This window comes from Balaenoptera musculus, chromosome 13, assembly GCF_009873245.2.
Source record: "Balaenoptera musculus isolate JJ_BM4_2016_0621 chromosome 13, mBalMus1.pri.v3, whole genome shotgun sequence".
Taxonomy (NCBI): domain Eukaryota; kingdom Metazoa; phylum Chordata; class Mammalia; order Artiodactyla; family Balaenopteridae; genus Balaenoptera; species Balaenoptera musculus.
Window position 1 is genome coordinate 41,879,902 of NC_045797.1, and position 72,089 is coordinate 41,951,990.

General features: G+C 35.0%; 1 pseudogene; it reads left to right on the forward strand.

Moving 5' to 3' along the window:
• The first annotated feature begins 39,105 nt into the window (after positions 1 to 39,105).
• On the forward strand, positions 39,106 to 44,903 carry LOC118905758 (annotated as a pseudogene).
• The last annotated feature ends 27,186 nt before the right edge of the window (positions 44,904 to 72,089 follow it).

Consider the following 72,089-nt stretch of genomic DNA (forward strand, 5'->3'; position numbering starts at 1 on the left):
TGTCTTTTGCCTCCTTAGCAAACAGCCAATGCAGCTCAATATCAAAAAAACAAACAAGCCAGTCAAAAAATGGGCAGATGATCTAAATAGACATTTCTCCAAAGAAGACATAGAGATGGACAATAGGCACATGAAAAGATGCTCAACATCACTAATTATTAGAGAAATGCAAATCGAAACTTCAATAAGATGTCACCTCACACTAGTCAGAATGGCCATCATCAAAAAGTCTACAAATAATAAATGCTGGAGAGGGTGTGGAGAAAAGGGAACCCTCCTACACTGTTGGTGGGAGTGTAAACTGGTACAACCACTATGGAGAACAGTATGGAGGTTCCTTAAAAACCTAAAAATAGAACTACCATATGATCTAGCAATCCCACTCCTGGGCATATATCCAGAGAAAACCATAATTTGAAAAGATACATGCACCCCAATGTACATTGAAGCACTGTTTACAATAGCCAGGGCACGGAACCAACCTAAATGTCCATCGACAGAGGAATGGATAAAGAAGATGTGGTACATATATACAATGGAATGTTATTCAGCCATAAAAAAAGAATGAAATAATGCCATTTGCAGCAACGTGGATGGACCTAGAGATGGTCATACTAAGTGAAGTAAGTCAAGCCAAGACAAATATCAAATGATATCACTTATATGTGGAATCTAAAAAAATGATACAAATGAACTTATTTATAAAACAGAAACAGACTCACAAACGTAGAAAACAAACTTATGGTTACCAAAGTGGAAACAGTGGGGAGGGATAAATTAGGAGTTTGGGATAAATATATATACACTATTATATACAAAATAAATAATCAACAAGGATCTACCACATAGCACAGGGAACTCTACTGAATATTCTTTAGTAACCTATATGGGAAAAGAATCTGAAAAAGAATGGATATATGTAAATGTGTAACTGAATCACTTTGCTGTACACCTGAAACTAACACACCATTGTAAATCAACTATACTCCAATATAAAATAAAACAAATTAAAAAAATAAAGTTTGGGTTTGAAAAAATTAAAATATTTAAAATACCTTTTAAACTATTAATCTGTCTTCTGAGATCCCATTCCATGAAAAGAAAACCACTGGTATTTAAGGTCATAGGCACAATGATGATTATTTCAATATTGTTTCCAGTGACAAAAATGTGGAAACAAAATGTTGTCCACCAATTACAGAAATTCTTGAATACATGATATGTCCACGTGGTAGAATATTAAATCAATAATAAAAAGAATGAATTTACAGCTATGGTCATTTACTGGAGGAATTTTCTAAAATACTTATCAGAACGAAAATTAAGATGCAGAAAAATATACATAGTGCTATACCATTTCTTATAAAGAAACAATGGCAATAACACCTGTATATTCATGTGCATGTGTGTGTATGGTTGATTTTACTGATTATAGATTTTGTTTGTGTGTGAGAGGAATATTTTCATTTATGTGTTTGTGTATGTGTATAGATACATAGATACATATATATTATACATACATATGTTTTCTAGAAAAAAGGGGATATTTGGGCTTAGTGGTATTTGGGGTTGGGGTGAGGTAGTAAGCTGTGTAGGATGAGGGAAGAAGAGGAAAAAGTGTAGCCAAGTAGAAAATGAAGAAAATGATAAAATATCCAAGATATATATTATTTTTATGGATTTATTAAAAATTTAAGTATATGTATATGTATACATTTTTAAAGTAATTCTTAAAACAATTGCAGATTAGAAAATAGCTAAATTACATTGATTTGCAATTAAATCCTCGTGAACAGGGTTTAATGAAACATGTATTGGTAGGCAGTGAGGACTGTGGTTTGTATATAATCACTAGGGGTATTTCAGTTCACAAATTCTCATGGAGCATAGACCTCCCTATTAGATGAAGCTCATATTTGAAAGAGATAGTCTGTGAAATTGTTCTCCCAATGCTTGGCAGTTTATACGCATTCAGTAAATGATAACAGTTCCTCAGGAAGTTAATATCTGCGCACTGGACTTTGGCTTCTGATAAAGGTCAATTCATATCCTAGTTTAGCTCTGCACAACTTCTGTCAACTAGAGTAAGATATTTGAGCTAACTTTAAAATTGTCATCTCTTTGTAAAATGAGCATCATGATGCTTAACTCTTCTGCCTATATTGATGATTAAACTAGATAACAGAGGGCTTGGTATAGAGGAAGTGTTTAAAAAATACTCCTGTGAATAGGGCCTCACAATATAGAGTGGTGGTACAATGCTACAGTGGTGAAAAGCGCTTTCCAATGTCTGATGAGATGTATCAAGCCAAAGTAAACTGACAGGTGTTATACATGAATTAGTTTTAGGGTGTGGCTTTTGTTACACAGAAACTAGTGAAAGAGAGCTGTGAACCTTCTTTCAAATGTTCTTCAATAGAAATTCACTTATTACTCAGTAAACTTATCATAGGAGCACCTCATTTTAGGTCTGCAACAGAATCAAGTCTGAGAGGTGTTTGTTCTAACAGGATATTACCGTCATTACTGGGGTGTCAGAACGCTGAGTTGAAAAACTCTAGATGTATAAAGGAATGAGAGAAAAAGTACTCTTGGATGTTTGCCTTTTGGGATTTCATTCATTTCCTTTTCATGCAATCCTGACATGTTGAAATATGACACGTATGACAGACTGTGGTAATATATGTTATCATGATCTGAAGAGTGAGAGAGAGGGGGAAATATGCTCACTTACAGTCTTCTTCACACATCAGGAATGTCTGTTGTTGGCACTGGTGTCTCAGCTCATTTTTACAGGCACTGGCAAGTCTCTCTTTAATCTCTTATTTGTACCATCTGTGTAAATGATGGTTTAAGAGCTGTATGTGTGACTCCTATATTACCAATAAATTGTATATATGTACCTTGAACAAGGTGAAAATAAACAAGATGGGGAAAGGTAACTAACTGGACTGGAATTGAAGAATTTCTGGTTTCTTATATCTGAAACTAGCTATATGACCTAAGGGGTATCTATTATAGTCATTGCTCTTTGAATATATATTTTCTCATTGAACCCTTACAATTACACTTCAAGGGATATGTTGCTATCCTCATTTTGCAGATAAGGAAACTGAAATGAGGTAGGTTATTTGTTCCAAGTCACATAGTTTCTGAGTGGTAAAGATGGTATTTGTACCTATGACTGTCTATGGCCACAGCCCTAGGTCTTTTCTTGACAAACTTAGTCTTCTCTCCCCTCAACTCAGTTTCCTCTTAAATTAAACAAAAGAAGTAGGCTAAGTGAACTCTTAAGTCCCTTTTTGACTGTAATTCTATGATTCATAGGGGTAGAATTTGGTTGTGTCGAGTTCTCTGAGAGCCTTAGAATAAGGGGCTTTGTAAAACAACAGAGGAAAAGAAGAGAAAGTGTTAAACATTTAAGATTTACTACTACCTCTTAAAGCAAACAGTTTTTCAGAGTGGATGTTTCTCTTTTATTTTTGGACAATTGGGAATTGCAACAGATTTAAGTATCATTTAGAAGTTTTTGCCTTTTGATATGTTACATGAAGTAGTTGTTCTTAGGTGAAGGAAGATATTAGAATAACCTTACTTTCGTAAATTTTTATACTAAAATTCACATCTTAATGCACTGTCCTATACAGTAGTCTTACAATAGTTAAAGGAAATATAAAAACTGGGAAAATTAGTTTAAAAAGTCCTTTCTAATAAAAAAAAAGAAAAACAGGAAAATGGCCATTTTAGGATTGAAGCCAGATCATATAATTCAGTTTCTAAACATGATTAGATTTCCTTACATAGCCTGGGAAAAATGAGCCTGAAATCGAGGCAATTACAGAATAAAACTTTTTTTTTAAAGTGTCTTTTATGGGGCTTCCCTGGTGGCTCAGTGGTTAAGAATCCGCCTGCCAATGAAGGGGACATGGGTTCGAGCCCTGGTCCGGGAAGATCCAACATGCTGTGGAGCAACTAAGCCCGTGTGCCACAACTACTGAGTCTGCACTCTAGAGCCTGCGAGCCAGAACTACTGAGCCTGCGTGCCACAACAACTGAAGCCCGCATGCCTAGAGCCGGTGCTCCGCAACAAAAGAAGACACTGCAATGAGAAGCCCGTGCACTGCAAGGAAGAGTAGCCCCCGCTCGCCGCAACTAAAGAAAGCCCATGCGCGGCAACGAAGACCCAAGCAGCCAAAAATAAATAAATAAAATAAGTGTCTTTTATGTAAGAAAAGGTCCTGAAAGGACACCATCAAACTATAAAATACTTCCTGCCCAAAGTAATCCCATAAGAAATAGAGCTTGACTTGTGATAAGAAAAAACAGAAAAATGGCACTATCTTACTAAAAATACCCTGTACAATAAGGGAACATTTAGTAAAAGGAGTAACAACTGTAATCATAAGTTACAAAAGATGCTTCATTTCTTTATTCTGTCCTATACCTACAAAATAGTTGCTATAACTAGTGGCATTTATCTTAAAGTTTCGAAGAAAAAAAGTATTGCCTTGTCTTTCTTTTTCATTCTTCCTATTTGTCTATTTTAGTTAAAAGTCTACTTATGATTACATGTTAAACTCTCACATGGTAGAGTGGTGTATGTTTTCCCATATTTATTTCTTTGTCAAATCTACATTCAGTATCCCTGTCTCTACAGGAAAAATGAAGAACAAACTGAGCAGATTTGGTAAATTGAATTATTCTTCATGTTTCCCTGTATCCAGGACCCAGTTCCTCATCCATCCTGTATCCAAGTCATGTGCCATATACTTTGCAGCTATTTCCATACAAAGGGTGACGTTTATTTCCCTACCGTTTAACTTTGAGTTCAGCCCCGAGACTCTTTTCAATAAAATGTTGCATTAGTACCAGTGTGCCACTTCAGAGTTCATGTGTGGCTTCCGTTTGTGTGAATAACTTCTGCCCTGGCCATGAGAAAAACTCTTGCACTAGACTGCTGGTTCCAGGAGGAGAAAGAGAAACATGAGGTATAGAGGGGTTGACTGATGTAGGCTAGGCTTGGGCTTGGCAAAATATATATATATATATATATATAGAGAGAGAGAGAGAGAGAGAGAGAGAGAGAGAGATAGCCAAGCCCAGCCTACCTACGTCAGCCAACCCCCAGTGGACCCAAGATTAGTGAGAATTAATGATTGCTATTTTAAGACACTTAGCGTTTGAGTAGTTTGTTATAAGCAGTATTTGCCAGCAGATATATGTGAAATCTGATACATGAGATGACTACACACACATAAATACACAGTTAGCAACTACTGTTTTTTCATGACAGTAGAATTCTTACTTGAGATCTCAGAGCTTTCTTCAACTCATCTCCTTAACGTGCATTGGCAGGATGAACCTGAACATGGAATGAAGTCAAGTTTTCTCTTACTTTCCACTAAATAGCAGGACTGCTTGTTATATAATAATAAGTATGTCAATCTGTTGTATACTCTCCTACAGAAGAATTACTTTCCTGTAATTCTCCTTCTTGACACATATCATATTTGTAATAAAGTATTAATTTGATTTCAATTTCTGCTTTGCCCAGTGGGATGAATAATAGCTAAAAACCACAGGTGGGCTTTAATACTCACACAATGCTATGAGGAACTCAATATCACCATTTGACAGATGGGGAAACTGAGATCCAGAGATGCTAAGAAAATTTCCCAACATCACACGGCTGGGAAGTAGAATAACTTTAGTTCAAATCCAAGCAGACTGGTTCCAGAACCCTTGCTCTAAACCATTGATAGATACCACATGGTTTTGGAAGTCATCTATCCCTAACACTTTGCCCAACATGTGACATGTAGGTATGGAGCAGTTGTTGAAAGGTTTAACTGTGCATACTTGAGCTAAGGTGGCATATACTATGAAGAGAGGAGAGCTAACATGTGGAAGACAGTGATATTACTTCATTTGATTAACTTCTTTTGAGGACAACCATGAAGCAGCCACCGGTGCATGTACTGACAATTTCCAAGCTGGCAAAAAGAGACAGACATGGTCCCCACTCTCCTGGCGCAAATACTCTAGTGTTGGAGATGGAAATGAACAAGAAGTGCTGATTGCAAAATATGAAAGTGCTAAGAAAGAAGCAAACAAGGTGATGATAGAAAATAATAGATCTGAGCGAGAAACATTTTATGTTTTTGGTGGTCAGGGAAGGCCTCCATTGAAGAGGAAACATTTAATCTGAGACCTGACAAGTGGAGGAGATCATCGCAGGCGGAACGGGTATGGATCCTGAAGCGTGAAAGTGCTACCATTCCCCTTGCTCTAGATCATTGCTGAAACTTCCCAAAGCGCTGTCCGCTTTCTGTATAATTTCCACACTGTAGCCACAGTGATCTTTCTCAAATTGCTCTCTGGTATTTTAAGGAGGAAGAAAATACTATTTAACAAGGCCTGCAAGTTTGGCTTCTTCCTTTTTTTGCAAAATTCATCTTGTTCTCTTTTGCTTTCTGCCCTAGTTATCTGTCCTTCTATCTTTGTGTCCCTGTCATGCCTTATCATACCTTAAATCTGCACATTTACATGCATAGTTTTCTACTTGAGCCCCTGTTTTTTAGATAATTTGTGCTAAAGAATCTGTATCCCAAGGAGCCTTGCTTTCTCTCCTAACCACATAAAATTCCTATTTGAAGATATTCATAGCACTATTCATTACTTTTCTGTATATTTGACAGAGTTAACATTTTATAGCTGTGTATGTGTGTGTGTGTGTGTGTGTGAGTGAATATTGGATAAATGTAAATTTATGAAGTTAGGAACCATGTCTTTTTTTATTTAACATCTTTATTGGAGTATAATTGCTTTACAATGGTGTGTTAGTTTCTGCATTATAACAAAGTGAATCAGCTATACGTATACATATATCCCCATATCCCCTCTCTCTTGTGTCTCCCTCCCACCCTCCCTATCGCACCCCTTTAGGTGGTCACAAAGCACCGAGCTGATCTCCCTGTACTATGCAGCTGCTTCCCACTAGCTATGTGTTTTTACATTTGGTAGTTTATATATGTCCATGCCACTCTCTCACTTCATCCCAGCTTACCCTTCCCACTCCCCGTGTCCTCAAGGCCATTCTCTATGTTTGCATCTTTTTTCCTGTCTTACCTCTAGGTTCTTCAGAACTTTTTTTTTTTTTTTTTTTTTTAGATTCCATATATATGTGTTAGCATACGGTGTTTGTTTTTCCCTTTCTGATTTACTTCACTCTGTATGACAGACTCTAGGTCCATCCACCTCACTACAAATAACTCAGTTTCGCTTCTTTTTTTTTTTTTAACATCTTTATTGCAGTATAATTGCTTTACAATGGTGTGTTAGTTTCTGCTTTATAACAAAGTGAATCAGTTATACATATACATATGCTCCCATATCTCTTCCCGCTTGCATCTCCCTCCCTCCCACCCTCCCTATCCCACCCCTCTAGGTGGTCACAAAGCACAGAGCTGATCTCCCTGTGCTATGTGGTTGCTTCCCACTAGCTATCTATTTTACGTTTGGTAGTGTATATATGTCCATGCCACTCTCTCACTTGGTCACATCTTACCCTTCCTCCTCCCCATATCCTCAAGTCCATTCTCTAGTAGGTCTGTGTCTTTATTCCCGTCTTGCCACTAGGTTCTTCATGACCTTTTTTTTTTCCCCTTAGATTCCATATATATGTGTTAGCATACTGTATTTGTTTTTCTCTTTCTGACTTACTTCACTCTGTATGACAGACTCTAGGTCCATCCACCTCACTACAAATAACTCAATTTCGTTTCTTTTTATGGCTGAGTAATATTCCATTGTATAATGTGCCACATATTCTTTATCCATTCATCTGTTGATGGACATTTAGGTTGCTTCCATATCCCGGCTATTGTAAATAGTGCTGCAATGAGCATTGTGGTACATGACTCTTTTTGAATTATGGTTTTCTTAGGGTATATGCCCAGTAGTGGGATTGCTGGGTCATATGGTAGTTCTATTTTTAGCTTAGTAAGGATTGCTGGGTCATATGGTAGTTCTATTTTTAGTTTTTTAAGGAACTTCCATACTGTTCTCCATAGTGGCTGTATCAATTTACATTCCCACCAACAGTGCAAGAGGATTCCCTTTTCTCCACACACTCCAGCATTTATTGTTTGTAGATTTTTTGATGATGGCCATTCTGACCGGTGTGAGGTGATACCTCATTGCAGTTTTGATTTGCATTTCTCTAATGATTAGTGATTTTAAGCATCCTTTCATGTGTTTGTTGGCAATCTGTATATCTTCTTTGGAGAAATGTCTATTTAGGTCTTCTGCCCATTTTTGGATTGGATTGTTTGTTTTTTTGATATTGAGCTGTTTGAGCTGCTTGTATATTTTGGAGATTAATCCTTTGTCAGTTGCTTCGTCTGCAAGTATTTTCTCCCATTCTGTGGGTTGTCTTTTCATCTTGTTTATGGTTTCCCTTGCTGTGCAAAAGCTTTTAAGTTTCATTAGGTCCCATTTGTTTATTTTTGTTTTTATTTCCATTTCTCTAGGAGGCGGGTCAAAAAGGATCTTGCTGTGATTTATGTCATAGAGTGTTCTGCCTATGTTTTCCTCTAAGAGTTTGATAGTGTCTGGCCTTACATTTAGGTCTTTAATCCATTTTGAGTTTATTTTTGTGTATGGTGTTAGGGAGTGTTCTAATTTCATACTGTTACATGTACCTGTCCAGTTTTCCCAGCACCACTCATTGAAGAGGCTGTCTTTTCTCCATTGTATATTCTTGCCTCCTTTATCAAAGATAAGGTGAGCATATGTGCGTGGGTTTATCTCTGGGCTTTCTATCCTGTTCCATTGATCCATATTTCTGTTTTTGTGCCAGTATCATACTGTCTTGATTACTGTAGCTTTGTAGTATAGTCTGAAGTCAGGGAGCCTGTTTCCTCCAGCTCCATTTTTCTTTCTTAAGATTGCTTTGGCTATTCGGAGTCTTTTGTGTTTCCATACAAATTGTGAAATTTTTTGTTCTAGTTCTGTGAAAAATGCCATTGGTAGTTTGATAGGGATTGCACTGAATATGTAGATTGCTTTGGGTAGTAGAGTCATTTTCACAATACTGATTCTTCCAATCCAAGAACATGGTATATCTCTCCATCTGTTTGTATCATCTTTAATTTCTTTCATCAGTGTCTAATAGTTTTCTGCATACAGGTCTTTTGTCTCCTTAAGTAGGTTTATTCCTAGGTATTTTATTCTTTTTGTTGCAATGGTAAATGGGAGTGTTTCCTTAATTTCTCTTTCAGATTTTTCATCATTGGTTTATAGGAATGCAAGACATTTCTGTGCATTAATTATGTATTCTGCTACTTTACCAAATGCGTTGATTAGCTCTAGTAGTTTTCTGATGGCATCTTTAGGATTCTCTATGTATAGTATCATGTCATCTGCAAACAGTGACAGTTTTACTTCTTCTTTTCTGATTTGGATTCCTTTTATTTCTTTTTCTTCTCTGATTGCCGTGGCTAAAACTTCCAAAAGTATGTTGAATAATAGTGTGAGAGTGGACATCCTTGTCTTGTTCCTGATCTTAGTGGAAATGCGTTTAGTTTTTCACCATTGAAAATGATGTTGTCTGTGGGTTTGTCATATATGGCTTTTATTATGTTGAGGTAACTTCTCTCTATGCCTATTTTCTGGAGAGTTTTTATCATAAATGGGTGTTGAATTTTGTCAAAAGGTTTTTTCTGCATCTATTGAGATGATCATATAGTTTTTCTCCTTCAATTTGTTAATATGGTGTATTGCACTGATTGATTTGCGTATATTGAAGAATCCTTGCATCCCTGGGATAAACCCCACTTGATCATGGTGTATGACCCTTTTAATGTGCTGTTGGATTCTGTTTGCTAGTATTTTGTTGAGGATTCTTGCATCTATTTTCATTAGTGATATTGGTCTGCAGTTTTCTTTTTTTGTGACATCTTTGTCTGGTTTTTGTATCAGGGTGACGGTTGCCTCGTAGAATGAGTTTGGGAGTGTTCCTCCCTCTGCAATATTTTGGAAGTGTTTGAGAAGGATAGCTGTTAGCTCTTTTCTAAATGTTTGATAGAATTTGCCTGTGAAGCCATCTGGTCCTGGGCTTTTGTTTGTTGGAAGATTTTTAATCACAGTTTCAATTTCAGTGCTTGTGATTGGTCTGTATATATTTTCCATTTTTTCCTGGTTCAGTCTGGGAAGGTTGTGCTTTTGTAAGAATTTGTCCATTTCTTCCAGGTTTTCCATTTTATTGGCATATAGTTGCTTGTAGTAATATCTCATGACCCTTTGTATTTCTGCAGTGTCAATTGTTACGTCTCTTTTTCCATTTCTGATTCTGTTGATTTGAGGCTTCTCCCTTTTTTTCCTGATGAGTCTGGCTAATGGGTTATCAATTTTGTTTATCTTCTCAAAGAACCAGCTTTTAGTTTTATTGATCTTTGCTATCGTTTCCTTCATTTCTTTTTCATTTGTTTCTGATCTGATCTTTATGATTTCTTTCCTTCTGCTAACTTTGGGGTTTTTTTGTTCTTCTTTCTCTAATTGTTCTAGGTGTAAAGTTAGGTTGTTTATTTGAGATGTTTCTTGTTTCTGGAGGTAGGATTGTATTGCTATAAACTTCCCTCTTAGAACTGCTTTTGCTGCCTCCCATAGGTTTTGGGTTGTCGTGTTTTCATTGTCATTTGTTTGTAGGTATTTTTTGATTTCCACTTTGATTTCTTCAGTGATCTCTGTTTAGTAGCATATTGTTTAGCCTCCATGTGTTTGTATTTTTTACAGTTTTTTTCCCGTAATTGATGTCTAGTCTCATAGCATTGTGGTCGGAAAAGGAACTTGATAAGATTTCAATTTTCTTAAATTTACCAAGGCTTGATTTTTGACCCAAGATATGATCTATCCTGGAGAGTGTTCCATGGGCATTTGAGAAGAAAGTGTATTCTGTTGTTTTTGGATGGAATGTCCTAGAAATATCAATTAAGTCCATCTTGTTTAATGTGTCATTTAAAGCTTGTGTTTCCTTATTTATTTTCATTTTGGGTGATCTGTCCATTGGTGAAAGTTGGGTGTTAAAGTCCCCTACTATGATTGTGTTACTGTCGATTTCCCCTTTTATGGCTGTTAGCATTTGCCTTATATATTGAGGATTCCTATGTTGGGTGCATAAATATTTACAGTTGTTATATCTTCTTCTTGGATTGATCCCTTGATCATTATGTGGTGTCCTTCTTTGTCTCTTGTAATAGTCTTTATTTTAAAGTCTATTTTGTCTGATATGAGAATTGCTACTCCAGGTTTCTTATGAGTTCCATTTGCATGGAATATGTTTTTCCATCCCCTCACTTTCAGTTTGTACGTGTCCCTAGGTCTGAAGTGGGTCTGTTGTAGACAGCATATATACAGGTCTTGTTTTTGTATCCATTCAACCAGTCTGTGTCTTTTTGTGGGAGCATTTAATCCATTTTAGTTTAAGGTAATTATCGATATGTATGTTCCTATTACCATTTTCTTAATTGTTTTGGGTTTTTTATTGTAGGTCTTTTCCTTCTCTTGTGTTTCCTGCCTAGAGAAGTTCCTTTAGCATTTGTTGTAAAGCTGGTTTGGTGGTGCTGAATTCTCTTAACTTTTGCTTGTCTGTAAAGGTTTTAATTTCCCTGTCGAATCTGAATGAGATCCTTGCTGGGTAGAGTAATCTTGGCTGTAGGTTTTTCCCTTTCATCGCTTTAAATATGTCCTGGAACCATGTCTTTTTGTAATTACCATTATATCCCCAGTGCTTTGAACAATGCTTGACACACAGTAAATGATTAATACATATTTATTTAGTTCCTTGAGTAAATGTTATTGAAGTATTCTAGGCAGGGGAGTTATATAATACAATATATATTTTTAAATGATCACTTTGGCTGCTTTGATAAGAATGGATTAGAGATGGGCATAAGTGAAGAAGGGAGCTTGTTAACAGGCTGCTGTAGCAGTCCAGGTGAGAGATAGTTGTGGGTGGGTATTGAAGAGATAGAGCAGATCTTAAAAATTAGCTGGATTTCAGATGATTTGGGAAAAAAATTTGAAGGTTTACTCTTATTGGCTGAGGATGATAAGGAAAGAAATGAATTAAGCATAATTTTAGATTTCAGAGAGCGAAGTAATAATATTTGTGGAAATGAGGAAAAGTCATATGGATGGAACAGTTCTGTTATTGGGGAAATTAAGAGTGTTTTTCACTATGTTGAATTTAAGATGCCTTTGAAACATTCGAGGGACAATGTCAAACAGATAGTTGAATTGATTTATCTGGATACCCAGAGGAAAATACTCCAATGCAGATATACATTTAGATATCATCAGTATTTAGATTTCATTGAAAGTCATGGAAAAAGGCAAAATCATATAAGAAGAGAGTGTTATAAAAGAGAGGTTTTGGCTGATTCCTGAAGAAAATTTATATATATTTAGAAATAAGAGATAAGAGTTTCAAGAAAGACAGAGTAGGAAATAATTTCAACAAAGGATGCTGAAACATCCAGATAGCCATATTGCAGAAAATAAATTAAAGGAACTTTGATTTCTAGCTCTCATTATATAAAAATTAATTCAAACAGGATCACAGACCAAAAGAAAAAAGCTAAAGTTCTAAACATATAGAAGAAAATATAAGAATATATCTTTACAACTTTGGCTTAGGTAATATTTTTTAGCCTGCATACATAATACAATACATTTATAAGTAAAAGAAACTGATAAATTGGACTTAATTAAAATTAAAGCATTTGTTCTTCAAAAGACACCATTAACGATTGAATAAGCAAACCACAGATCAGGACAAAACATTAACAATTTATATACTTGACAAAGAACTTGCAGAATATAAAAAGAAGCTCTACAACTTGGTAATTAAAAGGCAAACAGTCCAATTTAAAATATTGGGAAGACTTCATAATATTGGCACAAGATACTTCACAAAAATGTTCTAATGACCAATGAGCATATAATAAGATGCTTAATATCATTAATCACTAGGGAAAAACAGATTAAAACCACAACCACTTCATACTCATTAGAATGGTAAAATTTTGTGATTGACAATACCAAATGCTGGTGAAAACATGGAACCAGAACTCTCATACATTCCTGGACAGGATATAAAGTGATTCAGTTACTTTGGAGAACTGATAGGAACTTTCTTGTAAAGTTAAACATATGCTTATTCTATGACCCAGTGATTCTGCTCCTAGATATTTACCCAAGAGAAATGAAAAATATGTCCACAGAAAACTTATACTTAGATGTTCATAGCAAGTTTATTCACAGTAGCCAAAAAATTAAAGTTGAGGTGACCACTAATAGGAAAAAAATATAAATTTGTGGTATACAAAATATTTAATGTGGTAGGCAGAATTCTAAGATGAACTCCAAGATTCCCACCTACTGATACACATGCCCTGAATAGTCCCCTCCCCTTGAGTATGGGCAGCTCAGGTGAATATGATGGGATCTCATGCTTGTGATTAGATTGTATCTTGTGGATAGGTGAAGGGATTTTTGTAGGTGTAATTAATGTTTCATATCAGCTGATTTTGAGTTAAAAAGGAAATCTTCCCAGATGTCCCTGCTTTAATCAGGTCAAAACACTTAAAAGTAGGACTGGGCTCTTTCTGAAGATATAGAGGTGTTCTCCTGTTGGCTTTGAAGAAGTAAGCTTCCATATTATGAGATTTGTGAGAGATCCATGTGGCAAGCAATTGCAAGGTCCTCTAGGAGCTGATAGCAGACGCTGGCTGACAGTCAATGGGAAAATGGAAACTCAGTCCTACAGCCACAGAGAACTGAATTTAGCCAACAGTCAGTTGAGCTTGGAAGAGGACCCTGGCTTCAGAAGGAAATGTAGCCCAGCTGACACATCTGAAACTCTGAGCAGAGTACTCAGCTAAGTTGTGACTCAACTCCCGACCCATGGAGACTGTGAAATGATAAATGAATGCTGTCTTGTGCCATTAAGTTTGTGGTAATTCGTTACAGAGCAATAGAAAATGAATACACTTAGCAAAAAAAAATATGACTTATAGACAAAACATACATAAGTCTCAAAAACATTAGTGAATGAAATCAGGCACAATAGATTACCTATTATATTATTTCATTTATGTAAGTTTCAAGGACGGGTAAAGCAGATTTCTAATGATAGAAATGAGTACAGTGGTTGTTTCCAGAAATGGAAAGATTGACTGGAAAGGAATACAAGATGACTTTCTGGAGTGTATAGAAATATTAGTAGTTCAGTGTCTTTGTTTATATTTGTCAAAACTCATTGAACTGTACACTTAAGATTTGTGCATTTGACTCTATGTAAATTATACCTCAATTTAACAAAAAAGAGTGCTGATAGTGTCAAATGTAGCTAAGAGTCTAAGACAAAAATAGAAAAGTGCTTATTGTATTTGGCCTTCTCAGATACTTGGTGAACTTGGTAAAAGCACAGTCTGCCCAAAGTGCTGATAAAATTAGATTAGAATATGTTGTAGTGGGAATAGAAGCAGAAGAACTTGAGCCATTGTATATAGACAACTCTTTCGAGATGTTTAGTTATCAAAGGGCAGTAGAAGATGAGGAAGTCTTTTGAGTATAAATGTGAAATAAAGGGAGTGTGTGTATTTCAAGATGGTAGATCCCAGAGCATGTTGGAACTGATCAAGTATAGACGAAAAATTCATCATTGCAAGGTTTAGAAGGAATATATAAATGGATGGATTACTTGAGAAGGTCAAATTAGATGATCTTCAGAGCATAAGTGAAGGCAAAACCTGACAGAAATAAAAAAAGAAATGTATAAATTAAAATTGTGTTGGATAATTGATAAAATAAGTAGACAAATTGTTAGTAAAGATATAGAAGACATAGAAAGCATTTCAAAGAAATTTACCTAACTTACATTATAGAGCAGTCCCCCAACAATATCAGAATACACTTTCTTTTTAGTTTTTATTATTACTATTTTTTAATGTTAGGTAGAAACCTAATTAGTTATTTATTTATCTATCTATTTTTACAGCTTCTTTTTAAACACACACAGAGCATATGAAGATGAAACCTATACTGCGATATAAAGCAAATCTGAATAAATGCAAGGAGATTAAAATCGTAAACAGTATGTTCACAAACCACAGTAGCATGGAATTAAAAATAATAGACAGCTATCTGGAAAATATCTACATATTTGGAAATTAAACAACACACTTCTAAATAAATCATGGGCCAAAGAAGAAATCAAAAGGGAAATTAGAAAACATTTTGAAGTGAATAAAAATAGAAACACAAGATTCTTATTCCAGCTAAGCTGGGATAATTGTAACTAAAAACTTTAGAAAAATGCATCTGCAATCCTGTTGGTTCAATCTTCTGATTAATACAAAATTCTACTACTTCTCACCACCCCACTACTGCCATGCTAGTCTAAGTTGTCATCATTTTTGCTTACATCTTTGTAATAGCCTTCGCTCTGCTCTTTCTGTTTTTTGTACTTCCCCTACACACACTATCCCACTCCACAATTTTAGTCAAACAGCATCTTGAGTGGACCTTGTGAGATGTATGTCAAATCATATTATTGCTATTTTCAGAAATAGTCAATGATTTCTTGTTACTCTCACAGTTAAAATGATGAAGGTCCAAAGAGGCCAGTAGAACTTGGCTCATCATTGTTTATCCAACCTATTTTTACTACTCCTTCCTTTCTTGACTCTTATTTTGTCTCCTTGATGTTTCTTTTCTTTTTCCATTTTTTTTCTTGTATTTATACCTTCAAGGGCTTCCCACCAGCTTAGAATAAAATTTAAAAATGCTTATCTGTAAAGGCTCTACCTGATATGACTTTTGTTTACCTCTGTGACCTCATTCCCTCATCCCCCCCTGCTGCCTATCTCTCTCTCTCTCTGTCTCTCTCTCTCTCTGTCTCTCACACACACACACGCACACACTATGTCCCAGACACCCTGAACTTCTTCTCATTACTTGAACACACCAAGTACGTACTTTCCTGCCCCTATGACTTTGTCCTTGCTGGTTCCTCTGCCTGGAACATTTTCCTCTCATTTCTTCATATAGGCCAGTTCCTTTTCATCTCTCAGGCCTCAGCCTTAAAGCAATTGCTTCCGAGAGGATTTGCCTGTCCAGCCCAGCTAAAGCTGCCCACCCTCCAAATACCATCCAGTAACTAATCCACTAATTTCATTTGCTGTGGCACATATGTGCTGAAATTCTTTTATCCCATCATTTCTACATTATCTTTGTCCCCTATTGGACTCTGAGCTCCAAGAGCAGAGACCATATCCGGTTGTTCATCCTGATATTCTCAACTCAGAATATGTGTACAGAAAATATTTGTTGAATAACTGAGTGACAGATGGAGAAAATGAAATAGCAATAATAAATAAATAAATATGGTGTTCATTGGATTCCCAGTTCCTTCACTTGAACAAGTTAGAACAGATATTTTTTCCCTCACCAAAAAAAATGAGTGAAAATACCATATCACTCCAGCAAGTTTGTAGTGAAGATTTCAGGAAAAGCCTTGTCAAATGGGCCTGGAGCAGTGATTAATACTTAAAAGTATCTCAACTGCAAGGGAGCTTAGAGTTGCAATGAAAGGCTGAGAATCTGGGGTCAGACCACTTGAGTTTGAATTGTGACTTTACTACTTCCTAGCTTTACATCTTTTACCTCTCTGTGGCTCAGTCTGTCTGTGTATAAATATCTGAACTTACTATATAGACTTACTGTGGGGATTAGATGCCTTAGCACATGTAGAAGTCTCAGAAAAATGACTAACAGCTGTAAATAGTCTAAAAGTGTTTGATAAATCTGCTTGGTCTTCCTGGAGTCATCAAGGAAGTATGAAGGATGCTAGTAATTAACAACTCCTGGCCCTGGTTCTGGTGCCAGCCCACTCATGCCCAACGTTGCCTAATGGAATAGATGAACAGGGTGAATACAGCTTTGGGATAGTTTTCCCTGAGCCCAAACTTCTGAGTCTCTTCCCCATCCCCTTCTGGGCCAGCAACTCCCCTGTTCCTAGCCCCTGTGTGCATGTGCATTGATTACAGAGCAGCTGGAAAGCTCAGCAGAGCTAGCTTCTAGCCCAGCTGGACCAAGGAGACCCCCCCAGCAGGGCACACCATAGGTGCTTCAGTACTTTATTATGAAAATATTGGACTTATGTAAAAGTTGAAAGAATTCTTTACCTTGAAAATCCATATATCCACTAGCTAGATTGTTTTATTAACATTTCTAGACATACCACATATTCAGTTCATCTGGTTTGTGATCCATCATTCATCTTGTTTTACATATATTTCAAAACAAGTTGCAGATACCAGCACCCTTCACTCCTAAACACTTCAGCATGAATATCATTAGCTTGATGTCAGTATCTGATTAGCATTTTAAAAATCTTTTCTTTTGACGTTAAAAATATCCTACAAGGAAATATTAAATTTATTATGCCTTTCAATGAGTTTTCACAATTGCATACAACTGGGTAACTAAACCCCTATCAAGACATAAAATGTTACTATCACCACAGAAATGTTCCCAGTCAACCTTTAACCCTATTCCCTGATAATAATTCCCATTAGCCCCCTCATAGATTAGTTTTATTGTTCTAGAACCTAAAATAAATGAAATAATTTGGACAAGGCTTCTTTTACTCAGCACAGGTTTTGAGTTTCATTCATGTTTTTTCATGTTTTGCATGTTCATTTTTATTGCTGCGTAGTATTTCATTATATGACTATACCACAGATTATTTTTTATCTGTTCACCAGTTGATGGACATATGTGTTTTCTCCAGTTTTGCTTTATTATGGATACAGCTGCTTTGAACATTCTTGTACATATCCTTTTGTGGATGTATGTTTTTGTTTCTCTTGGTCACATCTAGGATGAGAATTGCTGGGTTACAGGGTAGATCTATACCTAGTTTTTTAAGGAAACGAAAGACTTTTGTCAAAGTGGTTATAACACATTCCCTCAACAACGTACAAGAACTCCCATTTTTCACTTCCTCTTCAACACTTGGTGCACACCATCTCAAGGATTTTGTACTTCCTGTATCCTCTGTCTGGTACGTTCCTCACTGTGGATTGTTCACTCACATACTTCAGACTTCTGGAAGTCTTTTTCTCAGTGCAGCCTTCCTTTGCTATCATACTTAAAATTACACTCAGCGCACCCACCCGGCCACCCACCAACAACACTATCTCCCTTACTTCTTTAATTTTCCCAGAGAATTTATGTACTTGTCAGTTTGTCTATCCACCCTCCCCCTCCAGTGAATTGTGATCTCCATTATAACTTGTAAATTTTGCTCTTTCTTCCATATGTTTAAAAAGAATGTGTATTCTGATATTGTTGGGTGGATTGTTCCATAAAGTGAAATGTTACTCTTGCATTCCTTGTCTCTGTAAGCATTCCTGGCTCACAGTAAGCACTTAATATATATATCTGTTGAGTAAATGAATATATAGAAACACTTGTGGAGTGGATAGAAGCACAGCAAGACTCTCTGTATTTGCAAAAGTTTACTTTCATTTGTAATCAAAAGTCATCTAGGCACAAATTTGAAATACTTGGGTTAAATCTGATGACTTGTTTCAAATTCAACTAGAATTTGTCACTCTTTTCCTTTGCTTGAACCTAAAAAGGGACAACAGATGAGATAGTAATTCATCATGACTGATGGTATATGCTTCAGTGCCTAGCAGTGAAGGAATATCTTTCTCAAAGCCAACAATGAAAACTTTCAAGAGAAGTAGATTTTCTTCCAGACTAATTTTAACATCCCTTAGAATGTCTGGAAGACTTTCATGGTAAAAATAAAAAGTCTGTGAAATGTTGTAGCCCCTACCTCATTATATATTGTGTATCACTCATACAGAGGAAACACATATGGCAGCTTAATTGTATATTGTTTCTTGAAATTGTTTTAAGATCCACTTATCTTCCCAGAATTCTTTGCCTTGTTAATGAGATTCTCATTTGAATATATTGAGAAAAGTTTCGGAATTGGTCCAGCTGTTCAGTGAAACACTATTAAACTGTTACTTCTATCTTTTTTTCTCTGTTTTATTTTCTTTTGAGTAGATCATAGCTTTGACTCGTTTCCATCAGAGTAAGCCCACAAGTTCTCAAAGTAGCCTTGATAGGAATATATATGTTGGGTTTGCTTTAAAGATTGTTTACATTATTAAATACAGAAGTCCATCTACTTACAAAGTGGTTAAGTTCTAAAAGACAGTTTGCAAATACTTTTCATTTTTAAGTTCGCATAGTGTCCAAAGCAGGGGAGACAGGGAGTTAAGTTTGCAGTTCATGGATATACTGACGCCAATTAGGAAGTCTGTTGTCTCTTTAAAAAATAGCTTTTTAAAATATTTAAAATTTAAGTATTTATATAAAACATAGCTTTTTAAAATATTTAAAATTTTTCTTCTCTTCCTTGATGATGTAACAGCAGTGACGCTTTAAAATCCTTAATGTGCTTTTCTTATTTGCCTTTGTGAACTTTTATCCTTGGCCCTTTTCTGCCTGAGACATCTGTTACTTTGGAGAAAAATGAAGATTTATAAAAGAAAGAAATAGGGCCTATTAAGGAAAGAATGTATAGAAAACTACAGTGGTATTTAAAAGTATAAATAGTGGCATTATTGAACTTGGGTAGATTTTCCAGATCCTTTTTCTTTTTTTCCTTTCCTTCAAAGAATATCTAGGATCAAGCAATGAAGACTCATCTCATAGTTTGAGCCACAGTGTAGACAAGATACCCATTTGCCTAGTACATCAAGACTGTAGAAGGAAATCATAACTTAGAATTAAAAGGGAAAGCCAATTTCCATTTCTGATGATTATGGGAAGATGGAAGAAGAGAGAAGCAGGAGATAACATAGGTATCCTTAGGAAATATCTAATTTGAAAAAAAAATTAGGATTAAGTCCTATGAGAAGACTGGAGTTTCACGTACTGTGGATAAGAATTGGACAAGATTTCAAGCAATATTTATTACAAGCAGGTCTTCAAGGAGCAAGTTAGACCAAAGACTTAAATGCTTTAAAAAGGAGCACACTGCGTGTTTGGGGAGGTCGGTGCTGGTGTGTTTGTTTATGGCGTAGTCATTTGATTACTGCAAGGCTAGTGCTCATTTCAAGTTTACATGAGCAAATTCAATTTTCTAAACTAGATATGATTTACAGGCTTTGTGGTTATCACATGTCCTGCTGTTAAGATTACCTTTTAGAAGATTAAATAATATCTTGATATTAAACTGCCAAATGACTTGAAGGGACTTTTGCCCTTTTATTTTTGAATGAAAGAATATGTAAGGAACTATAATCACCATAAAAAGAAATGGAGCATGCTTAGCTTTAATTTTAAATGAAGTCTTTCTCTCAGCAGTACCCTTTGTTCCCTGTGCTTCTGAGATCATCAGATTGTTTATAGCATAAAACTCTGCTATAACTTTCATAACGGTAACATGGATTAAGATGTATTGTCATTGGGTCCAGTCCCCTGCCACCTCCGGAAAATGAGGGCTGGGAGTAGGCTAATGTTCTTAGCCTGTGAGGCAGGTAGGATGTGAGAAGGAGAAAAAGCAGGCAACTCTGTCTTGTGAAAGAGGAATCTCCAGTATTCTCCAGGCTCAGTTTTCCTGACAAGGCTAATGAATTGGATATAGGTTGAAGATTTAACACTTACAAACACAGCATAACCTGTCAAATTTGAATTTCAGATAAATAACAAATAATTACTTAGTGTAAGTATGTCCATGCAGTATTTGGACATACAAAACTTATGTACATACAAATACAAATACAACATACAAATACAAAACTTATTTGTCACTTATCTGAAGTTCGTATTTAATTGGGCATCTGGTATTTTTCCGTTGACCCTAACTGGATGCTAACTGACCAGAAGATTCTTAGGATTATTGCCCCTGTCCTTCAAATTACACTGGCCGACCACAAGCCCCATAAATATCCTCATGAATGTTTGATCACTTTCCTTTTCTGGCTGCCGCTGGGAGAGGAGCCGCCTCCAAGTCCACGCATTTGCAATGAATGGTCCTGTGGAACTGCTCCAATTTCCTGATCAAGGAGAACAGACATAGGGCACCCACCCCAATAATCTGAAGGTCCATAATTCTTTCCGTTACAACCGGCTGATGGACCACAAGACTGTGGTGTGGAGCCGGCAGCAGGTGGCAGAAGTGGCCTGGAGGTGGTGAAGTGGAGATCTGGCCCTACAAAGCCCACCACCTCCTACATGCAGACCACCATCAACAAGAACTCCCCTGCCACCTGAGAGAGAGAAAAAAAGACCATATTCATGTAACATTTATTACAGTATATTTGTTATAATTGTTCTATTATTAGTTATTACTGTTGATCTCTTAGTGTGCGTAATTTATAAATTAAACCTTATCATAGGTTTGTATGTACAGGAAAAAACATAGTGTGTGTGTGTGTGTGTGGGTGTGTGTGTATAGGGTTTGGTACTATCAGTGGTTTCAGGCATCCACTGAGAGTCTTGGAACATATCCCCGGTGGATAAGGGGGAACTATTGTACTATGTCAAAAAACAGGAGGCAAAACACTGAAGGTACATTTCTGTCCCTACGACGTATATGAAAACTCTTTTAGATTATCTTACTTGATAAGAATTGAAATGAAAGCATTTTGGGGAGTGGAAGTTGGCAAGCTTTTTCTGTAAAGGGCTAGACATAAATATTTTAGGTTTTGTTACATAGAATCTCTGCCACTTATTGAAGAGGCTGTCTTCTCCATTGTATGTCCTTGCCTCCTTCATCATAGATTAGTTGACCATAGGTGCATCGGTTTATCTCTGGGCTTTCTATCTTGTTCCATTGATCAATGTTTCTGTTTTTGTGCCAGTACCATATTGTCTTGATTAGTGTAGCTTTATACTATAGTCTGAAGTCAGGGAGTCTGATTCCTCCAGCTCCGTTTTTTTCCCTCAAGACTGCTTTGGCTATTCAGGGTATTTTGTGTCTCCATGCCAATTTTAAGATTTTTTGTTTTAGTTCTATAAAAAATGCCATTGATAATTTGATAGGGATTGCATTGAATCTGTAGATTGCTTTGGGTAGTATAGTCATTTTCTAAATATTGATTCTTCCAATCCAAGAACATGGTATATCTCTCCATCTGTTGGTATCATCTTTAATTTCTTTCATCAGTGTCTTATAGTTTTCTGCATACAGGTCTTTTGTCTCCCTAGGTAGGTTTATTCCTAGGTATTTTATTCTTTTTGTACAATGGTAAATGGGAGTGTTTCCTTAATTTCTCTTTCAGATTTTTCATCATTAGTGTATAGGAATGCAAGAGATTTCTGTGCATTAATTTTGTATTCTGCAACTTTACCAAATGCATTGATTAGCTCTAGTAGTTTTCTGGCGGCATCTTTAGGACTCTCTATGTATAGTATCCTGTCATCTGCAAACAGTGACAGTTTTACTTCTTCTTTTCTGATTTGGATTCCTTTTATTTCTTTTTCTTCTCTGATTGCCGTGGCTAGGACTTCCAAAACTATGTTGAGTGAGAGTGGATGTCCTTGTCTTGTTCCTGATCTTAGAGGAAATGCTTTCATTTTTTCACCATTGAGAATGATGTTTGCTGTGGGTTTGTCATATATGGCCTTTATTATGTTGAGGTAGGTTCCCTCTGTGCCCACTTTCTGGAGAGTTTTTATCATAAATGGTTGTTGAATTTTGTCTAAAGCTTTTTCTGCATCTATTGAGCCAATATGGTTTTTCTTCTTCAATTTATTAATATGGTGTATCACATTGATTGATTTGCGTATATTGAAGAATCCTTGCATCCCTGGGATAAATCCCACTTGATCATGGTGTATGATCCTTTTAATGTGTTGTTGGATTCTGTTTGCTAGTATTTTGTTGAGGATTTTTGCATCTATATTCAGCAGTGATATTGGTCTCTAATTTTCTTTTTTTGTAGTATGTTTGTCCGGTTTTGGTATCAGGGTTATGATGGCCTCATAGAATGAGTTTGAGAGTGTTCCTTCCTCTGCAGTTTTTTGGAAGAGTTTGAGAAGAATGGGTGTTAGCTCTTCTGTAAATGTTTGATAGAATTCACCTGTGAAGCCATCTGGTCCTGGATTTTTGTTTGTTGGAAGATTTTAAATCACAGTTTCAATTTCATTACTTGTGATTGGTCTGTTCATATTTCCTGTTTCTTCCTGGTTCAGTCTTGGAACATTTTACCTTTCTAAGAATTTGTCCATTTCTTCCAGGTTGTCCATTTTATTGGCATAGAGTTGCTTGTAGTAGTCTTTTAGGATGCTTTGTATTTCTATGGTGTCTGTTGTAACTTCTCCTTTTTCATTTCTAATTTTATTGATTTGAGTCCTCTCCCTCTTTTTCTTGATGAGTCTGGCTAATGGATTATCAATTTTGTTTATCTTCTCAAATAACCAGCTTTTAGTTTTATTGCTCTTTGCTATTGTTTTCTTTGTTTCTATTTCATTTATTTCTGCTCTGATCTTTATGATTTCTTTCCTTCTTCTAACTTTGGGTTTTGTTTTTTCTTCTTTCTGTAGTTCCTTTAGGTGTAAGGTTAGATTGTTTATTTGAGATTTTTCTTGTTTCTTGAGGTAGGCTTGTATAGCTCTAAACTTCCCTCTTAGAACTGCTATTGCTGCATCCCATAGGTTTTGGATCGTCGTGTTTTCATTGTCATTTGTCGCTAGGCATTTTTTGATTTCCTCTATGATTTCTTCAGTTATCTCTTGGTTATTTAGTAATGTATTGTTTAGCCTCCATGTGTTTGTGTTTTTTACGGTTCTTCCCCTGTAATTCATTTGTAATCTCATAGCGTTGTGGTCAGAAAAGATGCTTTATATGATTTCAATTTTCTTAAATTTACTGAGGCTTGATTTGTGACCCAAGATGTGATCTATCCTGGAGAATGTTCCATGTGCACTTGAGAAGAAAGTGTAAACTGCTGTTTTGGGATGGAATGTCCTATAATTATCAATTAAATCTATGTGGTCTACTGTGTCATTTAAAGCTTCTGTTTCCTTATTTACTTTCATTTTGGATGATCTGTCCATTGGTGTAAGTGAGGTGTTATAAAGTCCCCCACTATTATTGTGTTACTGTCGATTTCCTCTTCTATAACTGTTAGCAGTTGCCTTATGTATTGAGGTGCTCCTATGTTGGGTGCATATGTATTTATAATTGTTATATCTTCTTCTTGGATTGATCCCTTGATCATTATGTGGTGTCCTTCCTTGTCTCTTGTAACATTCTTTATTTTAAAGTCTATTTTATCTGATATGAGTATTGCTACTCCAGCTTTCTTTTGATTTCCATTTGCGTGGAATATCTTTTTCCATCCCCTCACTTTCAGTCTGTATGTGTCCCCAGGTCTGAAGTGAGTCTCTTGTAGACAGCATATAGATGGGTCTTGTTTTTGTATCCAGTCAGCAAGCCTGTGTCTTTTGGTAGGAGCATTGAATCCATTCACATTTAAGGTAATTATCGATATGTATGTTGCTATGACCATTTTCTTAATTGTTTTGGGTTTGTTTTTGTAGGTCCTTTTCTTCTCTTGTGTTTCCCACTAGAGAAGTTCCGGTAGCATTTGTTGTAGAGCTGTTTTGGTGGTGCTGAATTCTCTTAGCTTTTGCTTGTCTGTAAAGCTTTTCATTTCTCCATTGAATCTGAATGGGGTCCTTGCCGGGTTGAGTAATCTTGGTTGTAGGTTCTTCCCTTACATCAATTTAAATATATGGTGCCACTCCCTTCTGGCTTGCAGAGTTCGTGCTGAGAAATCAGCTGTTAACCTTATGGGAGTTCCCTTGTATGTTATTTGTTGTTTTTCCCTTGCTGCTTTCAATAATTTTTCTTTGTCTTTAATTTTTGCCAATTTGATTACTGTGTGTTTTGCCATGTTTCTCCTTGAGTTTATCCTGCCTGGTACTCTCTGTGCTTCCTGGGCTTGGGTTGCTCTTTCCTTTACCATGTTAGGGAAGTTTTTGACTATAATCTCTTCAAATATTTTCTTGGGTCCTTTCTTTCTCTCTTCTCATTCTGGGACCCCTATAATGCAAATGTTGTTACGTTTAATGTTGTCCCAGAGGTCTCTTAGGCTGTCTTCTTTTCTTTTCATTCTATTTTCTTTATTCTGTTCCACAGTAGTGAATTCCACCATTCTGTCTTCCAGGTCACTTATCCATTCTTCTGCCTCAGTTATTCTGCTATCGATTCCTTCTAGTGTAGTTTTCATTTCAGTTATTGTATTGTTCATCTCTGTTTGTTTGTTCTTTAATTCCTAGGTCTTTGTTAAACATTTCTTGCATCTTCTTGATCTTTGCCTCCATTCTTTTTCCGAGGTCCTGGATCATCTTCACTATCATTATTCTGAATTCTTTTTCTGGAAGGTTGCCTATCTCCACTTCATTTAGTTGTTTTTCTGGGGTTTTATCTTGTTTCTTCATCTGGTACATAGTCCTCTGCCTTTTCATCTTGTCTATCTTTCTGTGAATGTGGTTTTTGTGCCACAGGCTGCAGGATTGTAGTTCTTCTTGCTTCTTGACAGCATTTTAGAAATCATTGAAACAGATTTAAAAATATCTAGATAAGGTAATTATGATACTGAAAAAGCTAATAAAAGTGTATATGTACATTTTTAAAGACTTAAGACTTCAAATTAAGCTCATATTTAAAATGAGGACCAAGATTATTTAAAATTTAAAGTATGGGCAAAAGGTTTGAACAAACACATCACAAAAGAAGACACCAGGAAGACCAACAAGTATAGTAAAGGGAGATTAACTTTTGTTAGTTTTCAGAAAATGCAAATTAAAACAGGACCTAGTTATTACTACATGGCCACTAGATTAAAAACTTAAACAGAAAATGGTGCATGTTAGTATAGATGTGGAACAATTAAATTCTCATACAATGCTAATGGTTGTATAAATCAGTATGCCCACTTTGCAGATGATTTGACCAAATATTCTTGGTGGCAGCCTAAACCAACAGTGGAAAATAGGGAGCTCAGGTGACTGTGGAAGATGTAGCCCTGGAATAGAGTGATAGGGATTATTTATTTTAGAGTCTTATGTTGCCATGACTAATTGAAAAATGAATTATTAAAACAACAAAGGAGAAGTTAGGTCTTTGCAACTTGTCAAGTACAAGGGAAACCTTATAAGACTATAAGCAGGTTTTGCAGCAAAAACCTGTGGGACAAAGGGAGTGAGATGATATACTCAAAGTGCTGGAAGAGAAAAAAGCTGCCAACAAAGAATATTATATCCAGCAAAAATATCCTTCAAAAATGATAAATAATTAGCAATGTTGAGCATCTTTTCATGTCCCTGTTGGCCATCTGTCTGTCTTCTTTAGTGTAATTTCAATTTAGGTCTTCTGCCCATTTTTTATTAGGTTGTTTGTTTTTTTGATACTTACCTGTAAGAACTGTTTGTATATTTTGGAAATTAATCCCTTGTCAGTCGCATCATTTGCAAATATTTTCTCCCATTCTGTACTTTCTGTTTTCATTTTGTTTATGGTTTCCTTTGCTGTGATTAAGGTTTGAAGCACACCAGTAAGAATGGCCGTCACCGAAAGTCTACAAACAATAAATGCTGGAGAGGGTGTGGAGAAAAGGGAACTCTCCAGTGTTGGTGGGACTGTAAGTTTGTACAACCACTATGGAGAACAGTATGGAGGTTCCTTAAAATACTAAAAATAGAGTTATCATATGATCCAGCAATTCCACTTCTGGGTGTATATCTGGAAATGATGAAAACTTTAATTTGAAAAGATACATGTACCCCAATGTTCATAGCGGCACTATTTACAACAGCCAAGACACGGAAGCAACCTAAATATCCATCGACAGAAGAATGGATAAAGAAGATGTGGTACATATATACCACGTGGGGTATTACTCAGCCATAGAAAAGAATGAAATAATGCCATCTATAGCAACATAGAGGGACCAACAGATTATCATACTAAGTGAAGTCAGTCAAACAAAGACAAATATCATGATATCACTTATATGTGGAATCTAAAAAAATGATACAGATGAACTTATTTACAAAACAGAAATAGACTCACAGACATAGAAAACAAACATGGTTACTAAAGAGGAAAGGGTGGAGGAGGGATAAATTAGGAGTTTGGGATTAACAGATATATACTACTATACATAAAATAAATAAACAACAAGGACCTACTGTATAGCACAGAGAACTATATTCAATATCTTGTAATAACCTATAATGGAAAAGGATCTTAGAAAGAAAATATATATATATATATATAAAACTGAATAACTTTGCTGTACACATGAAACTAACACATTGTAAATCAACAAGACTTCAATAAAAAATGAAGGAGAAATAAAGACTTTCTCATATAAACAAAAGCTGAGAGAGTTCATCACTATTAGGCCTACCTTTTAAGAAATGCTAAAGGAAAGTTGAACCAAAGAGATACTAAACATAAAAAAACATGAACATATAAAACTGGCTAGTGAACATGTAGACAAATACAGAATACTGTGGTATTGTAACTGTGGTATATAAATCACTATTAATTCTGGTATAGAAGTTAAGAAACAAATGTATAAAAATAACTATAACTATTAAATATATTAATAAATATACAATAGAAAAAGATGCAGTTTGTGATATTAATAACAAATTACAGGAGGGTGTTACATAAGAGTCTAGAGTATTTGTATGTGATTCAAATTAAGTTGTTATCACCTTAAAATATGTTGTTATAACTATACAATATTTTATATAAGCCCCATGGTAACCACAAAGAAATTACTTATAGAAGATACACACACACACACACACACACACACAAAAATGAGCAAGGAATCAAAGCATATCACTACCAAAAAAATCAACAAAACCCAAAGGAAAGCAGTAAGAAAGAATAAGAGGGACAAAAAAGCTACAAGGCAGTTGGCAAATAATTAACAAAATGGCAATAGTGAGTCCTTCTTTATAAATAATTACATGCAAATGTGTTAGACTTCCCAATCAAAAGACATAGAGTGGCAAAATAGATATTTAAAACAAAACAAAAGATCCAATTGTAACCAAGAGAGAGCAGGAGTGGCTATACTTATATCATAAAAAACAGACTTTAGGTCAAAACTATCAATAGAGACAAAGAAGGGCATTATATAATGATAAAAATATCAATCCATCAGGAAGACATAACAGTAATAAGTATAGATATATCTGCATTCAACATCAGAGCACTCATATATATAAAGCAATTACTGAACTGAAAAAAGAAATAGCACTGTAAAAATAATAGGAGGAAACAGGACTTGAGTAACATTATAGACCAAATGGACCTAACAAACATATACAGAAGATTCCACTAAACAGCAGCAGAGTACACATTCTTCAAGAACTCATGGATTATTTTCCAGAATAGATGACATGTTAGGTCATAAAACAAGACTTAACAAATTTAAGATTGAAATCATACCAAGTGTCTTTCTGACCTCAGTGAAATGCAATTAATAGCAGAAGGAAAACTGGAAAATTAACTAGCAATTAATAGCAGAAGGAAAACTGGAAAATTCACAAATATGTGAAAATTAAACAACACCTTTGAACAACCAATGTGTCAAAGAAGAAATCAAAAGGGAAATTAGAAATTATCTTGATACAAATGAAAACATAATACAATATACCAAACTTACGAGATACAAGATAAGTACCAAGAGTGAAGTTTAATCCAACAGACACCTATATTAAAAAAGAAGAAATATCTCAAATAAACAATCTAACTTTATACTTCAAGGAACTAGAAGAAAAACAAATAAGTACAAAGTTAGCCGGAGAAAGGAAATAAGCTTAGAACAGAAATAAATAAAATAGAGGATCAAAAAATAAAAAAACAGAAAAATCAACAAAACTGAGAATTAGTTTTGGGGAAAGATCAACAAAATTGACAAACTTTTAGCTCAATTAAGAAAAAAAGAGAAAAGATTCAAAGAAAATTATAAATGAAAGAAGAAGACATTACCACTAATGTCACAGGAATTACAGGGGTTATGAGAGACTAATATGAACAATTATATGTTAACAAATCAGATACCCTAGAAGAATGGATAAATTCCAAGACTAAATCATGAAGAAATAGAAAAACTGAACAGACATAACTAGTAAGGAGATGGAATCAGTAATCAGAAACCTGCCAACAAAGAAAAGCCCAGGAATAGATGGGTTCACTCATAAATTATACCAAACATTTGCAAAAGAATTAATGCTAATTCTTCTCAAAGCCTTCCAAAAATATTAAGAGGAGGGAATGCTTCCAAATTTGTTTTGTGAAGCCAGCTTATCTGTGTACCAAAGCCAAAAGAAGACACTAGATGAAAAGAAGACACTAGAAGAAAAGAAAACTAGAGACTAATATTCCTGCTAAATATAGATGCAAAACTCTCCAATAAAATGCTGGTAAACAGAGTTCAACAGCTCATTAAAAGAATCATATACCATGACCAAGTGGGATTTGTTCCTGGAATGCAAGAACAAAAGATAAATATCACATGATGATCTCAAGAGATGTAGGAAAAGCATTTGATAAAATTCACAGCCTTTTAAGATTAAAAAAAAAAACACTTAACAAACTAGGAATAGAAGAAAATCACCTCAACACATTAAAGACCATATATTAAAAGCCCACATCTAACATCAACTCAATGGTGAAAAACTGAAAGCTTTTCTCTAAAATCAAGAACAAGATAAAGATGCCCACTCTTGCTACTTCTCTTTAAAATAGTACTGGAAGTCCTGGCTAGGAACTGGGAAAGAAAAAGAAAGAAAAATCAGAAAGGAAGAAGAAGTAAATTTCTCTCTCTTCACAGATGACATGATCTTATGTGTAGAAAATTCTAAAAATTCCACAAAGATACTGTTAGAACTAATAAATGAGTTCAGTTAAGTGGCAGGATATAAAATTAACATACAAAAATCAGTTGCATTTCTCTACACTATCAATGAACAATTTGAAAAGAAAATTAATAAAACCTTCAGGTTTACAATAGCATGTAAAAGAATAAAATACTTAGGAATAATCTTAACCAAGGAGGTGGAAGACTTGTACACTGGAAACTACAAAACACTGCTGAAAGAAATTAAAGACAAAAAAATGGAACGATATTCTGATTTGTGAATTGGAAGACCTAATATTTTTTTTTTTTAATTTATTAATTTATTTTTTTTTTGCTGTGTTGGGTCTTCATTGCTGCATGCAGGCTTTCTCTAGTTGCATCACGTGGGGGCTACTCTTCATTGTGGTGCGTGGGCTTCTCATTGCAGTGGCTTCTCTTGTTGCGGAGCATGGGCTCTAGGCACGTGGGCTTCAGTAGTTGTGGCACACAGGCTCAGTAGTTGTGGCTCACAGGCTGTAGAGCACAGGCTCAGTAGTTGTGGCTCACGGGCTTAGTTGCTCCACAACATGTGGGATCTTCCCGGACCAGGGCTCGAACCCCTGTCCCCTGCATTGGCAGGCGGATTCTTAACCAGTGTGCCACCAAGGAAGCCCCAGACTTAATATTGTTAAAATGACTATACTACCCAAAGTGATCTACAGATTCAATGCAATCCCTATCAAAATCACAACGATATTTTTTACATTTATATTAAAAAAAATCATTAAGTTCATGTGGAACCACAAAAGGCCCTGAATAGCCAAAACAATCTGATAAAAAAGAGTAGAGCTGAAGGCCTCACACTTTCTGATTTCAAAACATATTGCAAATCTACAGTAATCAAAACAATATGGTACTGATATAAAGACATACAAATAGACCAATGGAACAGAATAAAGATTCCAGAAATAAACCCACATGTAAATAGTCAAATGATCATCTATAAGGGTACAATATATTCTTTCCCCCTGTGTACAGGGGGAAAGAATAGTTTCTTTAAAAAGTGGTGTTGGAAAAACTGGGTATCTTCTTGCAAATGAATGAAATTGGATCCTTATCTTACTCTGTACAGTAAAATCAACTTAATATAGATTAAAGACTTAAACAAAATATCTGAAACTATAAAACTCCCAGAAGAAAACAGGGGGAAAGCTTCATAATATTGGTCTTGCCAAAAAAAAATAAAGAAAGATTTCTTAGACATGACAACATAAACACAAGCAACAAAAGCAAAAATAGGCAGGTAAGACTACATGAAACTAAAAAACTTTTACAAAGCAAAATAAACAATAAATAGTGAAAAGGCAACCTATGGAATGGAAGAAAATATTTGCAAATCATATATCCTGATAAGGGATTAATACCCCCCAAATATAAGGAACTCCTAAAGCTCACTAGCAGAAAATCAAAGAGCTGGATTCAAAAGTGGGCAAAAGGCTTGAAGAAATATTTCTCTGAAAAAACATACAAATCACCAACAGGTAAATGAGAAAATACTCAACATCAGTAATGGTCAAGGAAATGCAAATCAAAAGCACAATGACATCATCTTATGTTGATGAGGATGTGGAGAAATTAGAACCCTTATGTATTGTTGATGGGGATGTAAAATGGTGCAAACACTATGGAAAACGTGGAATTTCCTCAAAAAGTTAAAAATAGAATTACCATGTGACCCAGCAGTCCCACTCCTGGGTATTTATCCAAAAGAACTAAAATGAGGACCTCAAAGAGATATTTGACTTCTATGTTCATTGCAGCATTATTCATAATAGCCAAGAGATGGAATAACCTAAGTGTGCATTGGTGGATGAATGGATAAAGAAAATTTGGTACATACATACAATGGAATATTATTCAGCCATAGGAAAAAAGGAGTCCTCTCATATGCTACAACATGGATGAACCTTGTGGACATTATGCTAAGTGAAATAAGCCAATCACTGAAGGGCAAATTCTGCATGACTCCACTTATAGGTATCTAAAGTAGTAAACTCACAGAAACAAGAAGGAGAATGGTGGTTCTCAGAGACTGAGGGGAGGGAGAAATTGGGAGTTGCATTTCAAAGACTCTTGAATTTTAATCATGCAAGAAAAAAAGTTCTTGAGATCTGATTTACAACACCGTGCTTATAGTTAACACTACTGTACTGCATACTTAAAATTTTAAGACTGTATATCTCATATCATGTGTTGTATTTTTTTTAACTACAATTTTTTAAAAAAGTAAAGCATTTGAGAAAAGCAGTTAATAAAGGAGAATGATCCCTAGGCTGGAATTCACCACAGTCTTCATGGAGTTAGTTATATTACGGCATTTCTCAAAGGAAAAGTAAATGTAGAGAAGGGGAAGTTGGAAGAAAGATGTCTGTAAATGTTAAAAGTAAAGAAACAGTTGGAATTATGTAAGCTATGAATGAGGAATGCTAAATTACAAATTTTATGTAGGTGTTTACTAATACATAAGTTAAAGGAGAGAGGTTAAAGGCAGGTTGTGAAGCTCCTAAATTGTTTGAATTTTATCTTAAACAAAAGAGAGGGGCATTTAAAAGGGTTTTAGAGTAAAAGGTGACTATATATTTCCCTTAATATATAACATATTTATGACATATGTATACATGTATGTGTATATGAATATACATGTATATATAAATGAATTTATATAAATATACCTTATATAAGATTATCCTTTAATGAGAAAAAGGTAGAGATATCAGGAAACATCAAGAAGTTTTCCTAATGAAAATGCTGTAACAGAACTTTGAGATATGCTTGTAGGAGTCAAGCCACCAGGCACTATAGGTATCAAATACTTTATTCTCGCAAGTGCTTTCTGAAGTAGTTGGTTGTTAAGCAAAGATAAGGATGTAAAGCAGAGAGTATACTATTACTGAACATGTCTTCTTTAGGAATTCCTGGCAAGAAAGAGCAAACAAATGTAATTTATTTAAATACAGGATTCTATGAGATATTTCTGACCTTTAAAGCTTTTAAAGGTTCCAATATGTATCTTACTCAGAAAACTACATGTGCGGAAAGTATATCTAAATGTGTTATGGGAATGATAAGCTGAAGCCCAATGCTAATATGACATGGGGATACAAATATCATTTTATTTGCATCTCTCCTTTGGGGAACATTTTACATACAAAGATATTCCAGAGACTAAATGTAGATACAAGGGGAGAGAGAGAGACATGCTGCAAGGGCACCACTAGGCAGTATAAGAATGCCCCCTGAGCCATGGAGACTCAGTGGACTTGCAGCCTATGTTAGGAGCTAAAGAGACAACTAGCAGAGTAATGATTCAAAGTCTGGTTCCCAAAGACTTTATTGAACAATCTTAGTACAGCATTTCAGAAATAGGGAGCAATAATGTATTAATAAAATTTCAGATTTTTAAAAAAAATTTATTTATTTATTTTTGGCTGTGTTGGGTCTTCGTTTCTGTGCGAGGGCTTTCTCCAGTTGCGGCAAGCGGGGGCCACTCTTCATCGCGGTGCGCGGGCCTCTCACTATCGCGGCCTCTCTTGTTGCGGAGCACAGGCTCCAGACGCGCAGGCTCAGTAGTTGTGGCTCACGGGCCTAGTTGCTCCGCGGCATGTGGGATCTTCCCAGACCAGGGCTTGAACCCGTGTCCCCTGCATTGGCAGGCAGATTCTCAACCACTGCGCCACCAGAGAAGCCCAAAATTTCAGATTTTGTTTTCTTATTTACAGGGTTCTCCTCATATTACTTGAGATTGAAAATATCCTCTCAGTGGATTTACTTTCTTAAGGTATCTTTCAATATCCTATCTGAACTCTAGAAGTTTAGGAGAGAAACCATCATAGACCTTTTAAAAATTTTATTCTGAAATAATTTTAGACTTACAGGATAGTTACACACATAATAAAGGGAATTTCCATATGTATATTGTTCACCCAGCTTTCCCTAATGTTAATGTCTTAGAAGCCATTTAAAACTATCAAAAGGAGAAATTAACTTTGATACAATCCTATTAAATAATCTACTGATCTTATTTGAATATTGCCATTTTTCCCATTATTGTGCTTTTTCTGACTCTGAATCCCATCCTGGACCTCACATTCTGTTTAGTTGTCATGATCTCTTCCTTCAACCTAGGACAGTTCCTCATTTCCTTAGTTTTTTTTTTTGTCTTTCATGACCTTGACACTTTTGAAGACTCTAGGCCAATTATTTGTAGAATACCTCTCAATTCAGGCTTGTGCAATATTTTCTCATGATTAGGTTATGCATTTTTGGTAAGAACACCACAGAAATGATATACCCTTCTCAGCACATCATTTCAGGAAGGGCATAAAGTCAATATGTCTTATTTCTGGTAGTATTAATCTTGATCACATGGTTAAGGTGGTGTCAGTCAGCTTTCTCCACTGTAAAGTTATAATTCTTCTTTTGTAATTGACAAGTCTCTCTTGAGGAGATACTTTAAGACTATCCAAATGTCCTGTTTCTCATAATACTCCTATCCAGTTATTTTATCATCCATGGATAGTTCTTGCCTGCCACAACTATTATTGTGGTATTTGTCTAATGGTAAATTTCTATTTTGTTTATTCCTCCTACATTTGTTAATTGGAATTTCCTATTTAAAAAAAGAGCAATTTTCCTCCTGCATTTATGTAACTATCTATTTATTTTATTCATCCATTCATTTATACTAATATGGATAAATGCATATTTATTTTAATTTATTTCTTGTAATCCAGTATTATCATTGTTTATTTTGTTGCTACCTGTGTGCCAGATTTAGCCATTGGCAGCTCCTTTGATTTGGCTCCTGTGTTCTTTCAACATGCCCCCCATTTCTTTTTGTGTATGTACTTTTTTATTGCCAATTCAAGATGTTCCAGGGGCATGTTGTACATTTCTGTGCCCCATCTCTGACATCAGCCATTTTCCAGGGAGACCTAGTTCCTTTTATTGGAGAATAGTATTGAGAAGCCAAGGTCTGGGCTAAGTAGTCCTTTTAGAGATTTTATTGTTGAGACTTCAAGTCAGAAACATGTGGTCCTTGATGTGAGTCATCTTCAGAATAATACTTTCCAGAATTAAAACCTTAGAAACTTTACAAAAACACTAAATGAGTGTGTGAATGTGACTCAGTGTGAGAAATTTACAATGGCAAATAAAACTCAAAAAGGTAGTAGAAATCCATTACGGGAACTATTTGTCTTCATTTGTAAAGGAAGAAAAAGTCACTGAACTGATGATATCAGAGGATAGGAGATGGGTAAGACCTAAAACAGGGCACATTCTTACATTAGAATGTAATTATAGGTTAATATAAAGGACTCTATTAGTCACTAAAAGTTTAGGGTTCTCATCCTTTCAGTGAGAAAATAGAGAACATGATATTACTGTGAATATGCAAGTACCAAAGGCTTTTAATATTGTGGTCCCTAACACTAAAATGCTAGTTGGTGAACATTTTTTACATCAATATAAGAAAAATAAAATAGTGTCAAGACTATTTTCACGACTCTCTGAATTAATGAACTCATTGAGTAACAATAGGTATATTAGAAAACTGTGGATAGTCATAGATATTAGACATTATTTAGAAATTATGATAAGTCAGGGCAAGTAAAAATTTTAGATCATTACCATTTTTAGAGCTTTGCAAGTATTTTCCCTCTCTCTGGCAATATATATATATATATGTATATATATATATAAATATAAATATATATAACTTATAAGAAAGACATTTTACTCATTTAAAATCTATTTCTGAAAAAATACAGACTACCTAAACTCAAAGAAAACAAAAATTATTGTGGGACTTAGAATTTTAGTGGAAATATTTCCTGAATTATTTGTACTTAAGTTCATATCCTACCAATATTCTCCTATATAACACAATTCTCAGACTTGAGGTAACTCATTTTTTCTAGGAGTGTATTTATTATCAGTGTTGTTAGGAATATCGTGATATTTTACTATCAGAAAACCTGCTGTAATCACTGCTAGTTTTGTGTACCAACTGAGAATGCTCCAAAATGACACCATTGTATCCATTGGTTGAGTGTTCTCTGATGGGCATGTGACATCTAAAATGCCAGGGCTTGTATTCAACACAACTCGCAACTTTATTTGGCACCTTAGATTCACCTGAATTCAACCAAATGACAAAATTATGAAAATATATTGCAGTTCATTGTTAATTAGCACACAATCTCTGAGGGAGATTTCAAATTCTGAGCTAAGATACATGTACAATTCTACCAAACTGACAATGAGACTTGTCAATCTCCAGCCATCAATCAGGCTAATGTGTTCTCTTTATATTACTGTCCCATGACTAATGTTAAGATGTAAAATTCAAATAAAGATTTTAAAGGAAAGTACACAAAATGTTAAAAAAATGAGGTGGAAATGAATTATTTGGGAGGATATTCTGCTTAAAAATAACTGTAACACATGAATCATATTTTTTAGAGAATTTCTTGTCAAACTCATCAACTTCATTCTAAGAGTCTCTTCATATTGTTAAATCTGAGGAATTCTAACTTTAAGAATTTAATAGTTTGTGTAATTGTAGGTATTGTATAACTTGAATCATTGTGATTTCCATTTCACATACCAAAATATAGTGTTTTTAATTTCATGATATACTTTAATCAACTTTGACCTTTGACAGATAGGAAAATTATTTGTCCAGCTAGTCATTTACATCTATTCCTCCCTTCCCTGTCTATCACTGGAGAGTGGTTTTGTGGGTCAGGTGCGGTGCAGAAAATCAGGCCTCTTCTTCTGACTCAGGATTGAATCATAAATGGGCATATAATCTTAGAAATTCTTTAGTCCAGTGTTTTAGTCTATGTGCCTTTGGAAGTAGTAAAGTGAACTGTTTGCAATGTACTTTTTGAAAAACAATTAAAATTATGCATTTTAATTATAGTCATAAGATTATGCTTAACAGTTATAATTATGAGAAATTGTAATGCTGTATGAGACAGCTGTTGTTAATTATTTTTCTTCTTTTGGTCAGAATTTAAATCAACTCAGAGATAACATTGGAAACTCTCTTTGTACTTTTCTATGACTTTAATTAAAACAAAAAATAATCAGGGAAATGGAAAATGACCACTTAATAAATGAAATTTTTTCCTAGACAACAATTTTAAAACATGAATGCTTTGGGGAAAATAATAATAATTTTAAAAGGCCCTGGTAGTATTCACATGTGCTCTAAAATAAACAAACATTTAAAACCAACCGTGATGTGGTGGGAAACAAAAATTGAATACAGATACTAACAAGTGAACCTAACTGCATTACAAATGAATAACACATCCACATTGAATGGAGTGGAGAAGTCAAGAACTAATATAAGTAACTGTGGAAAATACTGTAAGTAAAGATAAACTCTGGTCAGTAAAAACGTTTTTCGTAGGGGTATGATTTAGCAATTCTGAAACTATTTTATGTGTATGCTAAAAACTTATAAGTAAGAAAATGTAGTGTAGATGTAATGAAAGCCAGATTTCTCATTTCTCACTTTTGGAGAAAGAATTTCTAAATATGGAAAGAAGGGAGGCTAGAATGAACCACGTGGTGTTGCATTTAAGTTGGAGGTATCAGTATAAATTCATGGTTTTTGATAGATTAATAGGCAGAACAATAGACATGGTGTGTGTTTGTGTGCATCCACCCATGCAGGGGTTAGTACACAAACACATATTTCCTAGTTCTGTCTATTAATATGGCCTAGAAGCCATGACATCCCAGTAGCAATTAGCATGCCAAGGATCCAGATCTTGGTTTATAAACCCCATTCTCCAGTAAAAGGAACTAGGGCTCCTTGAATAACTGTTTGATTCCAGAACTGGGGCAGGAAAATACAAGAGGAGTCTGAAACTTCTTCTCATCCCAGAAAGTAAGAAAGTGTTACAAAGGAAAAAAAAAAAAAAAAAAAAAGAAAAGAAACAACACAAGAGCCACCCTGAAGGAGCCCTAATGGACAAAACTGGAATAAGTTTCCCAACAGAATAAAAAGTGATAGTATTGGAATATAACTCATAGAGTAAAATACATATTCATGTATCCTTACTAATGTAAATAAATAATCAGATTAACTAAAAAATGGGGGAAACATGACAAACCTTCCTTACAGTAGAATTCTAATGAAAACATATAGAAGGAAGAAAGGAAATAAAGGATCATCATGAGGCAATAACTACAGTCATAATTGTTACAGACAAAAATCCACCAATGAATACTAAAATTAGGGAAATCTTGGGAAAAGGTTTGAGGAGGAAAAGATTTACATAGTCTCAGGTATGCCCCCCAAGATACTTACCAACTACAAAGGGAAGGACGGTAACTTTATATTGGAGAAACCCAGCGGATACCATCTTAACCTAGCGATCCAGGTAAACATCACTAGGAATAAGACATACTGACATCACGAAGCCCTTGATGTGAAGCACTGAGAAGGGTACAACATTGTTTGTAGTATTTTTGATGACAATGTATAACCTCAAACTGTGAAAACACCAGATGATCCCCAATTTATGGGCATTCTACAAAATTGTTGATGAATACTCTTCAAAAGTGTCATAAGCATGAAAGGCAAGGAAAGCTGAAGAACTGCTACAGATTGTATAACAAGTATAAATAACAACTAAATATAATACAAGATCCTGTATAGAATGCTGGAAAAGAAAAATTACATTAGTGGAAAGTTGGTGTAGTTTAGCTAATAACATTGTGTCAATGTTAATTTCCTGTTCTCTATCATTTTACTATGGTTGTGTAAGATAACATTAGAAGAAGCAGCACGAGAGGTAGAAGAAAACTCTTTGTACTACTCTTGAACACTTATGTAAGTCTAAAATTAGTTTTTAAAGTAGTTAAATAAAATTTTAAAAGGAGCTTTGTAGTAAAGAACTTGGGGACCAATGTCTTCAACCTCCTCATTTTGCACATTAGAGGCCCCAAAATATTAAAGGATTTATCCACAACACAAAGTTTGGGGGAAGTTAAGATGAGATCTAAGGGTGTTGTCAAGTTTTCTGGGAACTTCTTTCCTCTGGTCCAACACGTGAAAATGGAGCTTTATTCCTTAGAAATTGGTAACTGCTGGTCAGCTTGTCTAAATTAGAGCTTCCCGGTTTCAACTCCCTCAGTGTTTATGCAATGTGAAGATGAATGCCAAAATTGTTTTCACTACCTCATGTCATACTGACAGTTTACAGTATGCTGAATAAATGTGGCAGTGACAAAAATGCTTTATCTCAAGTAGTCTTGTTTGTATATGTTGAAGAGTTAGTAAAGCTACCAGACTTTATCAATTTAAGAAAAAAGGGGCTTCCCTGGTGGCGCAGTGGTTGAGAATCTGCCTGCCAATGCAGGGGACATGGGTTCGAGCCCTGGTCTGGGAAGATCCCACATGCCACGGAGCAGCTAGGCCCGTGAGCCACAATTACTGAGCCTGTGCGTCTGGAGCCTGTACTCCGCAACAAGAGAGGTCGCGATAATAAGGGGCCCGCGCACCGCGATGAAGAGTGGCCCCCACTTGCCGCAACTAGAGAAAGCCCTCGCACAGAAACGAAGACCCAACACAGCCATAAATAAATAAATAAATCCAAAGTTTAAAAAAAAGAAAAAAAACCTAAATTTATAGACAAGATATATTTAATAATATTTATCCACATTAAAAGAGTATTCAGGGACTTCCCTGGCAGTCCAGTGGTTAAAACTCTGAGCTCCCAATTCAGGGGGTGCAGGTTCGATCCCTGGTGGGGGAACTAAGATCCCACATGCTGTGCAACGTGGCTAAAAAATAAAACAAAAAAATTTTTTAAAGAGTATTCAACTTTTGAAATGTGAATATCAAGCCCCTTTAATTAACTCAGAAAAATATGTTAGATTTATAAAGTAGTCAGTTGCACAGGCTAGGAATACATCTATTTAAAAAATAAAGACAGGTTTATATTTGCATTTTTCTTTGGTCCCAAGACATCAGCTAAGACTTAAAGAACTCTCATTTATCTTTAGAAAAGGAAAGAACTATTTACCTTATAAAGCTATCTTCGTTCCTCATTCATTAATTGTCCAGTTTAGCACTCACTCAGTGAATGAACGTTATCTTCAGGCCCGATACTGATTTTCTGAAATTTCTTTATTATTCTGCATATGTGCTTTCAAAGTAGCAATTAACAAAAACAATAAAATAAAATATCAAAAATGTTGAAGGTGGAAACAAGAAAAAGTGATTAGCTCCCACATGTATTCTTACTATTTATAGATACAGGTTGTTGGGCATCTGTCTCCAAGCTGAAAATCCCAGAAGGTTAGTTAGCATCAGAACTACTCTTGAGAGTTACATTTATGGTATGAATTGAGTTAGGCTGGTCAGAGCTGTCTGTTCCCATATATTTCCCACTGCTGAGTTATCCATTACCTGAGACTCCAACATGAGAGTTTTGGAGATAGTACGTATCAGTGTTGAGAAAAGGAAAAGCTTATCTGGCAGCCTTGGGTTTTGGGTTGTAGAGTTTTCACCAATAATTATTTTTGTTGCTTTTTGAAAAACCTTTATTTTATATTGGAGTATAGTTGATTATTTTTGTTGCTTTAGACATGGAACTTTATATCTCTTATTCTCGATTCCCCTTCTGATAAAGTTTCTTTGAGTTTTATCACTCTACCCCTAGCACTCTAGAAGATGCTGCTAAAATTCACAGAGTCATTCTTCCTAGAACTTGCATGACTCTGTCATGATGTTACCTTTCCATCTTCCCAGCCATGGATAAAATTCATATGCCAAATTTGAAACTAATTTTAAATATTTGTATGGATTCTTAAGTGCAGTGAAAAAGGAATGAGGTTTTGTGGCAAAACTCTCTTACCAAAAAACATACCTTTTTCAGAGATAATATATCCTCCACTTTACGTGTTTTACAGTTTATAAAACATTTAATACATACCACTGAAGCTTCTAAATAGCCCCAGTAGATATTAGAATGATTTTATGGAAGCTGAAGACTAGTGAATGGATGCCTAGGATCATCCATTAGTAAGAACTGGAGCTCATCCAGCTACTATGCTTTCCATTATATCGCACTGTCTTATGGACACACCAGTTATTGTAAGTTATTTGAAAGACAGAAAGCTCTGAAATCACATATTAGCTCTTAGGATTTTTGGGGGTTTTTTTAGTATCTGTGCTTAATAATAAATAGATGGAAGAAACGAAGGAGACAAATATGACTTGACATTTTATTTTGTTTTAGCCCGGTGCTAAAATGGTGCTTCCTTTGGATATTTCTATCATCTCCTTGCAGTATTCATACGGAATTAACAGTGGTAGGTTCGAAATTCTTTTATAGGAATACCTCTCTTGACTGAGGTAAAGAAAGAGAATGGCTATGAATGAACATACTTGAAAGTGAACAGCGCATTTTATGAGACTTGAAATACATCAAACCTAAGGTGCCTTACTTCTGAGACTGTTCATGAAAGGACCTGAGAAGGCTGAATGAGCCTTGTATATGACCAAAATTGAATCTGAAGAAAAGCTGTCTAAACTTGTCATTGACTACCACATTTCTAAAGTTAGAAAAAGTGAAAAATGTGATTGTACAGAGTCTCATCCTGAAATCCTAGAAAATGACAATTCTTAGGAGGTTTAGGGAGGTGGCAAGGGAGAAAGATGGGTATAGGGAACAAAGAAAATCAAAGTAAAACTTCTTAAAAATTAGAAAATGTTATTTTAGGTAAGAGAATAAATTGAATCTTTACTCAGGGACTCAGCATTAATAAAGCTGATTAGTCAAATTAAAAGCCTTTGGTTTTGGCATCACAATCACGTAGATATGGGATAAATCCTAACTCACAGTTCTGAGCAACTTCTTAATCACTTTAAATATCGGTTTCTTTACACAGTGGGAATATGAGTTTATTAGAAATGATGTTTTGAAAATTAAGGGAAAGGTATGTAAAGGAAGTAATACATTGCTCTGGCAAATCTTTTATTTTTAAGTAAAAAAATTTTACCAAAGTTCTTACTAATAAAACTAGGTCATCTATATAGAATATACACACACATATATATATATATATATATATATATATATATGATGAAGAAGGGAGTAGGGGGAATTTCTTTTCACCATGTATGATTTAGTTAAGTTTAAAATTTGTACCATGAATATATATTGCTTCTTGAAAACAGTGATTATTTTTTAATTAAGCAAGATTATTATAGACATAAATCTTATATCTAGATCTCAAGAATCTATAAAATAATCATTAGAAAGAAATATTTCTATGATTCCCCTTATAGAAGTAGTATAAAGGAATAAATGGCCTCCTATTTGCACTGTTTTTCACTTATGTCCCAGCTGAAAGCCTCCCATCAATTTAGTACAAATCAGTATCTGAAAGCATTTTGTAAAATCCTTATTTTTTCATTTAAAATTATCCTTAATCATTCTGAAAAGCAAATACTTTTATTATTCCATTTTCCAGATAGGTATACTGGACTACAAAGATACTAATTAATTTGTTCAAAATCACACAGTAAATAAAAGGGGTGGGATTCAAATTTTTAAAACTTTTAAAATTTTATTATTTTTTAAAAATAGACTTTGTTTTTTAGAACAGCTTTATGATCACTGCAAAATCGAGCAGAAAGTATGGAGATTTCCCATATGCCTTGTCCCCAGGCATGCGTAACTTCCCCCATTATCAACACCCCTCACCAGAATGGCACATTTGTTATAATTGATGTACCCACATTGATATATCATAGTTACCTAAAGTCCATAGTTTACATTAAGATTCACTCTTGGTGTTGTGCATTCTATGGATTTTGGCAAATGTATAATGAAATGTATACATCATTATGGCATCATACAGAGTATTTGCACTGCCCTAAAAATCCTCTGTGCTTCACCTATTCATGTCTCCTTTCCCTCTAAGCAACTACTGAACATATCCATAGTTTGTCTCTTTTCTGAATATCATATAGTTAGAATCATACAGTACGTAACTTTTTCTTTTTTTAATTAAATTTATTTATTTATTTATTTATTTATTTATTTATTTAGGCTGCGTTGGGTCTTTGTTGCTGCGCGCTGGCTTTTTCTCTAGTTGCAGCGAGCAGGGACTACTCTTTGTTGCGGTGCACGGGCTTCTCATTGTGGTGGCTTCTCTTGTTGCAGAGCACGGGGTCTAGGTGCGCGGGCTTCAGTAGTTGTGGCTCGCGGGCTCTAGAGCACAGGCTCGGTACTTGTGGAGCAAGGGCTTAGTTGCTCCGCAGCATGTGGGATCTTCCTGGAGCAGGGATTGAACCCGTGTCCCCTGCATTGACAGGACGATTCTTAACCGCTGTGCCACCAGAGGAGTCCACTGCGTAACTTTTTCTGATTGGCTTCTTTCACTTAGTAATATGCGTTTAAGTTTACTTCATGTCTTTTAATGGCTTGATAGCTATTTGTTTTTAGTGCTAAATAATATTTTCTTGCCTGGATGCACCACAGTTTATTTATCCATTCTCCTACTGATGGGCATCTTGGTCACTTCCAGGTTTTGGCGTTTATGAATAAAGATGCAGTAAACATCCATGTACAGGTTTTTGTGTGGATATACATTTTCAACCCCTTTGGGTAAATACCAAGGAGTGCATTTGCTGGGTTGTATGGTAAGAGTATGTTTAGTTTTGTAAGAAGCCACCAAACTGTCTTCCAAAGTGACTGTATCATTTTGCACTTCTACTGGAAATAAATAAGAATTCCTGATGCTCCATACTTCATCAGCATCTGGCGTTGTCAGTTCTGGGTTTTAGCCATTCTGATAGGTGTGTAATGGTATCTCATTGTTGTTTTAATTTGCATTTCCCTAATGATATATGATATGAAGCATCTTTTCGTATGTTTATTTGCTATCTGTAACTTTTAAATCTTTTTGACCACAAATCTGTGCATATTAAAAAAAAAAAAAGCATGTGCCAGCAGATGTGAGGAATTAACTCCCAGAATTAGAAGTGAGGGGCTGGCTGACATCAGGGGGCTGAGTGGCTGTGTGCAGAGCAGGCTGGAAGTGAATGCCAGAGGACTTGGATCTCAGCTAATGGATAGTATTCCAGTTACTGAACTTTCAGCAAGTGGACCTTTTGAAAGTCATGATCTTCCTTCAAAATATTTTTCTTATGTGAAAAATTAACTTTTGCCCAGTCATCCTCTTGAATTATTAGAAAAAAAACTTTTCAGCTTGTTATGTACTGAACAGTATTACCCAAATTCATATATTGAAGCCCTAACTCCCAAGGTGACTGTATTTGGAGATAGGGCCTTTAAGAAGGTACTTAAGATTAAATGAAGTCATAAGGACCCTAATCCAATGACTGATATCCTTAGAAGAAGAGGAAGAGACACCAGAGATTTACACAAAGGCCAAGTGAGGACACAATGAGAAGGCAGCTGTCTGTGAGCCAAGGACAGAGACCTTAGGAGAAACCAACCCTGCCAGCATCTTGATTTCAACCTTCAGAATGTGGGAAAATAAATGTCTATTGTTTAGGCCACCTAGTTGGTGGTATTTTGTTATGGCAGCCCCAGCTGACTAGTATACCAAAATAAAATGCTCAATGGAAATAAAATGAATTAATCCACATTAAGAAACATCCAGGGTCTATTTGCTCTAATAGAATTACAAATGGAATTCAGTGCAGTGGAGCATGTTCAGAATCTTCCATTTTTTCCTAGCTCAGATCTTTCACTGGATATGTTGAGGGGTAATGATGAAGCTATTGGTTTTCAAGATATTTTTAATGATCCATCACAAAATGATGTAATGAAAGAACCCCACTTGATGGTGGAATATAATTTTGGCTTACTATAATAGAGGTGTGTGGTTAATTAAAGTAGAGGAACTGCACCTTGTTTATAGTTGTCTTTTTACTGTAATTTGATGTATACAATATTAAAAGTACTGACACATGAGAAGTTTTGCCAAGAAAATATAAATTCTGCTGCTGTGAAAACACCTCTACCAACAAAATATACACTAAAAGCATGAAGCCTCAAATATGACATTTTTATCCGATTTTAAATGATTCAAAACACTTAGCAAATGACACAACAGTGAAAGGAGCACAGTTATGTTTTCTTGTCTCAAAAACTTTACTTATATATATTTATATCATGTTGCTTTGCATATGTATTTTAAATTATTTATTGTATAAAACTTTCACCATATATAGAAATAGAAGAGCATAATAAAGTACTTCACCATGACCCATCATCAACAATTATCAATACCTGGCCCATCTTGTGTTATATACTCCTACACACTTTCCTTTATCTTATCATTTCTGGAGCAGATATCAGATGTATTATTCCATCTGCAAATATATCAGTATGTTTCTCTGAAAGTTAATAGTTTTCTTTTTAAAGATACCCATGATATCATTATTATTCCAAAAGTTTAACAATAGATGCTTAATATCAGAAAGATCCAATCATTGTTTAAATTTTTCCAACTTTCTCACAAATGCCACACTTATTTTTATATGTTGTTTTAAAAATCAGGAACCAACTAAATTCTAAACATTTCAATTAGTTGACATATCTCTTAATTCCCTTTTAATATAAAAGAGCAAGTGGCTTGTTGCCCACTGCACAATGGAAAGACCAAGTACTGAGGCAATAGTCTTTTCCAGAAAGAAAAGCCTTTATTGCAGGGCGGCCAAGCAAAGAGACAAGAGGCAAAGATCAAATCTGTCTCCTGGATAGGCTGTTGACTGGGGTATTTATAGTGGAAGCAGGGAGCAAGAAGGGGAGGGGGCCAGGAAATGATTGGTGGAAAGCAAATTGTAAGTTTCTAGAGTTCTCTGTGCAGGTGTAACCGTTCTTCAAACCTTATCGTGGGTTGTATGTGCAGGGTTCATTATGTAACATGTGGTAGATTTTAGTCATTTGCGGTCTAAAGTTTACTATGTCATTCTAGTCCTTCAATGTGCCTGAACCTGTGTGATGCTTAGTCAGGGCCTGTCAGCAAGTTGTTTTCTTGTCTGTGGTTTCTCTGGTCCTCTGCAAAACAAGCTTGGTATTCTTGATGTATCATTTTGTTTCTACCTTATGGGCCTTGTAACTTAGAGGGCATGGTTTCTGTTTCTCTCCATCTGTCTCATTTTTAGGGCTTCCTGGGTGCAGTGGTTGAGAATCCGCCTGCCAATGCAGGGCACATGGGTTCGAGCCCTGGTCCGGGAAGATCCCACATGCCGTGGAGCAACTAAGCCCATGTGCCACAACTACTGAGCCTGCGCTCTAGAGCTCTTGAACCACAACTACTGAAACCCGCGCGCCTAGAGCCCGTGCTCCACAACAAGGGAAGCCACCGCAATGAGAAGCCCGTGCATCACAATGGAGAGTAGCCCCTGCTTGCTGCAACTAAAAAGAAAGCCTGTGCACAGCAACAAAGACCCAACACAGACAAAAATAAATAAATAAATTTATACCAAAACTAAAAATAAAAAGATTACTTGCAACGTATCTGTTGAATCAGAAACAAGGTTCTTTGTTCAGCAGTTTCCTACAGTTTAGCTTTTGCTGGTTGCACCCCTCGTGTGTCCCTTTAACATGTTCTTTTTTCTTTGTTGGAGGAGTTATTGAGAGGTCATGACCAGCCGTTGACCTGCAAGTTGGGCCTGGGCAGTCAGAAGCTCCTCACCCGCTCCTCTGTCCTTGGAATATATGTTCCACCCACTGTTCCCACAGCTGGAGCTGTTTTCAAGGATGCAACCTTGAGGGAGTAATGTGCTGTTGAGACCATCTGGACAGTGTACATGACTGAACCCAGTTAAAGCCTCTATGTCAACTTTTAAGATTCTGGTGGGCAGGTGTGAAGATCTACTTGTCTTGAAGCTGCCCAAAACAAACCTGGTAATTAAGTCCCCTTGCTTATTAAACCTGCCACCTACCAATCTGGAGTGGTCTGCCTCTTTCTTGGATCTCTTTTTGCCTTCCATGTATAGGGGCCAGTTTCAGATTTCACCTGGTAAATTCCCAAGTTTGCAAACCAACACTCATATATATTTTTCTCTTCATTAGAACTGGAGGCTTGATGTGATTAGATTTATTCATTTCTCTTTTTGTAGCAATGCTATTTCATAGTGTTGTGTTTATCTAAAATGAAGCACATAATACCTGTTTTTCTTGTTTTCTGATGTTAACAGTTGTTGATCAATATCTAAATTAATTCATTAGAGTATATAAAATGATAGTACATCTATCATATTTTTTTATTATCTGAAATTCTCCCTTAAAAATAAACTTCTCATGTGCTATGTCATTAGCCAAAAAAACCCCCCAAAAAACCACAACAGTTATGGCAGAAAACAGTAGGGTACATATTTAATTTTTTACATTTATTTCACAACATAATGAGTCCATTTACCAGCATCTTCAAATGATGAGCAATTAGCATTTTTTTAACATCATGATGAACTGGTGTATTTAAATCTATTTTAGGTATTTAAATTATCTTATTTTTGATGCTCAAATTTTTCTATCTTCACCCAGTGTGAGATTCATCAGTTACTACTGAGTCCTTTGGCATGACTCTAGCAGTGAGTTTGAGATTTTTATTTTTGCTATCTAAGGTAAAAGCTTGTTTTTCCATGCAGACATTATACAGTTCCTGCCATTTTTAAGGAACTTTGGTTCATTTTATAGGAAAATGGTATATTAAGACCAAAGTCTGAGTACTGGAAATATTCTTTGCTACCAGGTTGCCAGTGTTTTAAGAACTTTCCAATGGATGTGGATTGGAAAAGTACTTTTTAAATTTTATGTTTAGTGGTTGCATTTCAATTTAATCGTGTTTTATTATTACTAAAATATTACACAATTAAAAATCAAGCTTGTAAGACTATATTAAAATGTGTATATATATGCACATATATATGTATATATTTATCTGCTTCAACCTAATTCCTGGATACCTTAGGTAAACAACTAGAAACAGTCTTTCTCTATTTGTTCTATTTTGTAGTATCTCTTTTTCTCTCTTTCTCCCCCTCTCCCCTGCTTCCTCTTACAGAATGAGGAAAGTTAGAAAACTTATTATGGCAGTATAATTGAGAAATGATGGACCAGGGTGGTAGCAGGTGTTGAAAAACAGTCACATTTGGAATATATTCGGAAGGTAGAACCAGCAGCATTTGATGATGGATAGATTGTAAGTGTAGAATAAGGGAATGAGAGAAAACAAGAGTAACCGTAGTTTTTGGCATAAGCAACAGGGTGAATGGACATGCCATTTACTGAGATAGGAAAGACTGGAGGAGAAATACATTTGAAGGGGAAAGGGATTGAGAATTATTTGGACTTGTCAAGTTTGATATGCCCATTAGATATCCAAGACCAAATATCAAGTACAGTTAGAGCCCCCAACCAGAATGTAAGTTCCAAGAAGATAGCTATTTTTGGCTGTTTTGTTCACTACTATATCTTCAGAGCTTAAAAGAGGCACATATTAGATGTTCAATAGACTTTCACTGAGTGAATAAGCAAACAAGTAAATGTGAAAAAAATATGTCTTAGAACTTAGCAAATATGTCTCTTCTTATTCCAAACTGATACCTCTCCAGTCCGTGTAATTTTAACCTTCTATTTGATCTTTACACAGTTTCAGTTAAGACCAATCATGATACAGTAGCCCTATTTGCTTATTTATCTCTCTATTAATTAGAATAGAAGAGATAAATAAGCAACAGGCAGTGGACCTTATCAGTCAAATTAACTATTTAGATTTCAGTCCTTTATTATTTTTATACTTGGTAGTTTGTCACCTAATATTTGTGTCTTTCCAAGGCCAAATTTGAAAGACAAAGAAAAACAAATGAAGGCTTTGTAAAGGGTTAATGGGTTCTCACTTTGGTCTTGACTGTAGTTAAATATCAGTCCCTGGGTGTTTCATAGTATGTGACTAGGACATAGTAGCACAAGGTAGCTTTTTTACCTACTCAGATTATCTTTGGCCTTGCTCTGTCGGTATAAGACGGTTTTCTGTGTACTGTGTCCTATTTTAAGGATTTCATGAAGCTTATACTTGTTTTGCAAATAATTTCTGAGGTGACTACGAAGATGACACATTTATTGTCCTTTAACTCTGGTTTTCTTTGGGAATTCCCTGGCAGTCCAGTGGTTAGGACTCAGCGCTTTCACTGCCGGAGTCTGGGTTCTATCCCTGGTTGGGGAGCTAAGATCCTGCAAGCCGCGCAGCATGGCCAAATTAAAACAAAACAAAACAAAAAAACTTTGGTTTTCTTTTTGGCCTCAGAATTTTTCGGAGAAGTGCCTTATTGTCTCTACTATCTTGCCAAAGCAAATGTTGGAAAAAATGAGGTTGGCATTTATTCTAGATGACTCATTACATCATAAAACTGGATTAGCCCTTGCAGACTTCGCAGTGAAGACCAAGTCATTATTTTTAAATTGTAGCATGGGTGGTCAGAGATGGTAACACTCAGGTATGTGTGAACAAGAGTTCTCATTTAGAAGGACAATGTGAATTATCCTTCTAAATGAGAGAATGTGAATTATATGCTTTAATTTAACATGGTTTATAGGTGCTTTACTATGCTGTGAGTTTGAGATCCTAGGTTTCATTTGCTATTACTTTGAATTGTTTTCAATAGAAGCTGCTGTGGTACTGATTTATACCTAGTTTTATCAGAATTTGTGCAGAATCCTGCAGAATTTTTTCTAGGTACTTCTGAATGTAAACTCTACAGTCATGAATGAAGTGCTATGATAATATTATGCCACTATGATTGTATTCATTATTTAAGAGTATGCTATAATCAATACATTTTGAGCTGAATTCTGAAGAAAAGTTTTTAAAAATTGTCTATTGTATAAATTCCTTTCTCAGACATGCAAGTTAATCCAGTAGTAATGAACTTGCTATAAGGAAGTTTATACAGCTGGTTATTCAAAATTTCAGGAATCTTCTCTGTATTTATGCTACTATCCAATTGTTCAGAGTGTATTAAATTAATATTTTAGGTTATAGATGCATTTTTCAGCCCTGTAAAGGTCTTGGTAACATAACCTTTTTTATGTTTTTCCCATACATATTCCTCTGAGGTATAATGTAAAATTATTTGTTAACTGCAAACCAAGTAGTCTATCCTTCTAGAAGTCTTTTTCAAGCTTTTTTTTAGATCTGAGGTCAAACACCTCTCATAAGGCTTGAATCCCTAAGATCATTATACTGCATTTAAAAATTAATTTAATAATATGCTCATTAATTACAGCCTTTTATTTTAAACATTTTTCATGTGAGCTCAGACCTTTTTACAGTGAAGAAAAGTACAATTTTAGGTAAATGCATTAGCATATGAGGAGAATGCCCAAGGGTGGGAGGAAAATAAACATGAATATTGAGACCTAGAGAAATTTGCCAAATCAAGTGGGAATTCGAAGAAGAGTAATAGTAAAAAAGAGAAAAAATCAAGAGGAGACATAAGACAAATCTGATTAGGTTGATCTTTTAAGGTGAAGGCAAGAATCCTGTCTGTTGTGGTTCTCAGCAGAACATGGATTCTAGTTTTTATAGTGCTGAAATTTGGGGGTTTTTTTTTCTGCTAATGAAGATCAGCCTATGTATATTAGTGGAGACTGGGATAATGCAAACATAAATTTGCTTGTTTATTCTATCTTCTTCCCTGTCATATTGTTACAGAGAACTAAATGGGATATGTATAACATCTCATTTTATTTATTTTATTTGCCCTCAGAGTAGTTTCTAATAAAGAATGAAATGACTAAAAATACCTAAAATTTTTTCTTGAATAATTTAAATAGATTTATAGAGAAATATTTGTATTTGTAGTTTGCAAATGGATATTATTTTCTAAATTATTACACTCCTGCAATGTGCTGTGTGCTTATGTGTGTTCTTTTTGTTTTCTTGTTTTTGGCTTTTTTGCCCCTAGGCCAAAGAAACAAAAACAAAATTATAGTTGTGGATGAAGTTATAATCCTGCTAATATCATATGGTTATGATATAAAGAAGCATGAATTATTGTTTTTCAACTGTTTAGGTTTATTAAGTTTATGAACTATGGAAAAGGAAGTATAGTACCCACAAACCAAGGTAGGGAAGTTAGATAAACTTAGTAGTTGACTCTTCAGTGAGGGTTAACTTCATTGTTTGTTAAAATTTAAGTAAAAATGCACATTTTACACATAACCATTTATGAGACACTTGATAACTCTCACCACATCTTCTTTAGAAAATAGAATTGACAAGAAAAAAAGGATGAAAAAGGGGTGAGTTTAGGACATTAAGTTACTAGTTTAAAAATGGTTTTAGATGTGGTTACTGACCATTTCCTCTCATGAGCAATGATTAAGCTGCAGATTATATTAAAAATATCACCTTTGAAATTATTTTATTGCCTTCATATGTTCTTAGAAGTGAGTAGGCTGATTAAAAATGGGTATTTCAACTGCAAGATTTTAGAATTATGTAATTATTTACAGAGACACTTAGGGTGACCTTTCACTATTGGGATGAACTGCTCTCTGATATTAATAAGAATAAGTGATTTAACCTGCCAAAGAAACCTGATGAAAGAACTTCAGAAACTGTAGCTTTCTAAATCCTTCAAGGTTTATTAGTCTCTGTACCCTGACACAGCAACAAGCTAATAACTATAATGTACTACCTTCCAGTGAAGAAGGTATTTAAAAGCCAAATAGCCACAAAAATAGCTTACAATACATTAGGAGAATGAGAATTTTTATAGTACAGTACAAACATGTAATCCAAATGTTGCTCATTAGTTCTAATACTATTAACTAAAATTGGAACTAAGCCAGATTGTGAAATCGGTGCTGATTTAAATAGAGTGCTAGACAAAAGACCTCTCAATTTTGGGAAGTGATATCTATCCTGATGCAGTACCGGTGTGAAGGAAGAACTTTGGGGGGAAAATAGAATATTATATTTGAAATATTTTGCAGATTTAAAGTATAGTCATTTCATTAGACATCTATAAATCAAGATAGTCTTTCAATAGAAAATTGAGTCACTCTTCAGTTGAGGGAGGGACCTACTTGTAAACACAGCAGTAGGGAAATGAACCCCCTAGACTTCCTAGAGGCTCTGTATGCTTCAAATGGTGTCAGAGTTACCCCAGGGAGGTGACCCTCAGAGCAACTTGCACCTTGCTGCAGTTTTCAGCATAGGTCTATAGAAGAAAAACATCTTGAGGAGGGAGGTATAATGTAGTGGGTATTCATTTGGCAGAGGATTTAAGCTGTCTCTTTATTGGGAGTAAGAATGCTAAGGGATTGAAATGTATGACTTGCATATGAGCCCCTACCTCCTTTGACAGCCTTCCCCAAACAGAACACATTGAGATTTAAAAAAAAATTTTCTGACCCCAGTTTTTCATAGCATCAAAAATTAACTTGTTTACAGTAAACTCAGAGGAAAGGGTGTGGCCAGAATAGTCCAAGGTCTACTGCTCAAATTTCCTAGAGAATGGTAAATAAATTTTGGCAATGATAATGAAAAGTATGAACTAGGTAACATTCTTAGCACTTTACATATGCTAACTTATTCAGTCCTCTCAATAACTTTCAATAGAAGAAGAAACTAAGGCATAATGTAATTAATAATATGCCTAAAGACACAAAGCAGCAAATCCAGCAATTCAAACCTAGCAGGCTGGTACCATGTCCTCAGCCTTTAATCACTGTTCTATACTGTCATATAAGAGCTTTCCTTCTTTCACCTTATCCTAGTTCAAAAATTCTGAAGTTAATTCATTGGCTCTTTCTCAGACTCAGCATTCTGTAATATCTTCATTGCAATGGAATATAGAAATGCATTTAAAGCTTTAAGATGGCTTCTGAGGAAGATCATATCAGTTCAATTATGTTTCTTTGAACACTACTCCCATGAAATGAACTGTGAAAATATTTAGAAACATTTTTAGGTCATAGCCTCCTATATATTTAAAGCTTATGGAAGTAGTATGAGAAAGAAACTTGTACAATGTTGTATAACCCAGTTGTTCACATTTCATTTGAAAAGAGACTACCCTCTACTTTTTGGAGAACACTTCATAAGCTCTGGAGAAACTGATTTTCCCAGAAACAACAGTTGAGAAATAAATACTGGTGGCCTCTGGAAATAGATCAAGTGCTGAGTGGCTTAAGGTATCCTATGCTGAAGTCAAAGTACTTGGAAATGATGGCTGTAGAATCTCTCCTAGTTTGTCTGAGTCATACCTCATACATTGATACTATTTTAAACATTTCCCCTCAACTTTTTTATTTGCCAATACACCTTGCTGTAATTGGAAATATTTAGGTACTTACTTCTGGTCCCTGCTGTGTTTCATTCCATTTGCGGAGGGAAAGCCATCAGACAGCCAGAAAACACTTTGCTTTAACACACCATCTGCAGCTTACATCTGGGCACTGCTGGTTGTTTTGATCTGTAACAATACCAGCTGTAGAATGGAACCAAGGAATACAGTATAAAAGGTCATTTGGCCCTGGATCTTTTCCTCCAACTATGAGTTCAGAACACAAGTCTATTTAAGGGTTAGAACAACAGTTGGCAGTTTTTATTTTACCATCATTTACCACCCCAAATTATCTAAGGTGAGGAGCTCCTGTAAATGTTTTCCATTTTTATCTTTGCCTAGAAAATTTTGCCTTTCAAAAGCAAGTTTTAAGAATACTAGCAACTAATTGTTGCATTGGAAGTCTAAATGTTACTGTATAGCAACTGAAATTATAGCATTTGGTATGTGGAAATAAACAAAACCCACCCAAATGAGGACAAAGGATATTTATTCAGAGCTTGCTATAGCAAAGGATTCAACTACCATCAATTGTTTGGCAAAGACTCAAAGTTAGGCAGGGTAGTGGAAAAGATTTATAGTAAAAAAGAGAAGACTTCAGGTAGGCTCTGATTAGAGGTTGTTGGCATGGGGAAGAGGGAGGTGGGCTAGCTAGAAGTGGGATATGCTATGTAATTGGGTTGGGGAGCTTATTTTACTTTCTCTGGTTGGTCCTAAGTTGGACAAAAGTGGAAGTGGGAAAAATAGGGAAGCTGGCAATGACCTAGTCTTGACCATTCTGGTATGATTGCTGCAGAGGTTGCAGGTCCGAGTTCTATTGGCATATGTTCGTTTATGGTCTAGCCATTTTCCGTTCGTATATTCAGTATCTCAGGAATCACAAAAACCTAGGTTTACATCTTGACTCTGTTTGTTGTTAACTGTGTAATCTTGGGTAAAGTATTGCTCTCCAAGCTTTAGTTTCATCCACATATGAAATTAAAATAGTAATACTCATTTTATAGGGTCATTGTGAGGGAAAATTGAAATTGAAAAAGAAATCACTATACGCCTCAAACATAGTAATCAGTCAATCAATCAAAGCTCTTGTTGCTATTGCCATGCTAAAATGTCCTTTTAAAAGTTCATTTTGAGCAACTTCAGTAAGATGATTCTCCTTTTCAAGTTACTGCACTTGAAAGCAGGAGGTTATTGTCTCTAAAGTATTCACAAAGTTATGGATATTGATGATGTAACCTTGAACATGCCTCGCCTCCCAGCCTTTTCATATCCCTTCTCTGAACCACTCAGATATTAGGAATGAAACCACCTCTTCTTTCTTTGAGGAATTTGAGTGAAACTCCTACGTCTTCCTCATTCTATTTTAGTTCTAGTAGTCTGGTTTACATTCAACTCATTTCATTAATCTTTCCCCAGAGAACTTTATAGAGAACTCTATTTTGTTTTATAGCTCTAGTTCATTCTTCTGTGATTTACTAATGTCTGAATATGAAAGTTACAAAATAAATAAACAATTTCAAATTATATTGGCACTATAAATATTTTTCCTTGCCATGGAAACCATGTGCTATGATTACATTGATTTATTTATGGTTCAAATACTCTTACTCAATGAAAAATGAGCCGTGTCAAGTTCAAATAAATTTTTCTTCTTTTACACTTCCCTAATAGATTTTAGCATATTCTCAATTTTTTCCAAGCTCTCAATTGTACAAATTTTTCTATAGAATATTATTTTCCCATGCAGAGACTTCTCTTCCTGAATCCTCTATCCTCTGCCAATTCTGGGCTCATGTAGCCTAAGCCTATTATCCTTGGGTAACTCTCTTCTCACTGTTCTCCTATGTGGTGTTTTTAGCTGCTTTTCTATTATGCCTTCTTCCTTGGTTTGTATCCCAGAGTATACAAAAGGTGTTGGAGAGATGGCTTTCAGTTTTTCACCATTGAGTATGACGTTAGCTGTGGATTTGTCACATATGGCCTTTATCATGTTAAGGTACATTCTTTCTATACCAATTTTATTGAGAGTTTTTATCATAAATGGGTCTTGAATCTTGTCAAATGCTTTTTCTGCATCTAGCAAAATGATCATATACTTTTAATCTTTTATTTTGTTAATATAGTGTATCGTGTTAATTGATTTGTGGATGTTGAATCATCCTTGCATCTCTAGAATAAATTCCACTTGATCATGGTGTATGATCTTTTTAAAGTATCGTTGTATTTGGTTTGCTAACATTTTGTTGAGGATTTTTGCATCTATGTTCATCAGAGGTATTGGCCTATAATTTTCTTCTCTGGGTAGTGTCCTTGTCTGGTTTTGGTATCAGGGTAATGCTGGCCTCATAAAATGAGTTTGGAAGTGTTCCCTGCTCTTGAATTCTTTGGAATAGTTTGAGAAAGATAGGTATTGAATGTTTGGTAGAATTCGCCAGTGAAGCCATCTAGACTTTTGTTTTTTGGGAGCTTTTGATTACTGTTTCAATCTCCTTACTAGTTATTGGCCTATTCAGATTTTCTATTTCTTCATGATTCAGTCCTGGAAGGTTGTATGATTCTAAGAATTTATCCATTTCTTCTAGGTTGTCCAATTTGTTGGCATATAGCTGTTCATAATATTCTCTTATAATCCTTTGTATTTCTGTAGTATCCATTGCTATGTCCCCTCTTTTTTTTTTTTTTAAGAAATTCATGTTCTTTTATTTATTTATTTATTTATCTATGACTGTGTTGAGTCTTCGTCTCTGTGCGAGGGCTCTCTCTAGTTGCGGCAAGCGGGGGCCACTCTTCATCGCGGTGCGCGGGCCTCTCACTATCGCGGCCTCTCCCGTTGCGGAGCACAGGCTCCAGACGCGCAGGCTCAGCAATTGTGGCTCACGGGCCCAGTCGCTCCGTGGCATGCGGGATCCTCCCAGACCAGGGCTTGAACCCGTGTCCCCTGCATTGGCAGGCAGACCCCCAACCACTGCGCCACCAGGGAAGCCCGTATGTCTCCTCTTTTGTTTCTTATTTTATTTATGAGTCGTCTCTCATTTTTTAGTGAATCTAGCTAAAGGTTTACAAGGATGCCCACTCTGCCCACTCTTACTCAACATACTATTGGAAGCCCTAGCCAGAGCAATGAGGAAAGAAAAAGAAATAAAATGCATTCAAATTGGAAAAGAAGAATTAAAACTGCCACTATTTATGGATGACATAATTTTATTTATTAAAAACCCTAAAGATGCCACCAAAAAACTTTTAGAAATAATGAACAAATGTAGTGAAGTTTCAGGGTGCAAAATCAATGTACAAAAATCTGTTGCATTTCTATACACTAATAATGAACTAGCAGAAAGAGAAATTAAGAGAACAATCCCAATTACAATCACAACAAAAGAATAAAATACCTAGTAATACATTTAACCAAGGAGGTAAAAGATCTATACACTGCAAACTATAAGACATTGTTGAAATAAATTGAAGATGACACAAAGAAATGGAAAGATATTCCATGATCATGAATTGGAAGAATTAACATTGTTAAAATGTACATATTACCTAAAGCAATCTTCAGTATACTCCCTATCAAAATATGAATAACATTTTTCACAGAAATAGAACAAAGAAATCCTGAAATTAATATGGAACCACATAAGACCCCAAGTAGCCAAAATAATTCTGAGAAAAAAGAACAAAGCTGGAGGTATCATGCTCCCTGATTTCAAATTATTACAAAACATCATGTATTAGCAGTAATCAAAACAGTATGATACTGGCAGAAAAACAGACATATAGATCAATGGAACAGTATTTGAGAGGCCACAAATAAACCCACACATATATGGACAATTATATGACAAAGGAGCAAAGAACATACAGTAGAGAAAGGATAATCTTTTCAATAAATGGTTTTGGGAAAACTGGACAGTCACATGTCAAAGAATGAACCTAGACCACTATATCACAGAAATATACACAAAAACCACCTCAAAATGGTTAAGGACTTGAATGCCAGACCTGAAACCATAAAACTCCTAGAAGAAAATATAGGCAGTACTCTTTGACATTGGTCTTAGTAATATCTTTCTAGATATGTCTTCTCAGGCAAGGGAAACAAAAGCAAAGATAAATAAATGGTACTACATCAAACTAAAAAGCTTTGACACAGTAAAGGAAACCATCAGCAAAATGAAAAAAACAGCCTACCGAATGGCAGAAGATATTTGCAAATCATATATCCAATAATGTATTGATATTCCTAATATATAAAGAACTTATACAACTTAACAACAAAAAAACAAACAGCCCAATTAAAAAATGGGCAGAAGATCTGAAAACATTTTTCCAAAGAAGACATACAGATGACCAATAGGCACATTAAAGAATGTTCAACATCACTAATTATTAAAGAAATGCAAATCAAAACTACAATGATATATTACCTCATGCCCCTTAGAATGGCTATTATCCAAAAAAGGCAAGAAATAACAAGTGTTGGCAAGGATATGGAGAAAATAAAACTCTCATACACTGTTGATGGGAATGTAATTGGTGCAGCCACTAAGGAAAACAGTAGGAGATTCCTCAAAAAAATAAGAATAGAACTACCATACCATCCAACTATTACACTCTGGGTGTTTATCCAAAAAATACAAAAGCACTAATTCTAAAAGGTATATGCACCCCTATGTTCACTGCAGCATTATTTGCAATAGCCAAGATATGGAAACAACTAAAGTGCCCATCAACTGACAAATGGATGAAGAAGATGTGGAATATGTATACAATGGAATACTACTCAGTTTAAAAAAAACAAAATGAAGTCTTGCCATTTGCAACAACATGGATGGATTTTGAGAATATTATGCTAAGTGAAATAAGTCAGATGGAGAAAGACAAATACCACATTATTTCACTCATATGTGGAATATAAAAACAAAATAAATGAGCAAGCCAAACAAAAAACAAACACATAGATACAAAAAAACAGAGTAATGGTTACCAGAAGGGATGGAGGGTGAGGGTGTGGCAAAATGGGTAAAGGGGATCAACTGTATGGTGATGGGCAGAAACTAAACCTTTGGTGGTGAGCACACTGTAATGTATACAGAATTTGAAATATAACACTGTACAGTGAAACTTGTATAATGTTATAAACCAATAAAAAGAAAATTTTAAAAAATAACAAAAATAAAATAATATAAAAAGGTGACCTTGCATGTCTGAAAATATTTTAATTTTTTCATTTCACTTAGTTGTGATTTTTAATGAATATGAGGATGAGTTGAAACTTTAGGATGACAACAATTTAATTCAGCAACTGGAAAGCATTCAAGATTGTACCTTTCAATATCAGATATTGCTAATGAAAAGTTTGATGGCAGTTGATTCTTGTTTTTCCTCTCCCACTTTCCCCTACCCTAGGAAATATGTAAGCTTTTCTCTTTATAATATAGATTTTCCTCCATTTCACTTTTCATATACACTTGGAGGGTCCTTTCAAACTGAAGATGTGTTTCCTTTTTCAGTTTTGAGAGACTTTCTTCTATTATTTCTTTGATTGTTCCATTCCTGTCTGGTTTCCCATTTTTCTTCATGAAACTATTTTCAGTCACATTTTTTACTCTTTTGATTGATCACTAAACCAGAGGTTTGCAAAACATTTTATGTCAAGTGCCAGACAGTAAATACTTCAGGCTTTGTTAGTGAAGTGGCAACATCAAGGATATTGTGTGGTGCTTACATAATAAGAGAGAAGCTGTAGCTCTGCCCACTCCCATTTACCTGTGATAGATCCCATTAAGTGGCAGGCATGCTTTGACTCAGTTGCTAAACACTGGATACACTTTTGGGATGAAGCACAAAGAGCCACTATTCAGAGAGGAAGGAATGTGGTGGATGAGGTAAGTGAGGGTGGAGCAGGAAGCCACCTGAGTTTCATTCACTGCCTCAGTGATACCTAATCCAGGTGTGCCCTTCTCTTTCTTAGGAGAGCCCAGCTATCTCAACTTGGGAAGCTGGCTGGAGATGAGGAAATTTGCTGATTCTCTGAGTCCCTAACTGAAATTCCACCATTTGGTGCTTAGTAGTTGCCAACTACAGTGTCCCCCACATGCAGGGGGTGACCAGTCCAAAGCTTGAGCACTGTTGTGCTTGCTAGCTAGGGACGAAGGCAGGAGCTGGAAGTGGAGTAGGAATGGGAGCAGAGGGAGATGCCCTGGCTTGGTTTCTGGGACTCAGAGTGCTAACCGCCTTGAACAGTGTTCAAAGGCAAACTGAAAATGGCAGTAGGCCATAGTTTGCCACCCCCTGCACCAAACTTTCATTTTCTTCCTCGTATGTACAATTTCTTTGTCAGGTTCTGGAAGAATTTCTTTTTTATATTTATTTGCCCTTTATTCAGCTTTCTAGTTCCAATTGCAATTATGTTTCCAAGATTACTTTCTTATTCTGAAACTGTTATTTGTTTTTGTTTTTTTTTTTTGGTGCTTATTTGGGATTTATGAATTATCTGTCTTCATGAATCTCTCTAAGAATAATAGCTTTCATGTGTCTAGGATTGTCAGATTATTAAAAAATAAGAATAAATAAATGAATAAAAGTTTTAAAAATACAGAGTACCCAGTATTGCATGGGACATACTTACACTAAAAAACAAAACAAAACAAAACAAACTTGTTTATTTGAAATTAAATTTAACTGGGCATTCTATATTTTATCTGGTAACCCTTCTTCTGACCCTGAGATATTTCAGTTTCCTTTTCAGTTTACTTTATACCTTCAAGAAATTTATTGAAATATCTTGTTCACTGAAAGCTCTCTTCAGGTTGCCTTTATTTTTGTAGGCTTATGTTTTATTTTTATCCTTTATTATCCTTTAAATGAAATTCAGGGAAAGAGAAAAATAAAGGTGTTTGTGTAGACTTTTAATGTTGAAATAGAAATGCTTTCAAACAACCCCCAAAAATACTGAGTGGGACTATTCACACTACAAATATTTTTTAAATGTTTAAGATTTTCATAAGTTTTAATAATCACTTTGTGATTTTGACAGTATTATATACCCAAAGTCTAAATCATCCATTTAATTTATTTAAAAGAATAGATTCCATTTTGTTTTAGTCTTTTTCATATTTATCTTCAAAAAAGGAAGGCTGATATGGCTTTCATCATAATAGTGATACTTAAGAGACTGAGACCGAGTGGCTCAGGACTCAGTATCTTCCCAGCCAAACACAGTAATTCTTACAGAAAGTATCAATAATGACACTTCTAATGTCTTAACAAAATCAACTCAACCATTGTCTCATCATACAGATCATGAATTTTCTAGAAATATATATAATATTTTATTTATTTTAAGATGCAAAAATTATACTTTTTCTGAAATTTATATATCTCATTATTAATATCAAGAGGAAACCTTTTCCCTTCCATAAAAGGAGTATATTGTAATATAGTCATCTTATTTGTACATGTGCACACTTAAACCATATATAAGAAATATTTTTATCCTACTAGAACCACGATTGATTTATTTTCTTGGTGATACCAAATGGTATCTCAAATTTGAATTTTTATTTTCAGGTTGAAAAAGAAAGCAGTCTGTGACATTTGAAAACTGTTCTAGCACTCACAGCTAGGCCATGTTATTCTATTAGATATAAATAATTTCAAATAGTACTAATCTCAGACAAAGTTACTCTGAGACCAAGATAAATGAGACAAAGCAAGACCACTTCATAATTTTGTCCAAGCACAGACAGAAACAAAGCCACTCTGCCACCCAGAAAACACCAAATGCCTCCTTCTTGGCCAAAATGAATAACTATTACTTATTTATCAATGACAACTTTATCCTCTTTCTAATCTTCTCTTCCTGTAGATAGAATTTATTGAGATAACTCATCATAGAATTGCCCCTGCTTTCTGATAGTAACCAATCTAGAGATAACATACTTCTGTAGACCGTCCCCCAAATCGCCAGCTAAAGCCTAAACCCTGTAATAAGTATTTTTAACACCTTCTTACCGAGACCCCACTATCCCCCATGTGTGTGTTCTGTCTCACTACAATGAGTATTAAACCCAACTTGCCTAACTGCACATGTGTTCCTGGCCATCTTTGTCTAAAGCACATTGAAAATTGTTATTTGAAATGTTTTTAAAACATTATATTCTGATGTAATATTCAAATAAAATTATGATATTCTGGATCACCTTTTTTTTTTTTGTATCCAATTAAAGGCATTAGGAATCACTATATATCTTAGGTTAGATAATAAAATCTTTAAGGTAAGCAATGGTTGGAGTCAGGATAGGCTATGCTATGCTGAAGAAACAAAGAAAGTCCAGAATCTCAGTAGCTTAATAATGTTTACTACTCTCATCCTACCTTGTGAATCAGCAAGGGGTTCTATTCAATGTAGTGATTTAGGGACCCAGGATGTTGGCAACTCATTTTTGACACATGCTTCTGTGGTCACTAAGGTCAGGAAAATAGGACATTGTGAAATGTGCAGTGACCACTAAATCTTCTTCCCAGAGGTGACACTCCTTACCTATCAAGATTACGTGGCACAGTTGCACACTTAGTCTTTTTTTCTCTGAACAATTTTGTCAGACTCAGAAAACTAACTTGGAAACACCTAAACCCATTCAGAAGTTTTAAATAACACTAGATGACTAGGTTAAAATTTGTATTTACTTTTGCTGTGAGGCTGAATTTTATTGGACTTATTTGACTTTTATTTTCATTTTATTTGACTTCTTGCTCAAAAATTGATCAAAAGCCTTTTTTTCCCTCCTAACTCTGTAAATCCCTACCTCTCTGGACTTTCTTCTGTTCCCTTTCAATACTGTTTGAAAACAGCATTTATTTCCTGAATTTACATGTATCTATTATTATCTGGTCAGAAGAATCCTGTAATCACCAACTTATGATGTTTAACATACTGTTTTCCAGCCTCTTCACCTAAAGCTATAAGCTCATTGGTACGTTATCTATCTCTTAAGTTATTATAAGTGAGAATTTTACCAAGTGTTTTGTAACTGCCTATCACTGATTATCATCCTCCCATTCTCTAAAAACTGTTGTCTCACCAATCACCATTCCTTGTAATGGTAACATCCCATGCCTTGAACAAAGTTTTGTATCAATCAAGATAAATTTGCTATGCTTCTGGTAATGAATTGTTCCAACATCTCAGTGGCTTAAAACAACAAAGCTTGTTTCTCACTCCTTATCTTTACATATGAGCAAGGAGACACTGACTTTAGTGGCCATTTGGGTGCCCCAATAGTAGGAAAATATAATGTTGGGAAGTCTATACTTCTGTCTGGGAAAAAATGTTTTATTTATATTCATATTTTCTTGGCCAACCCAAGTTACATTGCTATACCCGATTTCAAGTCAGTGAAGAAGTGGACTCCTACTGTGTGCCCAGAGGGGAAAGAATCAGAATACTTATGTACAGCTCAAATGACTACTACAATGGTGAAACCAATTATTAATCAGATTCCAAACACCTGTTAGTCAAAATCCTACCAATTTTTAAGAAGGACAGTTTAACATTCAGAGATACATAATTAAATTAAGGGAAGAAAGTTAAAGGAACAAATGAAAGGAAGCAACAAGATTAAGAAGGAAATTCAGAAACAATTCTATTTTTTTCCAGTTTTCTTTGAAATTATATTGTCAATTTTCTGATGTACTAGTGCAGGCATCATCAACTTTTTTTATAAAGGACCAGATAGAAAATATTTTAGGATTTGTCAAGTGTACGGCTTCTGTCTTAATTCTTAACTCTGTATTAAAATGCAAAAACAGCCATAGACAATATGTTAATGAATAGGTGTGGCTGTGTTCCAATAAAACCTTATTTACAAAACCAGATGTCATGTCAGATTTGGCCCGCAGGCAGTATTTTGCTCACCTCTATAATAAGAATCTGTATGCACGCATATATTTTGACAAATGTGGTGTCCACTAATAACCAAACAGAGAACAATAAAATCTTTGTTTTAACTGAGGTATTGTTGATGTACAATATTATATGTTACAGGTGTACAGTATAGTGATTCACAGTTTTTAAAAGTTATACTCCATTTATAGTTATTATAAAATATTGACTGTATTCTTGTGCTGTACAATATATTGTTGTAGGTCATTTTATACATAATAGTTTGTACCTCTTAATCCCCTATTCTTATATTGCCCCTCCCCCTTCCCTCTCCCGACTGGTAACCACTAGTTTGTTCACCATATCTGTGAGTCCTCTTCTTTTTTGTTATATTCACTACTTTGCCATAGTTTTTAGGTTCCACATATAAGTGATATCATATAGTATTTGTCTTTCTCTATCTTGCTAATTTCTTTTTTTATATAAATTTATTTATTTATTTATTTATGGCTGCGTTGGGTCTTTGTTGCTGTGCACGGGCTTTCTCTAGTTGTGGCAAACAGGGGCTACTCTTCACAGGCTTCTCACTGCGGTGACTTCTCTTGTTGCGGAGCACGGGATCTAGGTTCACGGGCTTCAGTAGTTGCAACACTTGGGCTCAGTAGTTGTGGTTTGTGGGCTCTAGAGCGCAGGCTCAGTAGTGGCACATGGGCTAAATTGCTTCTTGGCACGTGGGATCTTCCTGGAACAGGGCTTGAACCTGTGTCCCTTGCATTGGCAGGTGGATTCTTAACCACTGCGTTACCAGGGAACTCTCTGTCTTACTAATTTCACTTATCCAAATGCCTTCCAAGTACATCCATTTCCTGCAAATGACAAAATTTCTTTCTTTTTTCAACGCTGAGTAGTATCCCACTATATATATTTATATATCTATATATCTCTCTATATATCTATATATATATATCTCACATCTTCTTTCTTCTTTATCCATTCATCTATTGATGGACACTGGTAGACACTTAGGTTGCTTCCACATCTTGGCTATTGTAAATAATGCTGCTATGAACACTGGGGTGCATGTAACATATATCTTTCCAAATTAGTGTTTTTGTTTCTTTTGGAATTGCTGGGTCATATGGTAGTTCAATTTTCAGCTTTTTGATAAACCTCCATACTGTCTTCCACAGTGGCTGCACCAATTTACATTCCCACCAACAGTGTAAGAAGGTTCTCTTTCCTCTGCATTCTTGCCAACATTTGTTATTTTTTAAATTAAAAAAAAATTTTTTTTTTGATGGTAGCCATTCTGAAATGTGTGAGGTGTTATCTCACTATGGTTTTGACTTGCATTTCCCTGATGATTAGCTATACTAGTGCTCTGGTGGTTTGTCTTCCTACTGTAGGACCCCCAGACTGAGGAGCCCTACATGGGGTTCAGAACTCTCACTCCTGTGGGAGAACCTCTGCAGTATAATTATTTTCCAGTTTGCATGTCTCCTACCTCAGCTGTATGGGGGTTGATTATATCACGAGTCTGCCCCTTCTACATGTCTCCTTGTGGTTCCTTCTTCATGTCTTCACTTGTAGAAAATCTTTTCTAATGGGTTCTGGTCTTTTTCATTGATCAAAGTTTTGCAAAATTCAACATCCATTTATGATAAAAACTCTCCAGAAAGTGGACATAGAGGAAACATACCTCAACATAATAAAGGCTATATATTATAAACCCACAGCTAATATCATACTCAATGGTGGAAAGTTGGAAGCATTTCCTCTAAGATCAGTAACAAGACAAGGATGCCCCCTCTCTCCACTTGTATTCAACATAATATTGAAAGTCATAGCCACAGCAATCAGTCACGAAAAGTACATAAAAGAATTCAATTTGAAAAGGAAGAACTAAAATTGTCACTGTTTGCTGATGACATAATACTATACATAGAAAATCGTGAGGACACCACCAGAAAAACTACTGGAGCTCATCAATGAATTCAGTAAAGTTGCTGGATAAAAAATTAATATACAGAAATCTGTTGCATTTTCATACACTAACAACGAATTCTCAGAAAGACAAATTAAGGAAACAATCACACTTACCATCACATCAAAAAGAATAAAATACCTAGGAATAAACCTACATAAGGAGGCAAAAGACCTGTATTTGGAAAACTATAAGACACTAATGAAAGAAATTGAAGACAACACAAACAGTTGGAAAGATGTATTGTGTTCATGGACTAGAAGAATTAATATTGTTAACATGACCATACTACCCAAGGCAATCTACAGATTCAGTGCAATCCTTATCAAAATACCAATGGCATTTTTCACAGAACTAGAACAGATAATTTTAAAATCTGTATGGAAACACAAGAGACCCCTAATAAGCAAAACAATCTTGAAAAAAAAAGAATGAAGCTGGAGGAATCACACTCCCTGACTTCAGACTATACTACAAACCTACAGTAATCAAAACAGTATGGTACTGGCTCAGAAACAGACACATAGATCAATGGAACATAATAGAAAGCCCAGAAATAAACCCACACATTTATGGTCAATTAATCTACGACAAAGGAGGCAAGACTATATAATGGAGAAAAGACCATCTTTTCAATAATTAGTGCTGGGAAAACTGGACAGCTACATGAAAAAAATGAAATTAGAACATTCTCTAACACCATACACAAAAATAAACTGAAAATATATTAAAGACCTAAATGTAAAACCAGAAACCATAAAAACCCTAGAGGAAAACATAGGCAGAACACTCTTTGACATAAATTGTAGCAATATTTTTTTGGATCTGTCTCCTAAAGCAAAGGAAATAAAAGCAAAAATAAACAAATGGGACCTAATTAAACTTAGAAGCTTTTGTACAACAAAGGAAACCATCAACAAAACAAAAAGATAACCTACTGAATAGGAGACAATATTTCCAAATGATATGACCAATAGAGGTAAATATCCAACATATATGAACAGCTAATACAACTCAGCATCAGAAAAACAAACTACCCAATTTAAAATTGGGTAGAAGAACTGAATAGACATTTTCCAAAGAGGAAATGCAGATGGACAATAGGCACATGAAAAGATGTTCAGAACAATGGAATATTTATACTTTGAATGTAAGCAAGGCTTACCCTGAAACTTTAATTAGACTCCTGAAGAAGAAAGTAGTATGTAATTTTATGGATAAAAATATAAAGTTTGGGGGTAGTTAAAATGTATGTACATAATTTTTGTACTCTCCATTGAAGATATTATTAATTCAGTAGTGAACCTTCAAATTAAGTGAGTTCTGTGATGAAAGAAGTATGGTATTAATATGCTATACAAATAATATTCAGACACATACATTGAGCATGTAATATAATAAGGGAGACAAAAAGCCAGGTTTATAGGTCTCTTAATGAGTATGTGAAAATAACTTTCTCTCCCCCATAAACTCTCTGCAACTGATATGTAGGTGAAAAAGCTCTTTGATGGCAGATATCTTCCTTCACTGTAAAAATCCATGTAAAATTATGGTCTTGTACAAATGTAAAATATTCATTCTGTTCTGCCTTACAGAGACCAGATGTCTATGAGTCCATGGAAGAGAAATGAAATTGAAGCACTTAGACATATTTGGGAATCTAATTTAGCTGTCTATGTTATCAGAGTCAGTGGCTCTAACTGAATAGATTGGGCAGTGAAGCATATTTGTTATAAAGAATGCTAAAATGATCAAATTAGCCATGTATTGATTTTTAGAATCAGGTCTAATTATGCAGTACTTCTCTCTGATAGAACTTTGATTTGGTAATAGCATACATGATTAACAGTGATAAGGAGTGAGTTCTGTTTTAATGATTTATTTGCATCATTCTAGACTAAGAATAAAGACAGATGAGATGGCTTGGGAAATCAGAAGCCAGTACAGAAAATCATGGAATAATTGTTTCAGTAGAGTATGAAGATAACTTATGACCTAGGGGTTCTCCCTTGTGTTTGTATAGAAGGCACATAGAGGAATATTTATAGTAGTATGGTCCATTTTAACAAAAAGCCAGTAACAAAGTGTCCATAAATAACAGAATAGATAAGTAAATAATATATTCATGTAAGAAAATGAATCTACTGTCATTCACTGAAAATGAATCTACAGTCTACTTTAGTAAAAATGAGAAAAACTGCAATTGTTGCATTGATATGAATTATTAAAAATATAATGTTGAGCTAAGGATGCAACTCATATAAGAATATTTACAGTATGTTTTCATGAAATTAAATTTTACAAGCATCAGAATTAAACAAAATATTGCTTAGAGATGCACAAATAAGTGGAAAACTATAAAGTAATACAAAAAAATAATTGATACTGAAATTAAGATACTGCTTAACACAGAGTGGATAAATGAGATAAGATTGAGAATAATAATATAGGGAACATCTAAAGAATATAATTTTCTATGTCTTAACTTGTCTGAGTAGGTGAGTGTTTTTAAAATTATTATTGTTATAGTGTGTGTGGTCTTTTTATGGCTATTTCACAATTAATAAAAGTGTAGTTTCTGACACTCTGAACTGTTAATATATTAGAAGCAACTATCCTTCCATAAATTAATTTCAAGGAACATCAGATATGTGAGTCTTGTCTTGATCAACTGCCCTTTCCACATACACACATACACACATACACAGACACATCAAACCTACATTTTATTCCCTGGTCCTAAATGCAGTTTTAGATAATTAACAATAAATATCAATTTTCCTCTGTTGCAAAACTCAGTGTAAGCAGTCAATTGACCTAATTGATTAAAATCACATTTTCTCTAGATAAAGTAATTCATTCCTCTATATAAGCCCAAGGGAATAAACATAGTAAATCTTGTGCTATAAAACCAGTGAGGCAAGCATAATATGTGTAAAGTTTATGAAACCTAGCTTAGAAACTATGCATTAGGCTTGCGGGGGAGGCTTGGATTGACTTGAAAGAGCAAGACAGTTAGAAAAAAGAAAAATCTCAAGAAGCCCAAATCCTTGGAGAAGCAAGATGAAAAGGGAACTGTATTTACTCACTGGAAAGGACTTATTATATATCTATTATACGACAGGAAATGTGCTGATTTTAGTGTAAAAATATGTAATGATAGATCTGATGCTTGCCAGGAATAAGAATTAGGATGGATAGCGATTTCTTCCCCAAAAATTAACCCTAGAGAAATTATAGAAGGGAACATAGAATCCAGAAGACAACATCACAGCCAGCGGAAGTTCTTCTAGGGAGAGAAAGCTCTTTTGAACTGGGATTTGAATGCTCCAGTTTGGTGCAGCAGTTTGCTCAGTAGATATTGAGAACATAAATTTCTAAAAAGCTAGTTCAGTTATTGTTCTTCTCCAATATGCCGTAAGGGAGTTTTCCTCTTCCACTTTATTGCAGAAACTTGCTCGATTACCAACATTTTTGGACAAATCTTGCTTGGGTATGAGGTTGGTTAAACAATTAGGACTGAGTATCCCTCACTCTGCCCCAAACAACTAGAGTTGGTAAAGTTCAATCTAAGAAGACTTTGTTTTCCCAGATGCTGAATCTCTCTAATGGTTTGAAGGAATGGGGTGTATTAGAAGCAGAAACATCAGAATATATAGATCAAGAGTTAAAAATAAGCAGAAAAAAACAAGCATAATAATTATGTTAAAGGAGATTTTAAAATATTGACAATATGAAACAAAAAGGGCAAGATAAAAATACTGGAATGAATATTTAATGGTAGGAATAATAAACAGAGTAGATATAGGGAATAGAGGGACAGATACACCTGAATTAGTAGTAATAATTAAAATTAGATTGAGGAACTATCCCAGAAGGAAACAAGGAAGTAAAAGAATATTGAAAATCCAAAAGAAAAGTGAAAAAAATTTTTAAACACATTCACAGGAAGAAATATTTTAGGAAATGCAAGATAAATTTCCTGGAGTTAAAGAAAAATGAAAGATCTCAATGTTACAGGGCCCACAAAACGTCAAAAAGAAGAGAGATAAGGACATTATTTTAAAAAGAGCTAAATAGAAATGCCAGAACTGAAAAGTACACTACATTAAATAAAATTAATAGAAGGGACAAAACAAAGCATCCATTATTAACAAAGCGTCCAAAATTAAGAGAATTAACAAAATTAACAAAGGGTTCACAATTAACAGAATGGACCAAACAAAGGCAGATGAAAAAACTATGCAATCTGCAAGAGAGGGTAAAAATAAACAGAGCCTCTGTAACTCATGGGATGATATCACTTAGTGAACATACCTATACTGTAATTGGAATCCATAACAAAGAGAAAAAATAAGCCCAAAGAAACATATGAAGAAACAAAACAATGTCTAAAACTTTCTCAAATTCGGTAAAACCATAAACATAAGAATCTAAGGTACTCAGTAAAACCTAAGCAGTATAAATAAGAAGAACATAACACCTCAAAATAACATAGGCAAATTACTGAAAGCTGACAAAGAGAGACAGAGATATAGGTGGATGACAGATAGATAGATAGATAGATAGATAGATAGATAGATAGATAGATAGATAGATCGATCTTGAAAATAGCCAGAGTTAAAAGACATGTCACATATGGAGAACAGGGTAAAATGATGGCTGTCTTCTCATTGGTAGCAGTGGAGGCTGGAAGACAATGGAATGGTATCTTTAAAAGGGATAAATAGCATAAAAAGCTGTCAAAGAAGAATTTACATCCAGTAAAAATATCTTTCAAAATTGAAGCGCAAATAAAGATGTTTTCAGGTAAATGAAAGGTAAAAACTGCTACTAGCAGACCTGCACTATAAGAAATGATACATGAAGGTCTTCAGGAAGAAGAAAAATGACGTCAAGTGGAAAATAGGATTTTGAGGGTTGACCGAAAAGGACTGAGAATGGTAGATATGTGGATAAACATAAAAGACTATCTTTTAAAAATTTTTAAAAGACCACTTGCTTTCTGCTGCAAAGTGTGTATCAAAACAATACAAAAAAACCTGGTTGAAGATTAAATGGAATTATACTGATTTAAGATTTTTACATTTTACATAATGTGGTACAATATTAACTCTAAAAAGACTGTGATGAGTTAAGAATTAATATTATAATATCTAGACCAACCACTAAGAAATAATGTAATGAATGAGTGTAGCTAAAAATGAAATACTAGATGAATACTAATATCCAATTATCCCAAAAGAAATCAAGAAAAGAGGGAGAGGAACAAAAATCAGACAAACAGAACAGAAATAAGTAGCAAAATGAAAGAACAATACACACATATACCAATAAGTAATTAAAATGTAAATGTGCCAAACATTCCAATTAAGAGGCAGAGATTTATCAGATTTGATAAGAGGAACCCAACTCTATCCTGTAAAAAACATATACATTTTTTAAAAAATTTTATGTTATTTATTTATTTTATACAGCAGGTTCTTATTAGTTATCTGTTTTATACATATTAGCGTATCTATGTCAATCCCAATCTCCCAATTCATCACACCACCACCACCGTCCCTCCCCTCTGCTTTCCCCCCTTGGTGTCCATATGTTTTTTCTCTACATCTGTGTCTCTATTTCTGCCTTGCAAACCGGTTCGTCTGTACCATTTTTCTAGACTCCACATATATGCGTTAATATACGATATTTGTTTTTCTCTTTCTGACTTACATCACTCTGTATGACAGTCTCCAGGTCCATCCACATCCCTACAAATGACCCAGTTTTGTTCCTTTTTATGGCTGAGTAATATTCCATTGTATATATGTACCACATATATAAATATACTTTAATATAAAACCAAAGATAGATGGAAAAGAGGATCAAAAAAGATATACCACACATACATCACACATAAGATAACTGCTATATCCATGCTAAATAACAGCAAAGTAAGCCTCAAAATGTATACTTCCAGAGATAAAAAGGGACAGTTTTCAACTCATCATTAGGAAACAATAACTGTACATGTATGTGCACTTAATAAGAGAGATTCAAATGCATGAAGTTTTTACAAATTAGTGTTTAGATACATGCACCCCAATATTCATAGCAGCATTATTTACAATAGCCAAGATATGGAAGCAACCTAAGTGTCCATCAACAGATGAATGGATAAAGAAGATGTGGTATAAATATATACAATGGAATATTACTCAGCCATTAAAAAAAGAATGAAATTTCTCCATTTGCAACAACATGAGTGGACCTGGAGGGTATTAGTGAAATAAGTGCTTAGTGAAATAAGTCATACAGAGAAATACAAATGCTGTATGATTTTGCTTACGTGTGGAATCTAAAAAACAAATAAATATAGCAAAATAGAACGAGACTCACAGATATAGAGAATAAACTAGTGGTTATCTGTAAGAAGAGAGATGGGGGGAGGGACAAGACAGGGGTAGGGGATAGAGGAACAACTACTATGCATAAAATAAATAAGCAACAAGGTTATAGTGTACAGAGCAGGGAATAAAGCCAATATTTTATAATAACTTTAAATGGAGTATAATCTATAAAAATATTGAACCATTATGTTGTACAACTGAAACTAATACAATATTGTAAATCAATGATACATTAATTTTTAAAAATGCGTTAAGGAAAACTGACACAGATAAACAGAAAATTACACAAATATACAAAGATACTGGGAGATTTTAACAGCTGTATCTGTTTTTCCAGGAAGTAGACACTGAGATGGAGTTAGAAGTGCAAAGGTTTTACTGCAGAGTATCACCTATAAAATGCAAATAGGAGAAGCAATATCCGGCAGAAAGA